Source organism: Myripristis murdjan, chromosome 14 (genome assembly GCF_902150065.1).
Source record: "Myripristis murdjan chromosome 14, fMyrMur1.1, whole genome shotgun sequence".
NCBI lineage: Eukaryota > Metazoa > Chordata > Actinopteri > Holocentriformes > Holocentridae > Myripristis > Myripristis murdjan.
Genome location: NC_043993.1, coordinates 690,020 through 753,108, shown reverse-complemented (window position 1 = coordinate 753,108; position 63,089 = coordinate 690,020). Strand labels below are relative to the sequence as shown.

General features: G+C 41.5%; 3 protein-coding genes across 5 annotated transcripts; 2 read left to right on the top strand and 1 right to left on the bottom strand.

The window, feature by feature from the left end:
- The first annotated feature begins 2,715 nt into the window (after window positions 1-2,715).
- slbp2 (stem-loop binding protein 2) lies at window positions 2,716-18,775 on the top strand. 2 transcript variants are annotated; one of them, XM_030068030.1, is made up of 9 exons: window positions 2,716-2,869; window positions 4,094-4,264; window positions 6,021-6,101; window positions 8,521-8,607; window positions 10,273-10,416; window positions 11,996-12,166; window positions 13,483-13,639; window positions 13,975-14,104; window positions 17,628-18,775. In XM_030068030.1, the coding sequence occupies exons 1-9, from the start codon at window positions 2,784-2,786 to the stop codon at window positions 17,690-17,692; spliced, it is 1,092 nt and encodes a 363-aa protein (XP_029923890.1). In that variant the 5' UTR covers window positions 2,716-2,783; the 3' UTR covers window positions 17,693-18,775. The 2 variants fall into 2 exon arrangements, with proteins under 2 accessions (XP_029923890.1, XP_029923889.1); XM_030068029.1 differs by having other exon boundaries at window positions 13,954-14,104.
- A 6,826-nt stretch (window positions 18,776-25,601) lies between these two features.
- On the top strand, window positions 25,602-51,102 carry fam53c (family with sequence similarity 53 member C). Of its 2 annotated transcripts, none has more exons than XM_030068691.1 (5): window positions 25,602-25,955; window positions 35,456-35,819; window positions 37,692-37,749; window positions 43,344-44,362; window positions 45,598-51,102. In XM_030068691.1, exons 3-5 carry the CDS (start codon window positions 37,743-37,745, stop codon window positions 45,889-45,891), a joined length of 1,320 nt encoding a protein of 439 aa, XP_029924551.1. In that variant the 5' UTR covers window positions 25,602-25,955; window positions 35,456-35,819; window positions 37,692-37,742; the 3' UTR covers window positions 45,892-51,102. The 2 variants fall into 2 exon arrangements, with proteins under 2 accessions (XP_029924551.1, XP_029924553.1); XM_030068693.1 differs by lacking the exon at window positions 25,602-25,955 and adding an exon at window positions 26,024-26,296.
- Window positions 51,103-59,060: 7,958 nt separating this feature from the next.
- On the bottom strand, window positions 59,061-59,926 carry LOC115371553 (heat shock protein beta-11-like). The gene has a single exon (XM_030068997.1). The coding sequence runs from the start codon at window positions 59,844-59,846 to the stop codon at window positions 59,193-59,195; it is 654 nt and encodes a 217-aa protein (XP_029924857.1). The 5' UTR covers window positions 59,847-59,926; the 3' UTR covers window positions 59,061-59,192.
- Between the last annotated feature and the right edge of the window lie 3,163 nt (window positions 59,927-63,089).

Sequence of the window (63,089 nt, the reverse complement as noted above, 5' to 3'; positions counted from 1 at the left end):
GTACAAGTAAAAAATAAATAACATGAATAATAGGCTACAATAATTGTTTCTGTGCTTTTTGTGTCTTTTTAGTGTCCTTTTTCTACTGCAGGCTGTTTGGCCTACATAGATCCAACCTAGAGTGAACACAGGCCTCATCTTGTGTGCCCAAAGGTCAGAAATTATTTAGGCTAGACTTGCGTGTTTTCAGTTATAGTCTACATAGATTAGCAGAAGCTTATTCCAGTCCAAGAGAATATTCCTAATTAAAAATTTCATGTTCCACTTTAAGGTTGTTAAAATGATCACAGCTTTCTTTCTTTCTTTCTTTCTTTCTTTCTCTCAAGCTCATGTGGTCCCAGTAACATAGTACAACATAATATATCGACAGTCTAAGAGACTTGAGTTTGCATCCCTCTTGATACGTTTTAATTGTTCAAAAGTAGAACAAAGCATCAGAAATAACAACACCCTTGGGTCTGCAAGTATTAAGTAAGAGCCACTTCCCTTACACCTAAAGGACAGATAGTGTAGAAGTATGATTAACGACTACCACGTGGTTCAAGTCTCTGGAACGTTGTGTATTTATTTACTGATTATTTCCGACGGCAGTTAGAAAAAAAAAAAAACATTTTTATTCCATTTTCTAAACAGTGGTTGGTAAGTCTACGTCTAAGTGATAGTTCAGCTCACAAGATGTGCATAAACACAGTTGAGTAGAGCAGATCCATCACCTGAAATGTTTGTCTTCTCATCCTAAAATGAGCGACAAAGGTCGGGTCAGTGTAGCTTGGAACTACAGTTTCCGTATAATCACTGATCCGGGCTGGAGGTCTCCTCCTGCATCTGATCGCTAAAGTATTATGTATTTTTCTATGATGTTTTCTTTTTATGCTATTTTCTATGATGTTTTCTTATGCTGTGTTTTCTGTGATGTTTTTATGCTGTGTTTTTTTTTCTGCCGTTGCTGTATTCTGTATTTATTTTTACTGTAAGGTGACCTTGAGTGCCATGAAAGGCGCCATAACAAATAAAATGTATTGTTATTTACTATTTCTTATTAAAGCAGTGGCAGTGATGTCCAAGGTCTTTTGCAGTGCCCCTGTTATTAGTGATCCATTTAAAGTCATCCTCAGTCAGTTCTCCACCACAATCGCGAGGAGAATGGCCCTCTCGGCTTCCATACTTCCAACGCTTGCGTAATGTAACAGGTTGTTCAGAGCTTTATCGTTAAATAACACCCCTGGTTATTTTAGCCCAGAATCACAGTGAGGTTTTTTTTTTCTTGTAAATTTGAGACTTTATAATCTCAGAATTTTCGATTTTTTTTTTTTCTCATAAATTTGTTTTTTCCTCGTAAAATTACCACTTTAATCTCGGAGAATATCCGAGTTTTTTCCTCACAATATTACCCGATCCCACCCCTTCTCCCTCCAGCCTTTTTCCCACTTCGTCCCACTTTCCATCTTCCAACTGCAGAACCACTGGAAACCTCTCACAGTTAGTGATGGGTCGTTCGCGAACGAGTCGATTCTTTTGAACGGCTCTTTGAAGTGAACGAGTGAACCAGCTCTTTGAAGTAAACGAGCCAGTTCCCAATTTCTTTGTTTTTTGCTTTAATTCACTCTGTAGAAGAAGTCATAAAGCATGGGACTGCAGTATTATTTCAGAGCTGCCTTTTTTTTTTATTTTTAATTTTTTTTTTTTACACTTTATTTTATTGTTTACAGAAAGTAAGCTAAATCAAGCAGCTCAGGTGTACAACATTAGTATTATTATTGTGAGTTTTCAGCCCAAAATGTTCTTCAAATTTGCACTGATATTGTTCTATTCTAATATTTGAAGTTGAAATCTTGTTTAGCTTTATAAAAGTATTGGATAGTGTTACATATTTTTACAATCTCCTTGTTTTCTCATTTGATACGCGTTATCATGAATTTCTAAAGAAAGACTAAAATTTGCACTACATATTGCAAGGTTTGTTCTTGTTCTATTTTGCACTAAAAGTAAAAGCTGTTTTACATGGGAATTCGTTGTACCCTGCTTAGCTTTTTTAGGTAAGGGTAAATCCAAAATAGTGATCTTATTGTCAAAGCAGAGGGATGTGGCGCCGTGCCACCCTGTGGAATGTTTACAAATGTCCACACAGACCATTGCCAAATGAAATTATCATTATTTCAGGATAATTCAAACTCAGATATTCCACCAATAGAACATGGGATGTCTAAGTTTGAATGATTCTGATCGAAATATTAACCCACATCTTCTTAGCATCCAGTACAGTCTGATACCACCCTGTTAGTCTCATGTGGAATGTTTAGGTCTTAACGGGTTAAAATCATAGGCGGAGTTTGCTGGGGGGGGGGGGGGGGGGGCATTGCCCCCCCCTAGTGTCTGAAATGTGTCACTACATTGAGTCAAAAATAGGTCCAATATTTTCTTTTCCTGTATACATATCTATAAACATTTAAGCAATGCAATAAAATAAGATTATTTTCAGAAATAAATCTGAATTACATTATGTTTGGTATTGCAATAAATAAAATAATAATAAAAAAAAAGTTTGCCCCCCCCCCAGCGCAAATTTCAAACTATGGTTAAAATAAATAAATATAAAAATAAGCCAGTCTTTTGAACGGCTCTTTGAAAGGAACGGATCCTCAAGATCCGGCTCCCTTCAAAGAGCCATAAATCCCATCTCTACTCACAGTTAATGTGTGCCTCTGGGCTGTGGAAGCAGCTGAAGCCTCTGGGTGGCTCCGCCCCCATCACCTGGGGCCAATTTAAAGCTCTGTCAGGCCACAATGTTGTCCGTGTGCGCGGCGCCAAACCCCGACAGCAAGACAAGCAGCATGGAAACTGCAGCTCCCGGCCCGCTGGGCAACCCCAGGTCTGTAGGCGCGCCTTTGCTTTTCCAAGCTTAGAGGGAGCAGCACCGTGGCGGCGTGCTCAACACCACATCACAGAGCATAAGCCAGCTCAGAATCGTAGTGTGCTGTGAGTGAGGCAGCCCACTCACCTGTAGATTTGACCGTGGGCATCAAGCCACTAAACTCTGAGGTAGTTAGGGGGAAACTTCTCACTACCGAAACTTAAAAACATGCTCATGTCCGCAAAATGTTTCTGAGCTGATGCGGATATAATGTTAATATTATAAGAATTTAGATGAAAAACAAACACCAAACCAAACTATCAGCTTACACATCATTTGTCCTGAATACTCCTTGATTAGAGGCAAGGCAAGTTTATTTGTACAGCACCATTGACACACAATGCAATTCAGCGAGGCTTAGAAATACATGAATAAAATTTAAAATCAAGACAAGAACAAGCAAAAATTTACTTTGTTTTTGGCTTTCCTTTGTTTCTTTTTAAATCAGCTTTTTTTATTATTATTATTATTATTATTCTGACCATGATCCCATCAAATTTCAGACTGAAGGGTGTGTCCCAGGTGACAAACACAGCTGCTGTTAATTTTCAACTCAAGTGATTTTATCAGGGTGATGAGTGTGGACCTTTTTAAACAGACATTTTGCTGTGATAAGAGTCGCTTTTTATTTTATTTTTTACCACTGGGTTTGATGTAGTCTGGCTCTCTGCTTTTATATTTCCTGTTGCAAATTGTGGAGAAAAGTATTTGTTAACAGAAGCCTATTTTTAGCTCTGCATCAGCCATTGGGGGAAGATGGCAACATTCTAGTGCATCCTCCATTTTTTTGAAGAGATGAAATTAAGCCTTTTTTTTTTTTTTTCAATGTAATGGATTTGTGGAATAAATTTTATTTGAACCCAAGAGAAATTCAGTGCAATGTGTAGAGCTTCTTCCTGCAAAATAAGTTTGGGGAAGATGACTTGACACCTTGAAAACACCACAAATTGAGTTTTTTCCCCCCTTCTTAGTGACTGGCTTTGATGAAAATGTTGGAGATGTGAAATGAATCTGGTTTTTGCTCTTCTGTGTCACATGATTTTTGTGCACTAGGGATTCTGGCTTTATAAGGACAAAATGATCCATTTGGTATTCATGCTTCACTGCACAGGTCACTGACGCCACAAAAATAAAACACAGGAGTGTTGAACCAAGCTGCATTAATACTGTAAATGTCCACAGCTTCTGTTTTAGCCCCCGTTCGTGTGTTTGTGCCAAGGGCTGGGCCACGGCAGTGTGGAATGGCCTCCCTGACCTCCCTCTGGCCATCTCGTCCAGGGACTCCAGCAGCTGCTACACCCCAGAGCCATGGCTCCTCCCTGGCTGCAGCTCCGTCTATGACAGCCTGGTCAGGTACAGCCGCTCCTCGGCAAACTGGAGCTGCAGCAAACAGTGTTTGATTTTTTTTTTTTTTTTGACACTTTTTGGCTCTTTATGCATACACCAAGGGAAGTTTACATGTGGTGTCTACACAAACAGGATTCTCAGTAGACTTACAAATGGCTTACAAAGTGTTACTAAACACAAGGTTTATCCACTTTTGTTTCCAGTATCTCATACAAATATCACTTTGAAGTCTTCACTTGAAAGTCAGGTTCTCCATAGGCTCCATTTCATACAATGGCATATTAGTGCCACTGGAGGGGGAAAAAAAATATGGAGCATGGGGAAGGGGTTATTTATGATTTATTATGATTTATGATCAATTCTGACAATAAAGTCACAAATTTACAAGAAAACTCTAGGTGACCTCAAAATTCTACTTTGCTTTTCTACTTTGAGATTTAGTAACAAGGAAAATCCTGGTGATTTTAGCCCAGAATCACAGTATTGTTTTCTAAGTCACAACAATGTCTCTTCAAAGTCTGGATGCAGACAGTATTGTTATTGTTATTATTATTATTGTTCTGGGCTAGAATCACCAGAATTTCCTTATTGCTAAACCCCATAGTAGAGGAAAGTATTTGAGTTTTTTTTTCCTCATAAATTTACTGCTTTTAACCTCAAAATCATTTTTTTTTTTTTTTTATCTCTGCCAACTCCGCATTTTTTTTTTTTTATCTCCCCACAGTGTCCCTAATATAGTGTCATAGTTTCATTCGTAATATCCAATCTTTTTTTTAGTTGGGGTTACAGCAATATACACAGCCACAATGAAATGAAAAGGACTTTTTTCAGTTTATTGGTCAGTTCTCCTTATCTTACTGTACATTTACTCAGAGTTTCTACATTTTGTCAGTTAAATTCCAGATGTTTTCTATAAGCAAATACCAAAATTCCCTGACTCTGTTTTATGTGATGCAATGAGTGAAGCAACCTGTACAACTCGGAACTCGGGAATCACAAGATGAAGAAGTTGCGTCTCATAGCATCCGCCACGTCGGTTGACTCTGATTGGCTGGTTTCTTAGAATAAGCTGATTTCCAGGAAATAAAAATATCTTAATTGTTATTCCTTCTTAGATTCTGTCAAGATTTACTATAAATATTTTTTTAAAAGTCTTTGACTTTTCTAAAACTTAATGGATAGCCTATATCCTTTTTTTTTTTTTAAATTCCAAAAATTCAAGGCTGGGAAACATTTTTCCAATTCCAGGACTTTTCCAGGTTTTCCATGACTGTGGACGTCCTGATTCATTAATGAAAGCAAAAAAGCATGTTTTTATGTTCTTGTATTTTACATCAAGATACCATGTATTCTACCTCTTGGAAACAGTCTAGTTTTAAAGTGAACCCTTAGGTGTGCATAAAATATACATGTGAACCTACAGATCCAATGATGCCAGTGATAAAACTTTCATCATCGTTGCCCAATGGTGGTACCCTGTTGTGTGTCCCACTCAGATATCCTGTTTGACATTAAATTACTGAAGTCCATCCAAATTGCATATCCAGGTGACATTGACTGTGTTTGACTTTTCAGCACACTGTAAATGTTAACTGTTAACAGCACACATAATACACATTGAGAGGATTCCCTTTGTGATGGGGAAAACCCAGTCTAACAGATTGTAAATACTGAAAGTGAAATCAACACATTTTGTGGAGAACTGCATCGTGTTTGATAAGTTTTGAGTTCACCATGGCCCTCTTTCCTGTCTTTCTTCCAGCAGTGCCTCTCCAACTCCATCTGCTCCCACTATCAGTGGCCTTCGTGGAGAGAGGGGAGCCTCCATAAGCAAGCCTCGCAGGTACTTTCACCAGCGAGTCGGCTGCCCACATCTGACCGACATGCTGTAGACTTCAGTCACAGCAAACAACTAGGCTGCACATTTTTTCAGTTCAAAGGGAGAAGGAAGAGCTGCACGACTCTAGTGGCTCAAACTGCAGGTGCTCCTTAGTGGGGCAGGTGAAAGTCCAAGAGAAAAAAATCCTGGAAGTCTTGTGTGATTTTAAGTCTGGAGATGATGCAGACAACCATGGAAAAACAAAAATGAAGGCACTCCATCTTTGAATGAAGGAAAATGACTTATTCTTAGAGTTGATAGCAGTGGGCTGTTCAGCAGCCTCTGCTCCAAGTTTCCATCAGGATGTGACAAACACTTAATCTACCTGAATCATTCCCAGCTGTGGGTGGTAGGCTTTGTCCACAACCACAAGAGGACACGAAATCAACACATGCATTTTGAAAAATACGGCAGTCAGAGAGATTTGAATCTACAATAAAATGTTATGTTAAGTGATTCACATGAAATGGAAATGCACTAAATCCATGGTTGTGTGCATTACCTAAAGACTGATATCAAGCAGGACGTCTCTTACATTTCTCGTTTGTATGATCAGTTGGTGATTTCAGTATACATACTATTTCCAAAATGTGATTGCAGCACTTTACGATAGAGTAACTTTTTTAATGAAGGGAATGGAGTTGCATTTATTTATTAGGGCCCGAGCACTGTCCCAGTGCGAAGCCCTATTGTTTTTGCTTCGTTTCTTTTTTGTTCTCCTCCATTATTATTACGTCTCTTTGAGGCTTAATTTGACCCCCTAAACATGCACACCAGGTCTGGCGAAAAATTCGATAAAATCAAAACCCCCCGGTGCAAAAATGGGCTCGGTAGCGCCACCTAGGGACGCAAAGGCAGCCGCTGCGGCCCACAGGAATGTCATAGAAAGACCAAACCAGCGCCGAAACGTAGATCTCATCAAGCCCGACATTTTTCGTGCTCGTGCCCCCCACCTAAAACCAACAGGAAGTCCGCAATTTGCATTTGAAAGTCACGTTTTCGCCCAAATTTTCGCTTTGCATGAAATCTATCTCCTCCCAGGGCGTTACTTTCATCGGCTTGCAAATTTAATAGATGACAGAGAACATAGTGCTTAACAAAAGTTCAAAAGGAATTTACATTCCTTCGAACCGTTTGGATTTCAGAAGGCCTCAAAGTCAGAGTGTCCACAACCAACGCCTCCACTTTTTCCCATGGACTCTGGTGGGAATAACGCAGCATGCTAGGGGATAATTAGGCCCCTGGTGACTAAAGTAAAAGTCTGACAGCTTCCAAACCTATGCCGATGGAAAGAGGACCAAAATTCCTACAAAACTATATATCATGGTGTGGATTGGAAAAAGTGTGTGGCCACGGTGAAGAGTTGTTTAACAGATGGGACTCTGGTCTGCTCTGCACTCTGCCTTCTCTACTGACACACACTAGCTGCCGGCACATCCCCCAATGCACATACCCCTTAAAAGGAGTGACAGGTCATGTGAAGCACACACTAGGACATGCTAAGGGCGCCACCTGCTGGAGGAGCACCGCTAGCAACAGGGCCAGAACTTTGTGTGTGTGTGTGTGTGTTTGTGTGTGTGTGTGTGTATGTGTGCCTGAGCGTGCATGTGTGTGTGTCTGTGTGTGTATGTGCCTGCATGTGCGTATGTTTGTGTGTGTGTGTGTGTGTGTACCTGTGTGTGTGTGTGTGTGTGTGTGTGTGTGTGTGCTTAATGCCACAGCCACCGGGCACAAGTGGGCACGCGGCAGCACAGGTGCAAGGGCCCGTCCAACGCTGCTTGCAGCTTTAATTCCTTTTTATTTTTATTATTTATTTGGTAAGTTACATTTCGTTGCAGATTGGATTATTCTGGTATATGTTGACTGATGGTGTCTAAAAATCCGATTTTGGGGCTATGATAAGTGAAAACAAAAGATACATTTTGTATTGGCCAATTTAGATCTCTTATGCATTTTGCTCAGGTATTTGCTCTTGTCTGTTTGCTTTTTTGTATGCTTTGATGTTTGACCTTATTGACTTGATCTTGTGACCATCAAAAAAAAAAAAAAAAAAAAAAAAAAAAAATATATATATATATATATATATATATATATATATATAAATTATAGACTTGTTGAAAATGTTAGGGTGATTAGTATAGTCTCAAGTCTGCAGTGGCATCATGTGGTGACTTCATGCACTATTAGTCTGAAGGCTCAGAAGTTAGTGATAGAAATTAAAGATATTGCATGTTTTCTTATCCAGGAAGCCTTTTCTCATTTCAGATGGGAACTATTTAAGAACTATTTGCCCACTGAAACTGTGCAGGCAAGCTGGAGGCAGGATTTGAATGCCCTGCTGTTGAAGGTTTTGTAGCTTTGTTCTCAGTGTTTGATTTGACAGGTCGTCCATCCTGGAACGCTGTATTCTCAAAGTGTCCACCAGCAGTGTGGCAGTGGGAACAGATGATATGGACAGCAGCATCAGAAGGTCTGTAGCTGGGAAACAACAGGGTCTTTACATGTCTTCACACAATGACTCAGTCAGCTAAAGCAAAAGTTCTTGTTATGTTGTCTAGTGGTGATTTTGGCCAGAATCACAATATTGTTCTTCTGAATAGACCCAAGTCACAGCAATGTCTCAAAGTCTGGATGCTGAAAATCACCAGGGTTTCCTTCTTATCCCATTATAAAAGGAAAAACTATTTCTCCTAGTTTTTTCTCATAAATTTGTGACTTTATAATATCAGAATTTGAGGGGTTTTTTTCTCTCATAACATTACCACTTTAATCTCAGATCTGCAGGGGGGTAATATTCTGAGAAAAAACCTGATATTCTCTGAGTCCACATGGTGGTGAAATCTCCCCATTAGTTGCTCTGTGCTCCCCTGGGCTGCTAATCTACAATATTGGATTTGTATCTTCCTATTCACTTGCACAGAAAAAAAGACTCTTTTGTTATTTTCCTATTTGATTTTGGAGAGTGGGTCCTGCAGGTTGCACTTGCAGAAAACATAGTAATCTTGTGCACGGAATTAATGACCTGATGGCAATTTCACAAATAACCGGGATTACAGAGAAATGGGTATTGGGACTTATTTATATTGTCATAATCCTCTTTGATGGTGGTAGTTTCTGTATTAAGTGATGTTTTGGCAGCTAATGAGGATATTTCACCGTCAAGGACAATTTTTTTTAAGTAACGTGTGATCAAAATGACTGTGTGGATATCAGATTTATGTTTTGCCCATTGCTTTTCATGAGGTACACTGTATTGTCTGCACTGGCCTTTGCAAGTCGGTTTTCCTTTATAGTCCAGTCATTTTATGAAAAAACCTAGGACAAATTGCAAGAGAAGCAAACTCATCTGATATCCTCAGTTTGTCCTGAGTGAGGAAAAAAAAGTCCCAAGAAATCCCATTGGTGGAAAGTTTTGAAAATCACCCATTTATGACCACAAATTACCAAAAACCACTGTTTTTAACACACAGGGGAAAGGGGTTCAAAATTTTACTTTCAGATTTCACTATAAAAATTCACAAGTTGATTACACACACAAAGAGATATAACAGTGAATTAAAAGGTTACTAGTAACCTTTTAATTCACTGTTTAAATATCTGTTCTGGCATTTATTCCTTATATTCCTTATTAGCGCATATCAAATCAGATAATGTGTGATATGCATGTGAAAACAGAATAATTCAAAGAACTTGTAACTGACTTTTTTCTTGTCTTTGTGTGTGTAATCATCTTGTGAATTTTTATAGTGATATCTGAAAGTAAAATTTTGAACCCCTTTCCCCTGTGTGTTAAAAACAGTGTTTTTTGGTAATATGTGGTCATAAATAGGTGATTTTCAAAACTTTCCACCAATGGGATTCCTTGGGACTTTTTTTTCCCCTCACTCAGGACAAACTGAGGATACAAAATCAGTTGAGTTTGCTTCTCTTGCAATTTGTCCTAGGTTGACCCCAATTTTGGCCTAAAATTACTGGACTATTAAGACTTAAACTTTTTGCTGTGAGGAAAAAGTGGAGCTAGGCTGCCCTCTGTGGCAATTGCATTGTTCGAAATCTGATGCAGTGGTAGACTGTTTGATGGTTCAGCTTTTACTTTTATGGCTGAGTCAGTCAGTCTTGCTTCCATCCCTCCCAGGCCTCAACTGGGTCGCTGCTCCCCTCGCCTCCTGGACCCGGCCAACACCGAGACCAACGCAGCGGTTCTCAAGAGACGGCAGAAGCAGATCCAGTATGGCAAGAACACTAGTGGCTACCAGCACTACGTACAGCAAATCCCCAAGTAAGATTCCAACTCGCACAGGTTGACCCACCGATTACCATTGCTATGAGTGTTGGACTGGTAGCTGTTAAACACTGAAGTTCTTCAAGACAAGTACACAAGTTTTTCCATTTCAGCAGTTTTTCTACCCCTTCATTTTGAAACAAATCACTTTTGTTCTTGTTGTTCCTTTTCTTTCTTGCCTGCTTTCTTCTCTCTCGGATAGGGGAGGATCTGAAATGTTACTGTCGTTTCCCATTTCTTTCTTCATTTCTGTATTTTTCTTAATGGTGTAGCAAGACTTAACGCATAACAAGTGATTTAACACAGACATTACATGACATCACATGCATGTATACATACAATAGTACAGTGGGACATTACACTAAACAGGGACTGAGGCATAAAGTGTAAAGGATGAGTTGGTGAATGACTGTATAGGAAAGAAAAAATGAATCCAAAGTAAAACAACTAGTTTTTCTTTTTCCCTTCTCATCTTACCCCTCTTTTTATCCCCCAACCTCGACCTACCCTCCCCCCATCGCTTAGTTCTAATTTTAGTTTTCTTTTTTTTTGTGTTAATATGCCTGTGTGCATGGTTGTGATAATTTGGGACGTGGTTATCGTGGCTGGGATTTGTGGTCATGTATGTGGGTTTATTGGCAATATTTGTATGTTGTGGAAGCAAACAAAAGAATGGTCTGTAGGGAAAAGAAGGGAAAAGGAAGAAGTGGAGAAAGTTTCCCTCAGTCATCACACAACAGTAACAGTAAGAATTATGAAGGTTAGATTTTTTTTTCCCTTCGCCTCTTCCTGTCCCCTCCCCTTCCTTTTTAATTTCAGTGTTGTATGTGTATATCTGTGTTTGTCATCAGCTCAAGTTCCTTTCATTTAATTGTTCAGTTTTTTTTTCTTTTTTAAATGGCAGAAGTTTTTTGTTACCTGATGTATTAAAAGATTTAACCACTGAGTTGGTGAGATTTTTTTTTTAATTTAATTTTTTTTTTTTTTTTTTTTTTCCAGTTTAGCATAATGTTTTTTTTTTTTTGTTTGTTTTGTTTTGGGTTTTTTCTTTGGCGATAGTTAGGGCTACCAGTACAGGTGTTGTGATTTCCTGCTAGTATGTGGTAAATAGTAGTTTTCTCCTAGTATGCACAGTGATTGGATCAGGGATGCAGAACCTAAAAAACAGTGATAGTAGTTATTTCTTTCCAGAAGTGTTGCACTAGTGGGCAGAACCAATTTTGACTTTATTCATTGTTTGATGTGATCTTGAATTGCTTAACAAGAGGTCAGTGGGAACTGACCTGGGATCAGAATTAAAGCTGTACTAGGTAAGGTTTGCAGCTATATTACTAGTCTAAATCACAAAGGAAGGCCTGTCACCCCAACAGTGTCCTTGTCCTCACTAACTAAGATGTCAGTTTAGTTATGTTAGCTGCATATTTAATTCTGGTGTTGGATTTTGACTCCGTCTCTACACAGGAAGTGGACTGAACAAGCACTTGTCCAAGAAAAGTTGCACATCACTGCTCTGTGTGTGTGTGTGTGTGTGTGTGTGTGTGTGTGTAACTAACTGACTGTTCCTTGTCGTCCTCAGGCACCTCAGGGATCCCAAGGCCCACCCTTCCACTCCTAACAAGTATAAGAAGTACAGCCGACGCTCCTGGGACATGCAGGTCCGACTGTGGAGACGAGCACTGCACCTTTGGGACCCGCCGGCTGATGAGCAGCTGGGGGGTGCAGATTCCCAGGACCCAGTGGACCAGCTGTAGGTGCCATGAAATATTATCATGTACACTGTTAAACTACTTCGACCAATGTTATTCTAGTTTTGCATATTTCATTACCTTTTTATTTTCATTGCGGTTTTGACTTTTGTTCTCAATTTCAGTTTAGTTTTAGTCTTTAAAGCCGGTTTGCTGGTTTAGTTCAGGGGTGGATCTAGAGATGTATTCATGGCGGGCTAAAGGGTGGAATGGAATTTTTTTTTACAGGTTGGCTGAAAGATGGGCAAACTCCACAAACCCTTTTTTTGAATCCAGAGCCACTAGCTTTTTGCAGTTATGATTACTCCTAATTTCTTCAGAGTGGAAAAGTAAAAATGACCCTACTCTCATTTTATCAGTGGTTATCTTTCTATCAGCCACATTCACTCGCACTTGGACAGTGGACTTTTAGTCTTGTAAATTGCCAACCAGTGACTTTTTTTTTTCCTGTAAGCAGGCAACTGGGGTGGCAAGGCTTATTTTGCCACCATGGTAGAGTCACCCCAGTTTAGGCTAGAGGTTTATTATTTTTATTATTTTTTTTTAATTTATTTATTTTTAATTTTATTTTTTTGAAAATGCTTGGTTTTAGTTTAGTTTTTAGTCTTTCCCCTGACTTTGGTTGCCATTGTGCCAGGTGTGGACAGCTTGGCAACACAGGCGTGTGACTGAGCTCATAAAAGCATATTAGCTATATGCTGCATCAATCTGCCATAGCTTAAAAATTGGAAAATACATTTCATATCCACCCAAAATGCTAGACTTGATGGGAGGGCAGGTGGTAGGGAACATTTTTAAAATAAAAATGATTTTTAAAAATGTATATTTTTATCAAATCATTATCAACTGTGTAATAACAAAGGATTATATAATAAATTGATGAATTAATTATGAATTATCATAAATTAATTGGACCCAGCACTGTAAACTATCCATCAGCCAGAAGTAACGTTAAAACCATTGACTGATTTGTAAAACAACTAATCAGAAAGTAGTCTAAAATATCCATGTGTTGCCTTAGGTCATATTGACTTTGGCAAAGAATAATCCGGGCCAAGTGAGGTCTCATTTAAATGAATGTGGCCCACGACCTGAGTCTGACACCCTGACCTCAAGTGACGGTACAATGAGCAATACAGGATCAAAGAACATAGAAAATGCAGGAGACTTGCAGACATATGTGGCTCTAAAACACATTAGGCTATTTAAATAGCTGGCGGTGAATTCCCTGTTTTTGATTAAAGCATCATCTTCAGAGCCAGGCACTCCTTTCTGGAGTGTTTCTCGCATTGTAATCGATCCAACCTTGTTTTGACAGGCAGAGTCAGCTGGCGAAGATGACCTCGGAGCTGTGTGAGGAAGGAGAGAGAGGCAAGCAGAGAGAGGAGACTCCAGCAGCCTCTAAGGCCTCCTCTGTGTCTCCTGTGGGGTCGCTGGACCTCCCTGGACCCTGGGAACTGCCCCACCTCTCCCCGGTAAGACGCTTAGAACAGCAGATTGGATTACAAAAACACATCTCGTCTCTGTGAAGGAAATCTCTTAATGAAACAAGTTAAAGGGCATTAAGTAATCTGTCACCAAATTAACAATCAGTTGGAAACAGATTTCCTCCTGCACAATTCAAAGACTCTAGAGCTGGTGTATCAGCAGAGATTCCCCTTCTGAAGGCCTGTATTAGTGAAATGGAGTCCAAAGCAATCTTATTCTGCTGCTTGCACCATATGTGATCCTCTTTCATGTACTATGTGTGCAAAATTCCTGTGTCTTTGTTTTCTTGTTCATTTTAAAGGGATTGCTGCTCTCCTCCCAGGACTCTGACAGAAGTCTGCGGCCTCCTCGCTCCCCTCCAGGCCTCAGTTACTCCTTCAGGAGTCGGCTGACCACCAATGAGAACATGATGGGCTGGCTTCACTTCCTGCTCGAGGCTAACCACAGCCAAGGTGAGCTAAATGATGGGAGGAGCAACACGTGCTCATGCTCAGACACGCACTTTTTTTTTTTTTTTGTATCTAAACCCATCCTGAGCCCGAGGTTTTGCTTGTCCTCCATCGTTAGGTTACATTTACCACCTGAAATAGCCTATGTGTGGCCTTCAGCGTCATCACATCGTTAAACTCCCGCATTATATAGCAGCTTGCCCAGAACAGACTGTAGGCCCGTCATTTTCATTTATTTTACACTAGCGTTCACTAATATAACGGCCATGTAACTGAATCCAAACGTAATTTCAAAATTTTTGTCCGAACCCAGCCCAACCCATGAGGACCTGGGTCGGGGATCCACACTTTAAAGGTGTGTTCAGAGCAAATGCAAAATTGATGCATAGACGTGAATTTGTGGCAGGCGACACAAATGGTTCAAATTTCAATTGACATTTTTCAACTTGAGTGAAAAATTCACAGCCATATTCTCGCAAATCGCCGTTGCAGCAGTTTGGTCTGAATGAATGAATGGTACTTTATTAATCCTTTGCAGGAAATTACATTGTCACGGCAGCTTGCTCACTTCAACACACATGATGTTGCACACTCATACTGTACTAATTGGCCACTTTAAGTCTAATGGTAATAAATAGAAAAATAGGGTTGATGAGTGGGTGAATAAATAAATGAATAAATATGTACATCATACAGGAAGCAAAGATTAAAATCTAGGGTTTTGTGCATTAAAAGTCTTATGGCAGCTGGAATAAAAGACTTCCTGAAGCGCTCCGACTTGCATGCTGGTGCAATCAGTCTTTGACTGAAGATGTTGCTGTTAATTACCCCCAGGGCATGGAGAGGGTGTGCAGAGTTGCTCAGTATAGCCTTGTACTTGGACAGTATTCTGAAAACTCCTCAACTGTCATATTCGGAATACTAGTGGAAAATTAGTGTGCATGTAAACATGCTGACCGAGCCAGTCAACCAGACGCCCTACCAGCGTGCTGTGGGGCGTCCTGCCAGCCAGCTACTTCCTTCAGGTTCAGCCCTCCTCCGCTAACTTGAATGGGATAAAATAATTTAATCATGCAGCTCTTCTAGACTTTCCAGCATGGACGGTTACGGACTAAGGCATGGAACTTGTGAATGATTCATGCAGTTGGAGTTCAGCTCAGAGCAAGGGGCAGCTCCATGCTGGGAGAGCCAGTACTGAGTTGAAACGAGCGCTGGGTGACCATATTTTCAAACTGCAAAACCGGGACCCTTAAGTGTTCCCGCAGTGTTTATGCATGTGCACGTTTGCTCTTATGCATACATACCTTTTCATCAGAATGGGGGATGATGATTTCAGCACTTAGCTCATATACAAATCGCATCTTTCAACACCATGGAGTGTTTCTCATCAGCAGATGAAAAATGATTTTTGTCCTCCAAAATCCACCTGAACATAGCTTATTTTTAAAACTGTATAATAACACTAGTAAACACATAGATTGCACTGGTATGCTATGTATTGATCATTAGAACAAAAAACAAGGTATTTGTCAGTGCACACAAGTGCAGGCTGACTGTGACACAGTCTCTGCCAGCTAGTTTTGCAGCTTTGGACCCTGGCATCATTAGATTCAGCAGAACACACTGACCATTTTTGATGTATAACATGTCTGTTAAACTGTGGGAACGAAGAGCTTGTAGAGCAAGATGTTTCTGTGGGGATCTGCCAGTAAAATCTGAACATTATGTTGCCAGCTTCTGAGGGTCTAGTGTCTAAAGTAGAGGTCATGTTGCTTCAACCCTGGTACTGTTGGATTCAGCAGAAAATTCTTAGCATTTTTACATGGTATATGATATGTGAATGTTCAGTTTGAATTGTGGGCGTGAATATCAAATGGGACAATTTGGTAATGACTGTTGAAAACCGGAACATTTAATGTGTTACAGATATTTGTTGGAACAAAGCCAGACATGTGGTCAATATAATATATATTTAGTGTTCTCACTTTGCTAGGTTAATACATTAATTAACTTGAAAGCTCATACATTTCCATTACAGTTCAGTATAAACGTCTTTGTAGTTGACTTTAGCTAGCATGTGACAGGTAGGAGGGTCGAGTCAGTGAATGACTGGAGAGTTAATGGAGAGGATTCCACACCCCCCAGTCACAAAAGAGTCTTGAATTTTGGACAATTTGTTTGTGACTCACATCAGGGAAACACCATCTCCATCTTGCTGCTTTTTTCATTTCCACTCCCAGTGCCTGGCAATGGATTTATGACTCTTCTAAGTGTCAGTTTTGAATGATAAAATGCAGCGCTTTTTTTTTTTTTGGTCGTTTTTACAGTTTTATCACAAGTGATGCTGAGCTATATAGGCTACTCTTCTTTGTCCATATCTGCATTGTGTATTTGATTTGGGATTCAGCCATGTTGGCTAGTATCTCTGCTATGAAGCCTGGCAACCGGATATACAAAGACAAAGGTAAAAATTGGCAGGGCACATAAGGTCAGCAGTTACATGATTTATTTAGAGGGTTAATTTCTGTGCTATTACTCATACTGTTGAAAACTGTGAATTTCCTTCAGGATGAATAAAGTATCTATCTATCTCTATATATTTAGACTCTAAAGTACTGACCATTTTTGGTGAGGATTCCAGTTTATTAACCAGCAAATTGTGGAGCTGGAGGACGGAAGGTAATACTCCAAGAATAAACCTCAATATTTCAGACATTAAAGTAATAGCAAGAAAAACTCACAAATTCATGAGAAACTTAAACTTTCTGCTTTTTGGTCACGGAAGCACATAGCTAGACTTTGCTATGTGCTTGCCATGTATCAGGCCTCCAGATGATGACCTCATCAAATTCTACTTTGCAATGGAGATTTAGTAAGAAGGAAATCCTGGTGATTTTAGCCCAGAATCACAAGATTGTTTTCTTCTGGCTCAAGTCACGATAATGTATCATCAAAGTTCGGATGCTGATGATATTGTTATTCTGGGCTAAAATCACCAGGATTTCCTTCTTACTAAATCCCAGAGTAGAAGGAAAAACTATTTTTCAGAGTTTTTAGGCATAAATTTAACATCATAATCTCAGAATTTGAGTTTTTTCCCCTCATAAAATTGAGTGTTTTGTTGTAAACTTACCACTTTAATCTCAGAAAATACTTGGTTGTTTTTTTTTTTTTTTTTCCCTCAAAGTGACAATTTTAATCTCAAATTCTGGCACTAATATGCTGTCATAGATCTCACCTCATAAACAAACGAACAAACAAAAAACATAAGCAAATATAAACATCAAATCAACCAAATGGCCGATTAAACTCCCAGTTAGGAATTCATTCCTGAACCCAGCGTTCCCACTCTGTTCTATTTTGGACCCTTTGATGGTTCCAAGCAAAGTTACTTCACAACCATAAAGTTTGAAGATGCTTAAATCCAAACAAATTGATGTCTTTACTGCTAGCATTGACTTTGACTTTGACATTTCTGACATTTGTCTGTGAGCCATTCTGAGTCAGTCTTGTTTTCTGCTCCTAGATCACACCCCTGGTGACCAACAGGTGCCCCTGGTTTCTGACCACATGCTATGGAATCCATACTGATCATTATGGGATGTGCAAGGTCTACAGTTAACATCAAGACATTCACCCCTGGTTGATAGACTCTGGGTGCTGGTCTCATCATCTCAAACTCCAGCTGTCATCCAGTGAACTTGATGTGATGTTGTCTATATCCTATAACTCGTCTTTGAATGTGTGTTGGAAGAACCTTAAGGTATGCGTTGGACACTGAGTGTCTAAGGGTTGTGGCATTCAGTGTGTTTTGTCTTTTAAGGTAACTGAAGATTTGACAGCAGGGACGTGATTGGTCCTTGAGCCGCATTACTGTGCCAACAAGGTTGATGTCTTGCAATCTGGTTCAGGACAATCTGGGTAGTGGGGAGGTTTGACCAAAAGACAGCGGCCTCGTTGGGGAAGTCGGAGCCGGGTGGCAGCAAATTACAGTGTTCCACCACTCCACCTCTGATGTCTCTGCTCTCTCCTCATTTACGTCTTTAGCCTGGAGGTTGAGATTTCCCAGTTGGCCTTGAATCCATCTGCAAGCTGAACAGTTGAAGGGCTTGGAGCTAATGGAGTGAATGGCTCCTGAGCACGGACGGGTGCACTGCTTCGACATGATCATCATACTAGTTTGCACTACGTCAAAGGCTGTGCTGCATCAAGCACCTTATTTGAACACTATTTTCACATGAGAGCAGGTTTTGTTTTTGTAACCATGGGATTTCTGCACTGTCTGGAACAGCTACTAATTTTGGTGTCCTTAATGTCACTTACTTATTTCCTTTTTTTGCTGAACATCAGGTGTCACTTAGATCTTTCTGATTGCCTTTGACTGTAATCTCAAGAGGCTGTGTTGTAGTTTGTCCACCTTGCACATTCATACTTTTGCATTTATTTTCTCTTTTGTCTGGATCAGGCTCAAAGTTCCCTCCTGTTTGTAGCTCAGTGTTTTTTCTAAAAAACAGAATGTTGATGGGGAAAGGCTGTCTCTTTGTGTTGTGAGTTTTCTTTTATTTTAGTGGTTCTCAACTGTCATTTTGTGCAACTTGAATATTGAGAGCAAAACGTAAATATGTGAGCGAAATTAATAAAGATGTAAATAAAGTAATCTAAATTCATGACTGACCCCAATGCTATTTCTTGTACTTGCAAACTGGAATAGATGCAGCACAGCAGCAATTTTGTTTGACCTTGGATTTCTTGACTTGATTTCCTCAAGACCATGACCACATGGTATGGAGCACAAATAGGACATACAATAGTACGAAAATGATGGCACACCGCATGGTACAACAAATGTTACTTAAACAGAAAATGAACATACTTCATAAAAGGCACAGAGTTTACAAATAACTTGACTCATTGTTGTAATTGAAACATAGATGGGCAGTTTAAATAATACTCTGGCAAATACCTTTGTTTATAATTCATTATGCTTACATTCAAACAAAATATAATACTCATTTCCCAAATGACTGTCATAAAGGTTGCAGAGGCTCTGGTTTCTGTCCAGTTCTATATTGTCCACTGACCTTGGGAAATCTGTTGTTCATTTTTTTGTTTTTGTACAACAGATACTTTCCCAGTTTAAGTTCTTATTATTGCCACTTTTGCATAAACTAATCTTTAAAGTTAGTGTCAACCATTTGATGTTGTTCCACTTTTGTGTGAGCCAGAGGTAGGACAGACCAGTCATCCAGTATCTGCTTAACTTGCAAAACTCATTAAACCAGAAATCTTTCTCGTTATGTCAGCTCAAGATTTTGTCTGTGTGATGAACTGCAACAACTGTCTGCTATCCCCCCTCTATCCTCTCCTCCTCTCCTCTTCTCTCCTCCTGTCCTCATCACCTATCCTCATCTTCATCTTCATAAATAAGCCAGTCATATTTTAAGAGCGTGGCAAACCAACTGCATGGCATAGGTTCTGATATTCCACAGACAATTTGATTCAGATGATAGAAAATGCAATCTGATTTGTTTGGCCAGACAAAGGCATTTTTCTTCCCAAGTTGTTGCATGCTGCTCCTCCCCAGCACACATCCCCATCATCTGTCCCACATACAGTTTGCCATCACATGTAACATCAGCAAACTGTCTCCCCGATGTAGGTACCCTGCCTTTTCCAGCCAGTAGCGCATATTTTAATGTGTGTATGTTCTGCTTATTGAAGTCAGTTGGCATTTTAGCTTTTCTTAGTTATTGTAAAATAAAGATTCTTGATTTATGGTTGTCCCTGTTTTCTTCCTCAGGTCTAAACGTATTTTTATAATACCTTTTTAATTGTGAACTGAATGTGCATCTCCTGCTCTTTTGAACCTTGAATTTGTTTGTTTCCACATGTGGGTAGTCGAGGCCTGTTATGGCCGTTGGACTTATGTAGAACTATTGTATCTGTATCCCCCCTCCACAGACACATTTGGACACTGTGTGGGTCACTTATGTATGTGTGTATGTACATACATAGACACATCTAATGCACAGACTAAACTTAAAACATCCTTATATGCTGTTAAGTATTTAACACAAGCTGAGCTGGTCTGTAAACAGCTACTGAAGTCTGCATTCATGAGTCACAGAAAACAAATCAGGACACTCTGCAGCCATTTTTAAGAAAAGCCTGTGTCTTACATTGTGATAAAATGGACAGTAGAACAAAAAGTCCCTTTCATTTTCAACTTCTCCCAGGTCACACAGGTGACATTTCTATCCTCTGGTATTGAATAGAGGTTTCTTCTGACCATTTCTATTAATAATTTTCAAATAGTATTGTTTTAATTAAACTGACACCACAAGATCATTTTTAATTAAAGCTGCAAGCAGCGTTGGACGGGCCCTCGCCCCCCCGTGCACGTCGGGGATGGCGCGCGTGTCGAAGCGCAGACAATTCGTCCGTTTGTTCCAGTTTTAAGGGTATTTTTCGGTGCTTTTATTGTGAAAGAGTTTTGGGCTTTTATTTTGAAAGGCCGCAGAAGTCCTAGTGTGTGACCGACAGGAGTACTGGCAGCTGCTGCATGATCACACCAAAATGCAGGCACACACACTCACTCACACAAACACACACACACACACACACACACACACACACATACGCACGTGCACACACACACACACACACACACACACACACACACACACACACACACACACACACACACACACACACACACACACGACGCCAACAAAAACCCACTGGTAGTACATTTGCTGCTGGTGCCCCTCTGGCCACTAGCAGCGCCCCTCCAGCAGATGGCGCCCTTAGCATGTCCTAGTGTGTGACTGACTTGAGTAGTGGCAGCTGTGGCATGATCACACCAAAATGCAGGCAGACAGAGAAATCCTCATTCAATCTAATGGAGAAATCCAGAAAACCCACCCCTGTTTGAGGTGTCACAGCTCGGTCACCGTTTGAGTTACAGACTTGATTCAAAGCTTAAACGAGTCACGAGACTCGCATCTATAAATCTCCCATTTACATGATTTTGCTATCTTTTACCGTTTTGGAGTTATGGCAGTTTTAGTTTGAGAGTGTTTTCTGCTCCCTCTGGGCTCTTACAATGGGTGTGTATTGCGCATTCCTGAGGCAGCTAGAGTGAGTCACATGTCCAGGCAGAGTGCAGAGCAGAGCACACCAGAGTCCAAAATGTTTTAAAACTCTTCAAAGCTCCCACAAACTTGGTCCAATCCACATCAAAACTACATATTTTTGTAGGAATTTTCGTCCTCTTTCCATCTGCATAGTTTTCAAAGCCATCAGACTTTTACTTTAGACTCCAGGGGCCTAATTAGTGCCAAGTGTCAGCCTGTGTACACCAAACTCCATGGGAAAAAATGAGGTTTTGGTTCTGGCCACTCCGACTTGGAGGTGTTATCACGTCCAAACTAAACGAGTAATGACGAAATCCTTCAGAACTTTTGTTCAGCACTGTGTCCTCTGTCATCTGTGAAATTTTCAAGCCGCTGACATTTACGCCCTGGGAGGAGATAGATTTTGTTCAAAGCGGAATTTTGGGCGAGAACGTGATGTTCAAACGCAAATTGCGGACTTCCTGTTGGTTTTAGAGGGGGAGTGTCAGCGCGTGAATTGTAGGGCTCGATGAGACCTACATTTCGGCAGTGGTTTGGTCTTTCTATCACATTCCTGTGGGCCACAGCGGCTGCCTTTGTGTGCCTAGGTGGCGCTACCGAGCCCATTTTTGCACTTAGGGGGTCTGTTTGTCCATTTTATCCAATTTTTCACCAGACCTGGCCTGCGTGCCGAATTTGGTGAGTTTTGGAGCATGTTTAGGGGGTCAAATTAAGGCCTAATGACACGTAATAATAATAAGAAAGAATCACTACAAATACAATAGGGCTTCGCGCTGTTCCAGCGCTCGGGCCCTAAATATACATAAATATATATCCAAATATTTTTGTAAGCTCCCTTGCCCATGAATAATTAAATCCCAATAAAAAATGGTTTGGTAAGTCAGTTGTCGATGAATCTATTCCACAGTCGCAATACAGTGGTGGAAAAAAGTTTTCGGACACCCTTAAAATTTTACACAATCTCAAATATTATCATGAAATATTTGTGGAAAAATCTTTTTTGTGTTTCAAAAGGTGTGGCTGCATTAGACAGATACAAACAAATACAAATTATATTTTTTTGGTTTATTGTTTACAGGAAAAACTTCTTCTGACCACAGAATCTTCTTCCAGCTCCTGGCTGTCCAGTTCTTGTGTGCCTGAGCCCAACAAAGCCGGGCTAACCTCTGTCTCTCACTGATCAGGGGCTTCTTGATAGCCTTGTAGGACCTTAAGCCATGATCTAAAAGTCGGCCACGTACAGTGTGGGTGGAACACTGGACACCAGTTTGGTTTGACCACTGCTGCTGAAGCTCCTGTGATGTCATTCGGTGGTTTTGCCTGCACATGCGGATCAGGATGCGGTCATTTCTTGCTGAAGAAACCCTTGGACGCCCAGATCTTGGTTTGTCTTCCAAGCTGTTGGTTCGTCTGTATTTCTGCAGAGTGGATCCAACTGCTGAAGGACTGGATCTGCACTTCCTGGCTATCTGGCGGCAGCTGTACCCTTCCTGGCTAAGAATCTTTATCTTCAGGCGTGTTTCCTGCGTTAGGTTCCTTGTTTTAGCCATTTTTGTGTCTGAAAAACTTTCAAATGTGCTGGCTTTATATAGACATGAAGCTTGGCAACAAAAATTGTGTCTTTTAATAAAAAGAACAACCTTCATCACTGGTACCAAAATGACCCAATACTCAAAATTTCTTATGTATTTTTATGGAACCAATCAATGTTAAGTTTTTAATGGCTTTTTTAGGATTTGTTTAGTATTTTGGCTGTGACTGTACTAAAATAAATTGCACTTGAAGACCTAAGAGTGATTCTTAATGCAATATTTCACAAATGCATGGGGTGTCCGAAAACTTTTTTCCACCACTGTATGTCACCTTTATGCCACACTTCATATAGCTACCATTCCATGTCACCACATACTGCAAGTGTACCATATTGTTGCAAGTTGTCATTTTGTCACTGTTGTGAGATCTGACATTTCAGGTTTCAGTGGTCGGCTGTAACTTGATCAGAGAATGGTGTAGATGCTTGCTGACCAGGTATCAGTTCCAACTACAGCATCTGCCGCAAGTAGAACATGAATCTTGATAATCTGACACTCCCCTTAATTAAAATTTATCTGATGACCAAACTATGGGACCCAGCTCAAGGTTTCTTTCTTTAACTTCATCTTTTTGTATTGTTAATCTGATAGCTAAATATGGTGCCAGAATGGAGTGTTTTGCTGAGTCACCCTCAGCAACCTATGACTATTAATGGAATCAATGTCATCCTATCACACAAAAGATGACTCTCTACAGCATCTTGAACATTTATAACTAGAAGTGGTGCCTACAAATTGATGAAGCTGATAGGGTATCCTTCTTTTAAAAGCATGCACAAACTATCATGTTCCAGATATAGGCTGTTCGTAGACATGAATTTATAGCACGGCAAAGACATGTTTTCTTGACTTAAAAAAATGTTAGTGGCTGTTTGTCTAAGCCAGTCCATATGAAGGCCATTATTCTCTTATTCGAATATTTAATCTGTCTTTGTGGCAGTTCCTGGTGGTTTCCAAATCTGATGAATGTTAAAACTTGAAATTAAGGCCTACCTGCTGTTATGCATAGTTTAAAAATCAAATTAGGTTGTTTTTAGTGTGAAATACATATTATACATTTGATCTAAATGACTGAAATGTGACATTCCAATCTATAATGAAAAAAGCATGCAGCAGCCTCTGTTGTTTAGGGTTAAACCAGTGTAATCTCTAGAAGTTCATACAGCGCATTCAGAAAGCATTCAGACCCTCCACTTTTTTCACTTTTGTTATGTTGCAGCCTGATGCTGTAACCTCTTAAATTCATTTTTCTCTCATTAATCTACACTCAGTACCCCATAATGGCAAAGTAAAAACAGTATTTTAGATTTTTTTTTTTTGCAAATTTATTAACAAGGAAAAACTGAAATATCACACTGACATAAGTATTCAGACCCTTTGCAACAACACTTGAAATTTAGCTCAGGTGCCTCCCATTTCTCTTGATGGTTGCTGAGATGTTTCTACACCTTGATTAAAGTCCACCTGTGGTAAATTAAATTGATTGGACATGATTTGGAAAGGCACACTCCTCTCTATAGAAGGCCTCGCAGCTAACAGTGCATATCAGAGCAAAAACTAAGCCATGAGGTCAGAGGACCTGCCTGCAGAGCTCAGAGACAGGATTGTTGCAGGGCACAGATCTGGGGAAGGCTACAAAAAAAACTGAAGGGTCCCAAAAGCACAGTGGCCTCCATAATACTCAAATGGAAGAAGTTTGGCCCTGTTAAAAGGGTTTTTTTCCTCGCCACTGTTGCCCTGTGCTTGCTCTTGGGGAAGATTTTGCACCATCAATTTTTGGCCAATATCTCTTGGGTTTCTGTAAAGCGCCTTGAGATAACTTCTGATCTGACACTATACAAATAAAACTGACTTGAAAATTGAATTGAATTTTTGGCACCTCTTGATGGTTTTCAAACCCCCAAATTCCAAATTGTTAAAACTTGAAATTAAATGATTTTATACAATCTTACTCCTACGTGGTCAGGTCTACCCGCCATTATTCAGAACTGAAAAATAAAATAAGGTTGGTTTTAGTGTGAAATACATACTGTATATTTGATATAAATGACTGAAACCTGACATTTCAATCAATGATCAAAATCAAAGCCATGCATAAATGTAATGTAATTTAAAAACTCTCTGTTATTTAGGACCAGTGTAATCTTCAAGTTTGTATGAGGATCCCCATGACACCACCACCAGCACACACACGCACGCACGCACGCAGGCACACACACAACCACCCCGCCCCACCCAGCATTACAGCTTGGCATTATTGAACTCAATTACTGACCATAAAAATACTTCGAACATCCACAAGGTGTCTACTGCACCCTTAGACAAACTCAGCTGTGATGTGCAGCATCATCATTTAGGAGCGACTCACCCCATACCTGTGTATTTTTTTTCCTTAATTTAATTTTATCATAGTCCTTAACTAAAACGTTCAAACAGCGTGATATCATATGTAGCGATGTTATAAAAGCACAGATTGAAGGACAAAGCAAGTAGCGGACCTGGTGTAAACAAGGAACCGCTGATCACGCAGTAAACTACAAGTCCCAGAATCCTTCAAGGCATGCGTCGCAAGGCTAATTTGGAAACCTCCTTAATCAAATCTGTTATATTATTAGCAAACAGGTATCAGCTGCATATCGAGATAAATTTAATGAATGACATTTTTATTAATTAAAATATAAAAATTAACAATAATATAATAATAAAAAAAAAATACCCAACTGATTTTCTTCATCGTGGCCCGCCGCCCCTCCTCCCTGCCTGGCACTGTAAATGTTATTTATGAATTCCTATCGCTCACGGGTGTGTGGACGCTGATTCTTTCATTTTAAATAGGCGATATTGAGATGTGATTTTGTATACGCGATGCTTTTGTGTCTCGCACACGGTGACGTGCGCTCTGCCCAGTTAAATTTGGGATTTAATTCACTGTCGGCGTTTCTTCGTTTGTCAGTCTGACAATATTGTGACAGGCAGTCGGCACGGTGTTATGCTTTTTTTAATACTAGGTCAATACATCTGAGACGCACACTCTGTACCGACGCCGTCTGCCAGCCGCTCAACTCCAAATTGGTTTATCCATTATAGCCGGTTAACCCTCATTAGCTGGAGGTTTTGGTCGTTAAGGTAAGGATGTCATTTTGCTGAGAATTAACAAAATGAATGCTAATCGTTCTTCTGTCTGTAGCGGAAAACATCCCAGCCCCTCCGAATGCTTTCAGCATCCCACTCTGCATGGCCCGCCGTGTTTTTAACACGCCGCTCCACTCGGTGTCCAAACAGGCCGACCGAGGCGACCACTATTATTATTAGTATTAACGTTGTAACCACAGGCTCAATGAATGTAACCCTGACACCCAGCCTGCTCCCAAATAGTCGTTTAATACTAGCGGGTTGTAGGCGTGAAGCGGTCAGGAGACGACAGTAGCCAGTCGCTTTTTTCGGGATGTTTGTGAAACCACCGCAGGGTAAGTTGTAATGTTGATGTAGGGCTGCTATGCTAGCTAACACTGGGCAGGTCAGTTAGCTAGCATTAGCCGATGCTAGCCTGCTGGATGTTGCCCGGCTGCCCAGCTTGGCTCACTTAACTGTAAAACCCCTGTGGCGTTTCCTCGGCTGTCAGGGTGTCAGCATATTGTTCCAGCATTTTTATAAGAAAATAAAACGGGGAAATACTGGGCCGACCTTGAAAGTAATAACGAGATGATAGGTATTATTTATAGTATGCTAGGTGGTGATGTGCTGTTAAGTGATGGTTGAGCTACAAGTGAACGCTAAGTTGGCTAGGCTAGCGTGGTTGGTTTGCTTTATCATTCTAAATTTGGGCTGTCATTTCTTATTCACATAGGTCTTGGTGCATGTACACCACGGTTTTCCAGTATTTTTGCTAAATTGGGCAACCGCAATATAGCTTTGTTAGCATACCTCATTGAAATCAGTGGATACCGCTAGCCACAAGCTAGCACCGATTTGCTTTGGAGCGGCCTCAGTCCGGCATCACATGGTGCAGTGGCACCTTGCGAGGTGCACGGGGCGGCTGTGCTCATCCAGCAGCTGCACAATGGACACCGCTGGGAAAAAGGTCTGACGAGTCAACCACAACTCCCCAAGCATTCGTTAGACAGGGGAATAGTCAAAATTAGTCGAAAAAAGAGAAAAAAAAAGAAAAAAAAATCCATACCAGTCGCGCTCAAGTGAAGAAGGGGGCGGATTATGATCAAAAACAAAATTTGTTGCCAAACTGCCAAAATGATAAAGGAAACACACGGGGAATAACACATTATGTGTTCCTAATTAGGGCGTCATGATATGGACAATACCTCGATATTTATGCCCAATATCTCGACAGTGATACGATGAACGTTCACACTTTCTGGGATTGTTAAGTCAAAAAATGTGACGTGAAAAAGCAACTGTGAAAAAAAATTGATGTAGAAAATGCAGTAGCTTTACAGAATATTTCTTAAATCAGAACAGAACTTTCACTGTCTTATGCGGCATTAAAATAAATAAATAATTTTTAAAAAAGTAATCAAACATTCCCTGCAACCTCTACTTCGACACAGTGCTTCAACAATATTTTGTGTAGCAACTGTGAAAATTAAGCATTCTTTAAAAACAGCATAATAAGACCAACTGGATGTAGAAAGTGAAGTTACTTAGATAAATCACCGTCTTAGGCTAACCCTGACCCTAAATTTGATATCATTCATATTGTTACCTTTTGAGATATTAATATTAGGCATGTAAATATATACATAACAGGCCTATAAGTTCTGTGCACTAAGTATTTTAGCATACATGGCTGTGGTGTCGGGCTGCACGATACAGACAAAATTTCAGCCCTCAATATTTATGCCAAATATCTGGATAGCAATACGATAGGCAATATGACTATGGATGCACACTTATTTTAAAGTGTAGCAACAGTGAAAATCAATCATTAAGCAAAATTAAGCAATTAAGCAAAACATAGAGAATGCAGTTGCTTCACAATGTATACCTTTGAACAGAACAGACCAATCACTGTCTTAGGTTAACCCTAAATTTGTTATCATCCATATCATTTCCTTTTGGGATATGACTGCCTTGAATGTTCATATCTAGATAACAATATGATAACAGTATATACTGTTCAGCCCTACTGTGGTGGAGGATTTGTCTAGAATTTTATTTATTTTATTTTATTTTATTTTGTTTATTCGCATTTTTACTCTAAATCTAAACACAGCAAGGGAGATGCCATGTACTGTTCAATATTGCCTCAGTTGCATTGCATTTATTTAACCACTAGGTGGATGGTTTTATGCAAAAGTCTTCATTATCCAAGGCATGGGTTTTTTGCTGTGGTTGGTCGAGTTGGGTTGGAATAACTAAGCCTGGCAGCACTGGTACAGATTCCCAGTACAAAGCAAGCACTGGACTAGTGTTCAGACCATTGCTTTATCATAATAAATGCTCTGTGATGGCAAAAAAAAAAAAAAAAAAACCTGTGGTCCCTCAGTCCATTGTTGGTACAAGTGAATAGAGTGAGTTTTGAGTCAGTTTCACAATCACCAGGTTAAATTAGGTTTACAGTCGTAAGCCTTTGTCTTCAGGAAGTTACATCAGGACCTTTGACCCTACCACTGCTGCTGATGGTGAACTGTGTGTCCCCTGTGAACCTTATTGTTCACAAGCAATCATCAGGGGTTATTTTCTTGATTGCCTAAATTATTTGTGCTTGTTGTGGTCCTAATTTTAGCCTAAAGTTTGGTTCTGGTTCTAAAATTGTTGTTATTTTTAACTCTGTCCACATTGGATTCTAAACATCTATTTAAAATGTAGTATTAGCATTTTTACATTTTTATAGTGTTTTTTTGTAGTGTTATTTTCTTGGTATGATTCACCTTGAGGGAGCAGTGTGATTGGAGGACACCCTTACTCTGCGGAGTAATACTGTGGGTCATTTGAGGCCACAGCAAGTCTGTTTCTGGAGGGTTCCCATGTGACAACAAGAGGATTACAGGCCCTCTTAGTGGTTATGCTGGAAAAATTATAAAACTGATGTCACACCCATGCATGGAAATAAATAATTTTCTGGTTAAATATAGAAAAAAAAATCAGTAGTATACTATGGGTTTACATTACATTAGTGTTTACAATTTACATTAGTGACTGCAAAATGCACTGCAAGAACACACAGCTACCATAACAGGGCAAAAATGTTGTTGCTGTGAGTTCTTACTCTTTTTGAGAGAGAGAGAGAGAGAGAGAAAGAGAGAGGTGTCACAGTGGCTGGTGTTTCCCAGAATTCTCAAGCTGTTGTCATTATTTGTAAAAGCCCAAAAAAGAGTAACAGAATATTAAAATTGATAAGGACTGGTGAAGCCAAAATAAAATTCCTATGTAAGTAGGAATTTTATTTTGGCTTCAAAATCAAAATATTATCATCAGCATTCATACTTTGAAAGACATTGCCATGACTTGGGCCGAGTCAGAAGAAAGCAAAAATGTGATTCTAGGCTAAAATCAGCAGGATTACTAAATCCCATTGCAAAGTAGAATTTGATGAGGTCATCAACTGCAGGCCTGATTCACAACAGACAGCAGCAAATTGAAGCAAAAAGTTGTTCAGTGTTTACACTTTGTGCTGTTTCTGCCGAGTCAGTTTGTTGGTGAAAGGGCTCAGAACAAATACAAGAAGAGCACTGTGTTGCCAAACACCCGATAAAAAAACGGGGACAAATGATTCAGTGAAGTCAGGCTGATTTTAACAAACAGACTTTTAGCCAGTGTCTGCTAACATGGCATGATCGCTCTGGCTCTGGTATAGTTTCCCAAGTTTTTTTAAAAAACAAAAAAACAAAAACCAAAACAAACCAAAAAATGTTGCCTCCATGCATTCTTCCTTCCTCTATGCACTTTATGCATTCTATGTATTCCCTCCTTGCGCTAACTTGTAGTACCGCCTTGTAACGCCTCTGTCCTTTGGACCAGAACCAGAGCTTTATTTATTATTATTATTTATTTTTGATGTTGTTGTTCTCCCTTGAATACAGTTGAAACCAGAAGATTACATACACTGTATAAAAAGACACATAACCTTTTTTTTCTCACTGTCTGACCTTCAATCAGACTAAATTTTTCCTGTATTAGGTCAGCCATGTATACCAAAATGATTTCTATTTGCTAAATGCCAGAATAATGATAATAATGAGTAATTTTATTACTTTCTTCAAAGTCAGAAGTTTATATACACTAAGATTACTTTGCCTTTAAACAATTTGGGAAAGCCCAGATGATGATGTCATGGCTTTGGAAGCTTTTGATAGGTTAATTGACAACATTTGAGTTAATTGGAGGCACACCTATGGATGTATTTTAAGGCACACCTCAAACACACTGCTTCCTTGTGTGATCTGCCAAGATATCAGGAAGAGAATGGTGGACCTCCACAAGTCTGGTTCATCCTTGGGTACAATTTCATGATGCCTGAAGGTGCCACGTTCATCTGTTCAAACAATTATACGCAAGTATAAACACCCTGGGAATGTCCAGCCATCATACTGCAATGTGCATATCAACCCCAGAACAAAAGCAAAAGACCTTATGAAGATGCTGGCTGAAGCCGGTAAGAGAGTGTCATTAGCCACCCAAAGCATACTGCCAAATTGGTTACAAAGTGGCTTAAGGACAACAAAGTCAATGTTGTGGAGAGACCATCACAAAGCCCTAATCTCAGTCCCATAGAAAATTTGTGGGCAGAGCTGAAAAGGCGTATGCGAGCTAGGTCGCCTACAAACTTGACTCAGTTACACTGTCAGGAGGAGTGGGCCAAAATTCCAGCAAACTATTGTGAGAAGCTTGTGGAAGGATACCCAAAACATTTGACCTAAGTCATACAGTTTAAAGGAAATGCTACCAAATATTAAGGAGATGTATGTAAACTTGTGACTTTAAAGAAAGAAAGAAAAGAATCCTCTCTCTCGTTATTCTGGCATTTAGCAAATAGAAATAATTTTGGTAATCCTAACTGACCTAAAACACAAAAAGTTTAGTCTGATTTAAGGTTGGACAGTGAGAAAAAAAAGGTTATGTGTCTTTTTATACAGTGTATGTAAACTTCTGGTTTCAACTGTATATCTTTGCTTGTGGTGTATAAAAATCTCACATGAACATCACTTTTGATAAAAGCACCTGTCATATGTGAATTGTAATTGTTAGTTGAATTGGGCAAACCCCAGACCCACTGAATTGCTCAAAAGTTTTTAAAGTGAATTTGCAATTCACGGCACTTTGCTAGTACATAGCAGAATAAACCCTCACACTTCCTCATACTCAAAACTCACACAGTTAAAACCTTGCAAGGAAAACACCTTGTGCTGGGATTTAGCCTGAGATGCTGCCAGGAATGCCCACTGCTGAACCATTTTGTGGTTGCAGGTAACCCACGGTTCAATTTGTATTGTGGTTTTGGGATCATGGTTTCAGTTTGGGTTTGGTTTGTTTTGCACATCAGGGAGAAAAAAAAACATTTCTAATGTCTCTATTTTGTTTTATTTAGAAAAAATAACTTTTTCACTCAGAGATTTGGCACAATATGAAATCAACAAATATTTGTTCAAACGCAAAGTGGTGCTTAGATTATTTAAAAGCACCATGGCATGAAAAACACAATTTTCATTGTTTTTTTTTTTCATGAGAGGGAAGGTCTCAGGGCCACATAAATACTGTCCCATGCATTAAACCAGTGATAAACGGAGAATTGCACACAGCCTGTTCTTTGAAACTCTCCCTTTAAGATGAGCGAACAGCACTTCCTCCTTTCTGTGATGTCACACATAAGGCTACTCCGCCCACTTAAATTAGCCAGCTTGCCTCTGCTCCCCAGGTAACAAGGTACCAAGTTAGCAACATGTCGAAGAAACATTGTTGTGCCATAGACGGATGCAAGGAGACTGAGTACCGTTGGGCAGCGTAGGTTTCACTTACTTGCCTGTGATTGGCCCGACTATATGTCACTCAGAAAACAGCCAATCAGTGGAGAGGTGCTGATTCTCTCATCTGATTGGCTAAATGAACCGTGCTGCCAGAGCTCTGGGAGAAAGGCAAGAGAGAGGAGCTGTGAAACTAAGACTGTGTCCCAATTCAGGGTCTGCATCCGTCGAAGTCCGCATTTGAAGGCCAGTTACGTCACAACACTGCGCGAAGGCCTGTCCCAATTCATCCAAATCCAAGGGTCCTTCAAATTCGCATTTCAAATGCGTCCTCCTTTTCAGCTGTTGGTAGCCGATTCAGAGGATGCACCGCGACTATCTTTCTTGGGCTCCCGTATCCCAAGATGCTTTGTGTGCTGTTGCTCAGTTGAAAAAGTTAACTGAAATGGCCACGGCGGCATCTAGTATATGTAAATATTCAGATTTCACTATTATAAAATATTTGGTTTTTACTCATTTGAACATCCAACGCCATATATGTTAAACCAAAACCCCTTTCTTTACTGTTCTGTCTTGTCTGACGGAAAGAAATGTTATCTTTCTGTCTCCGGAGTTTGTTGTCATGGTAACGACGGTTACGCGACCAGGAAATAGTCCGAAGGCTAGACCGTCCCATTTGGTTGACGGGGAGGACACGTCCTCTGAAGGCCGCCAGCTTCGGAGGACCCGGACTTCAAAGGATGCAGACCCTGAATTGGGACACAGCTTATATTTAGCAGACCACAGGTACTCAAAACCACAAATACATCTTGCAGGGAGATCAACAGTTAAAATAAAACCCTGGAAAAGTGTACAACATGGGGCCTTTTAAAATAAACCAAAATACTTTCAGTATGCTCATTAATTCATCAGCTCAGTGTGTGTTTGTATGGCTCTTATACCATGGATGTGTTTGTAACACTGCAATTTTCATCTCCCAGTTGAAAATGTAATGAATACTCACAGTCAGGTAACTCTTAGTTGCTGTGGAAGTCCAAACATCCATGGAGAGAACTTTGCAGGGGTGTTGTGTCGTTTTTTTTTTTTTTTTTTTTTTTTTTTTTTTTTTTTTTTTTAAGGTTCAGTGCTCCACCCATAGTTGCAGGCTACCACTTGGAAGAATACTCAGCTGACTCAAGAAATACATGTTAACTAATTTAGTCAGAAATTATTGCGATAAGTGATAATATTGCATAATGTTGTGCTTTTAAGACTATTTTTATTATTGTTGTAATTTTGACATTTTCAGACCATTCTTTAAACTTATGTTATGATAATAAAGGCATAATGACGCATAAAACAAGAAAATTTAAATATCCAAAATAAATAACATGTAAAAATACCAAAATAAATAAATAGAGACCTTATGAATACAAAAAAATTGACCAACAGTCCCTGATAATAAAGAGTGCACTGTAATGAAAAAAAAAAAAAACAACCAAAAACGATGAAATGGACTCTCAGTCTCTTATCCAAAATTGCACTTGAATAAAAACAACCAAAAACAATATAAAAAAATAGACTTTTTCTCTATTAAGAAAAAAAAAACACTCAAAAAACTACACACAACCAAAACAACCAAACACTTGGAGTGCAGGGTCCAGTCAGCACTTATATAGTGTGTGGTCAAGCTCATGTAATGGCTCATGTTTGAGCTTGACCACATATCTGTTGTAACAGAGTAATAAGTGTGCACCATTTTGCACTTTATATTTGGTCTGTCGCTGAAACACCTCCACTATTGTCGCCTGTTTTGGGGGGTCTTGGCTTGTGTTTTTTTTTTTGTCGTAACTGGGAAAACTGTGCGGGGTGGCTGTGCTTTAGTTGCTCGTATTCCCTCTTTTAGTTTGGATAGTTTTAAAACAAACGTGGCACTTCGGCTCGTCCAGGTGACTGGGCTCCCCTCTCTCATTTGCTTTGAATCCAAAAAATTCCCACACGGGGGCTGTTGGTTTGGTTTTGGAAGAAGTTCCATGTTGCTCTCGCTTGCTCTTTTCTCCGCCGCGTCTCTACCTCACAAGGATTGCACTCTGTGTGTGTGTGTGTGTGTGTGTGTGTGGCCCATGGCCCCGCCCCCTCACAGAGACAAAGACACTGACAAGAGCGTTCCCTCCGTTCATTCCGCTAATGAAGCAGCTCACCTCGCTGACAGACGATGCTCTACAGTGAACGCTCTTGTCGTCTGGTCTCTTTGGTGGAGAGAGACGAGGAAAACAAACACGCATGAATGTGGCAATTCATCACGGTCAGAAAAGTTACCGACTTCATTTAAATTTACCGTGCAATTAACTGACTTATCACATATCGCGACAGGTCTACTGTCACGGATTCATTTGCATTTTCTCACAAGGTTTGAATGTGATCACACAAGATTTAGATATGTGGAAGTATGAAGGTTTATTGTAATAAGGTTTACTTCCAAAGTGGACCTTTTCCATTCCTGAGTGAAAGTGTAACTTAGGGTGTTTTCACACATTTTTGGGTCGACCCAGTGACATATTTGGGTCGACCCAATGTACAATGTATCAATTTTCAACTGGAGCGGCTCGGTTTCACATATGCTTTTTATCGCCGTACCAAGTCTAGTTCTACAGAATGGAGCGTCATGTATCCATGGCAACCAGACGGAAATGGCGTGTGTATCACCATTCCATCCAGAAAAGAAGGTTGAAATGAAGCCTCAAGATGTAGCCTAAACAGAACACATGTGAACGATGGAGACTCAACAGCAACGCCGTCTGATATGCCTAACGTCAGGGACGGTTTTTGCTGTGGGCAGTGTGGGCAACCGCCCAGGGCGCAGTCTACTTGGAGGCGCACGAGAGGAAAAAAAAAAATAACCAGTTTTCTAGACGACCCTGATTTTAAGACGACCCCTCTTTTTCAAGACCCTTTTTTGGAAAAATACTTTTTATATGGACAAAATCTTGTTTGAATAAAACAAGATTGTTTTATTCACCGGCACTGGCCAACACCGGTCGACATCAGGTGGACCGGCTGCGGCACCAGCCGGAACCACGCCCACCCCGTCAGGTCTGCCGGATCTGACAGGTGAGCGGCCTGATGCCGGCCAGTGCCGCGGCCGGCTCGCCTGATGCCGATGGTGGTGCCGCGGCCGACTGATGCGTGGGTTGGAGTAGTAAAATGAAAGGGCGCAAGCCGGTAATTTCGCTTAGGGCAGCAACATAGGCAGAACCGCCACTGCCGAACGTTACTGCTTTTGGCAATCGTTCAGTGTCGGGAAGTTGTAACATTCGACTTTGAAAACGAGGCGACCTCGGGACGTTTAGGTCGACCTAGGGTGCGGCTAGTTGTGTTCACACTACCCGCACTGCACCAATTAGGCCGGCCTAGACAGTTAGGTCGATCTAAACACTGTATGTGTGAAAACACCCCTGAACACTGTATGTGTGAAAACACCCCTAAACACTGTATGTGTGAAAACACCCTTAATGAGACCTGGATAATGCTGCACAAACTCTATGGAGGACTTTTGTGGATATTTTAACTTATAGATCCACGTCTGGTTGTATGAAAACAGAAAGCTCTCCTGAGTCTCTACTGTCAAGGAGGTGATAAACAGATGATGATGGAGTTTCAGTTTAGGGGTGAACTGTCCCTTTAAATGTATCTGAATCAGTACTTAGCTATGTGTCCCTCCTTCCTCAGGTGAGTTGCCGGCGGCAACAACTGATTGACAATGTCCTTGTGAGAGTTGGCGGGGCTATCTGGCCCTGAGGTGGAAAGGAGGAGGAGCCACCACCCCCTAGCCCCGCCCCCTTCCTCTCAAACAGACCAAACGGACCAAACGGACCAACACATAGAAGGACGTATTTCACCCCTCCCACCTCCTCTTCCTTTCCCCCCTCCTCCCCTCTCCTTCCCGTTTTTTCCTCCTCTCTCAGCCTCCTCCCTCCCACCCTCCCCTGTCTCCCCCACCCCCTGCCACCATGCTGTGGTCACACTGCTGGTGGAGGGCCTGAGGAAGCAGACTCTGGAAGGCAACCCTGCTTACCCAGGGGACTTCTATCTGGTAAGGCGGCGTAATACCAGAAGGCCATATCCACATGGATACACTTTTTTTTTTTTTTTTAAACACATTTTTAATTATCTGTTTAAAAAAAATTGCAAATCTCTGTCCACACAAAAACACACACAAAACAGTTTAGCTACAAATGCAAGAGCAAATCTGCCTCAAAACATCATAACAACGTCCAAAACTGAGGAGAAAAGGGAGTGGACTGATCAAAACAAGACTGAGTGGTTTATATGGACAGAGGAGGAGGCTGAGCTGCTCCTAAAAGTCACAAATGAATACAAGTTGTTGAAAAGAAGGGCAGGATCAAAGGGGTGCCTGTGTGAGGTCAGTGTCCTGCTAGGAGCAAAGTGGCATTGCTAACATCGCAGGTATCAAACCAAAAACAAAACAAAAAAAGCCACAAAAAAGACCAACAGAATATTAACGTTGATAAGGATCGGAAATGCCAAAATTAGAATTCCTTTGTAAGTATCTCTGACTTGTTAGGAATAATAAATGGAAGAACTTGCTAGTTTTGCATGAGCAGTTACAGCCACCATTACTGAACTGATGAAGAAAAAAAAGTACCACCTACAGATACTCAGACTCCAAGGGAAAAGACATCTCCAGTTTCCTTTTCACCAGATACTAGGACTGCTTGATTATGGCAAAAATTCACGAAGGTCAAGCTTTTTTCAGTAAATACTGAGATCATGATTATTTAACATGATCCTTGACTTTGGAAACATCATGTTTTTCATTTTTTTAACTTGTCATTGTTTTAATAGTAGCAAAGCCACCGTAAAGCTATTGAAACCACTAAAACTCCTTGACACTGCAGATGTGGCCTAATGTTTTGTTGTTGTTCCTCATTGGGCTCTGTTTGTGTCATCTTGGTTTGAGCTGAACTAAACGTGTCACAACCTGGCTAACGGTGTGTCTGGGCTTTTAGGGAAGGGGGAAAGTGCACTGCTTCAGAGGAAAGGGGTGTACTGAATTTACAACATGAGACAAAATAAGAACATTGTTGTGAAACGGAATGCAGCACAATTACTTTTTTATCTTGATTATTTTGTTTTTCCAATCAATGATCGCCAGAAGACAAACTCTTAATTGAAAATAAAATTTGATCAATTGCCCAGCCCTAGTGTCCATTGAATTTATAAGGTCTTAATTTCCACAACCTGTTATTCAAATTTCATTTATCCTTCTTTTAATATATTGTCAAAAAATTAGTTGAGATCAAATGCTTTTCTGAAGTTACAAAACTCTCACCTTTACACTGTCTTTATACTGATTGGGTTAGGGTTAGTGTTACTGTTGCTACCAAATTACTGTTACTGTTGGGAAAGTGCCTGCTGTTGATGAAGCTCAACCCACTTTTCACTCACCCACATGTACATTTATATGTACACAAGGTACTAGACCATTTGCCTAAGCATCTGTACAGAGAAATCCACAAAAAATCGGACATACCTGTCTCAAGTTCTTCTGTGCAAAAAAGAAAAAAGTCCTGGTTAGATTAACTCTAGAAGCTGCTTGCTATCTAATCTACAATATTCTGTTAGAATGATGTAGTTAGTATCAAACTGTATTTCTACCTGAAACTGACCTCAGCATGAGACTGTATGGTGCTTACCTTTACACTTACCTGCAGTGCTTGAATTTCTCAAAAGTCAGTCTTAAATTTAAATAAAATGTATCTTGAATAAGTCTTACAAAGCATTAAATTGACCTGGCCACTGGTTTACAGCAGGTTCCCATGTCATCATGTTATGAGTATCCAAATATGAGCCATTCCTACACTGTATCAGCTTCAGTGACTGACTGGACTAGTGTGTAAGTTACTCAGTTTTCATGTGCATGTGTTTGTGTGTCTTTCCTCAGTCCCTGCTGGACCCTAAAAACCTAACAGAGTGCTGGCCCCCAGATGGCTTGATGCCTGGTGAGTACTTCAGTGTTTCTACCATTTCTTACACGTGAATAACAAGTAGAGTTCTCATCGGGCCTGAAAATTAAGACCCTACCCTAACCGGCCCGACTAGGCCAGCCCGAGGCCCTACCCTACCCGACCCTACTAATTAGCCGAACTTTAGGCGCGACAGCCCGACAAAGCCCGAAAAAAAAAGAAAGGAGAGGGGAAAAAAAGATCGCCAAATTAACCATTATTTAGCAGCGCCGGTGGCTCAAATTCTAGTAGCAGTGAGAGAACAGACATAATAGACTAGTTGCTGTTGGTGCCAGGTTTATTATTGATAGTCACTTTATGAATGGGGAGCGTCACCGACTCACCTCAGTAGTGAAATCAGCTGGTTGGAGAGGGTTTTTTTTTTTTTTTTTTGAATGAGCTGGGGAGAGGGGGTGACCGGGGGAGGCTCACATTTTGCCGACCGCATTGCCAATGATTTTAAATGTTGTTTGGTTCACAGTTTTTAACAATAAAGGTTTGAAATGCAGCATCGGGTCATCGCTTTATTGACAGCCAGCCAGCGAGTCAAGCAGGTCAAATTCCCTCGTCTTAGCCTCTCAGCGATATCAAAATGTTTGTTGATAGTTGCCTAATAGTTGGCGAAAGGCAGCTTCACATGTTTAGTTGTTCATAAAGCATGCTAAGTTAATAAAGTTACTGTAATTCTGCACAAAATGGTTTAATTTAGCACTAAACTGTTATCCCCATTCTTCTCCCTCTCTCTCTCCGTCTGCTTCATGCCAGTAAAACACAGAACCAGAACCCGAAGCCCTACCCTACCCAACCAATTCATATGCATTTTAGGCCCGACCCTACCCGAAAATGTCGGGTAGGGTCGGGTTCGGGCAGAATATGAGAACTCTAATAACAAGTGACCAAAGAAACTGTGATGGTTTTAAAAACATACTAGGTAATGTAACTTAACCTAACCATTTGGATAAGAAAGGAGGGAAAAAAGTGAAAGACACCAGCTGTTTTCATTTTTGCAGTGAACCCCAAACAGAGGGAGCATATAAGAGATAGGGCTGCTCGATTATGGAAAAAATCATAATCACGACTATTTTGGTCAATATTGAAATCACGATTATTTACACGATCATGTCTTTGAATTTGGAACAGCATTTATTGAACATGTTTGGAATCCAAAATGTTCCCACACTAATGAAGTACAGTAGCGGTTTTAGGCATGGGCGAAGCGGGCAGCTGCCCGGGGCGTCATTGTTTCATGTCACGTGGGGGGCGGCACGAGCGCGATTACCGGCGAATGGCCGCATTGCACAGTCAATAATCAACCATGTTGTCTGTGTCGCTGTCCATGGTGCTGCTGCAGCCGCGTATAAACAAAAGTTGATTTATGATGAAAGGTATATATGACAGTCTGTGTGCGCCGCTCACCTGTCAGATCCGGCAGACCTGACCGGGTGGGCGCGGTGCCGGTTGGCATCAGTCTGGTGCTGCGCCTGGCCCGCCTGATGCCAACCGGTGGCTTTTTTATTCAAACAAGATTTTGTCCATATATGTCCATATCTACCTTTTTTATCAACCAAGCGACGCTGCTCAGCCTCACCCTCTCCACTCTCCTCACCCTCTCCACTCTCCACACACGTGGGGGCGGGGAAGTAGCGGTTGAGTTGCACATGTGCATCTCAGAACGGAAACTGACAAAATCATTTTTCCTCGATTATATGAATTTTGAGGTCGTCTGGAGCCAAAATCGTAATCACGATTAAAATTCGATTAATTGAGCAGCTCTAATAAGAGATGTTTTTGCTTTACTCTTTCCTCCCTGAAGAGTGTATCTGGATGTTTATGTAAAAAAAAAAAAAAAAAAAAAAAACACGCAAATAATAACCTGTACAATCGGTGACACAGCTGATCTGGATAACAGACTAAATGACAGCAAAAATGTAAGTAATTGAAACAATAAAGTCATTATAGTCTTTAAAATTGGAGGTTAAATTTACTGATAGTAACATATTGCTAATTTTATGAATAATATTATGATTAAATTAATCAGTTCATCATCATAACAGTACAAACACAGTCTGCAGGGGCCCGGTCTGACTGAAACATTCCACCATGTCTGAAGGCTGAATTATGCTTCCGCGCAGGAAGAGCGGACGGAGGTTGTGCGAGCCACGCATTTCCTACGCAACGCGTGTGTGTCCAACATACCTCTGCGAAACACACAGAGCAATTCTCCGCCCACCCTGTGACGTATGGTCGCTGCGCTTCCTGTTGTTGTGCCAGCAGCGCCATTTTTAAAAGAGAGCAGCAGTTGTGAACCGCAGTCTCAAACCGAAGACATGGCCACAGAGAGAGAAAGATTGCTGCTGGAGCTGGAGCTGATTTACATCGAGCAACAGATGCTGATGCTGGAAATGAGACGGCGAAGAAGGAGAGAGAGGCAACGGCGCCGATGGTCAGTCCGCCCGCTGAATCGCTCGAGGCAGACTTCGGGTGAATATGTTGCTCTGGTTCGGCCGCTGCGCGAAATAGATGCGGAGATGCACTTCAAATATTTCCGCATGTCGGCGAGCAGATTCGACGACCTCCTTCGACGTGTGCAGCCGTTGCTTCAACACCAGAGCACACACAACATGCCTGTCGACGCTGCACAAAGGCTGGCCGTGACCCTCCGGATTCTAGCCTCGGGTGGAAGCCAGCAGGCTGTAGCGGCAAGCTACAAGCTCGCTGCCAGCACGGTGTCGGGCATTGTTTCAGAGGTGTGCAAGGCGCTGTGGACGGCGCTACAACCGGAATTCCTGCCGTGTCCGACAACGAGCCAGTGGGAAGCCATAGCGGCGGATTTTTGGCGGTTGTGGAATTTTCCGAACTGTGTGGGAAGCCTGGACGGGAAACATGTTAACATCCGCGCACCACCACACGCCGGCAGCGACTACTTCTGTTGAAGGAGCCAAGCCTATTGCTTGGCTACTGAGGTGATTGACCAGGAAAACCTGTGGTTGACGCGCATTTGCTGCTGCTTGCTGTGTTATCAGTAAGAATGTCCGCACGCTGTTCTTCGGATGCAACGTAACAGACAATTTATTTCTAGTGCACGATAACAGTGTCACAGTCCATCTCTATTACAAAACAAAAAACGCACTCAAGCATGTTCGCGCTCTCGCGGTCAAAAACCATTTGCCCTTCCGGGCCAAACACCTGCCGACAACAGTGACATCACTACCTATATACACCTGTGCACAATGACAGCACAGCGACACCCACAGTATATACAAGGAATAACAACTAAATTTGACACAACATATTTGGCTCCTATAACTTCAATTACAAAGGCTCGCACTCCATCGTTCTCATGGCGACATGTGATGCTTGATATCGATTCACCATGATCGACATTGGCGGGTATGGAAGGGAGAGCGACGGCGGCATTTTCCAACACAGCACGTTCGGAGACATGCTCCTGGGGCACAAGCTGAATCTGCCCCCGCCAGCACACCTGCCCGGCACCAACATCCTGGCTCCCCACCTGATTGTTGCTGATGCTGCGTTCCCACTGCACGTGAACATCATGCGTCCCTTTCCTGGTATGTGTAATTAATATCTTGCAAGTTGTCCTGCACCGTTTATATATGTGTTATATATATATATATATATATATATATATATATATATATATATATATGCCGCTTGAAATGCTAACCTTGTGTTGTTATCTGACAGGCTCAAATCTGGATACCGGCAAGCTGATTTTTAACTACCGCCTTTCCAGAGCCAGGCGCATCATTGAGAACACTTTTGGTATCATGGCTGCTCGCTGGACGATTTTGGGGAGGTCGCTGGAGGTGCTCCCCGACAAGGCGGTAAATGTGGTGAAGGCATGTGTTGTCTTGCACAATTACCTCACCTACACCGATGAGGTGGACACGCCGGAGAGCCGCTATGTGCCACCAAATTTCACTGACACCGACTGTGCTGGGACAGTACAGCCGGGCGAGTGGCGCAAAGAGGTAGCTGGCAGTACAAACCTGGACCCCATCCCGCCGGCAGAGATGTCCAGGGCCAGGTTGACAAGAGCAGCACTGGCTCTGCGCAGCGACCTGGTGCAGTTCTTCCAGACGGCACAAGGCGCTGTGCCATGGCAGGATGACATTGTGTCCCGAGGGAGACTTGGACAATTTTAAATCTATCCTGCCACCATTTCACATAAATGCTGTTGTCATATATATACATTTTTTGTATTACCTTGCGAAATAAAGAGTCATTGTTTGCACAAAACCGTGTTTTTATTTTTAGAAAATGGCAAGTAGTGCTACAGCAAGGACCACACACACACAATAAATTATAAATAAAATAAAAGTTAGCAACACAAAACTATTTACAGCTTGCGCATAAACAAGTTTAGTCCAGTCAGTGTTCACTTCTTTGGGTATCTCTGTGTATGCTCGTACATCAAGTTGTACACCTCAAACATGGTTGCACCCGTTCTGTCGTCGTCAATCCTCCTCAGCATGTCTGCAATAGTCTGCCCAAAGCGCGAGTACTCATCCGTGCTCTCCAGTGCTTTCTGGACCTCCATCTTTCGTCCCTCTAGCTGCTTCATCTGGCTGACGAACCAGTCGTCCTGGTCCTGGCTTCTGCTTTTCCGCTTTTTTCCCCGCCGGGACAGAGGGGACTGCTGGCGCTCTGTGGCTGGGGAGGCAGATGGGCTGGAGAACTGGAGCCACACACGACGGCGACGGCGATGGCTGGAGGGACTGTGGGTCTGCAGTCGAGGGCTGTAGAAAATAGAAAACAGATAATTGGTTCGTGTCCATGCTTGCTATCAAAACACAAACAGTACAAATAAAGACGGAACATTTGCCGTCTCAACATTAAACGGTAGAACGCATTTTTTTTTTAGGCAAGCAGACACACCACAAAATGCACTTATTTACCTGGGCTTCGTAGTTCGAAGACGTTTCCCTGTGTTTGATGTGCGGCGCTAGCCAGGACAGAAAAACAAGTGCTGGGACCGTCTTTCCGCCCGCTGAACCGCTTGCAGACACCATCTTTCGCCGAAGACGGACGTACTTGTCCCGGAGGTTCTTCCACTTTTTAGCGCTCTCCTCCGCACTCTGCAGCCCAGTGTTTTCAGCTATCTCCCGCCATGAATTATTCGCCATCTGTATGTCTTTGTAATGGCGAGAAGACGAGTCATTAGGTGCGGGTACTTGCGCACCTCCTCGGCCAGGCGTTCTTCGGCAAGATCCAGCATTTTGCAACGTTTATCCAAGTCCAAGTTTGCAAACACAACCAACGACACAACAGTTGTTGTAAAATGGCGCTGCCGGCTGGCACAACAGAATGTGATGCCGGTTGCAACGAAATACCGGAAATGATGTAATTCTGCGGGCCAATCACAGCTCTTGTGGGGCTGCGTGGGGTCCGCGTAGTTACAATTTTTGGGAGGCGCGCGGCAAGGCCCTGCGGCGGTCGCACAACCTCCGTAAGCTCCGCACAACCTCCGTCCGCTCTTCCTACGCGGAAGCATAATTCAGCCTTGACGCTGACTGGTTTTGTGTATATGCTCCTAATTCTAAAACTTTTTTCTGATTCCATCTCAGAGAGCAGCTACTGGCAGCTGTGCCCTCCCTCCAAGTCTGGCCTGCAGGGGGGGTTGCTGAGCTCTAGCTTCCCCCCCGGGCCTGTGCCCTTGGTGCCCGCAGATGCTCGCCTCCAGGAAGGGGGGGACCCTCTGGAGCTTCCTCCACCTCACCCCCAGCAGCACCGGCCCCTGGCACCTAGCACCTCAGCGTCCGAGCTGTCCCTCCCTGGAGCAGCGGCTCCCCCTGGCCCTGGACCTCCTCCACCCCCTCCCCCACCGCCCAAGCGCCACTGCCGATCGCTGTCGGTGCCAGAGGACCTGTCGCGCTGCCGCTACACATGGCGGCCGAGCGCCTCACGGGTCTGGACTCCCGTCAGTCGCCAGCAGTGCCATGGAGGGGTGGGGGGAGCAGGGGGAGCAGGGGCCGCAAGTGGTGGTAATATGGCAGGTGGAGGTGGCATGGGAGGAGGTGCCACAGGGGGTGGTCCCTGTCCTCTCCGAGCCCCCAGCTCCTCCCTGAACTCCTCACTCCACTCCTCGTCCAGCCCAACCTTCTTCAGTCTGGCGCTGTCTCCTGACTCCCCGCTGCCCTGGAGCTTCCCCTGGGATCCCAGCGAGGCGGCAGGGGGTGGAGGAGCCTGCTGCTGCTTCTTCCCCTCCCCATCCTCCTGCTCCTCCTCCCCCTCCCCCCTGCACCCACCACCCCCTCCCCAGAGGCGTTTCTCCCTCTCCCCAGTGCTCATCAGAGACTCGGCAGCCTCTACCTTCCTGCCTCCACCACCTGTGCCGAGCCAAACGGTGGTGCCTCCACCGGGCTGTTCTGCCACAGTGGGAGCAGCCATGGGCGCCCCAGTGCCCGCCTCACCCTCCTCGGCCTGCAGCACGCCATCGTCCCTGCGCCGCGCCCTGCCACCCCAGCTGCCACGCTGCCACTCCCAGCCCTGCGACCTGCTTCTGCTCAAACCGGGCCTGAAGAGGCGTCGCGACCCTGACAGGCCCTGTGCCCGGCCCGTCCTCGACTTCACCAAGATGACACAGGTAAGTCCCAAACACTATTTTTCTGTTTGTTTTGTAATAGCATCTGCTAATACACAGACTGCAGCAATCCCAAGGAAAGTGAATTAGAAGGGGGGAAAAATAGGCTTCCAATGTCAAACAAGGTCAAGTTGTCAGTGGCTGGCTTTAGCTGGAATGTAAGGCACCTGTCACCTGTTTGAACAGCCAATGAGCTTGTAGGGAAATCGGCTGTCAAGTCTGTTACAATGACAGAACTGCTCTGGGAATAGATGGGAGTAATTGGCAAATATTAAGGGGAGATCTCCTGTCTCCAGTTCATGGCATAAAATTTGCAAATTTGCATAAACCATAGTATAGTATTTTGTTGAAGCACCCATGGAAGCTCCAAATTCTTGACAACCCCATTTTGTAATGTTTTTGCCTTTTCATTAATCCTAGAAACGCAGCTGTTGCAAGTAACACACTATCACTGTTCTCATTCATATTTAAAGATGCTACAAATTATATCCAACTACAAAACAAGCCTGAAAAGCTGGTGGCTAAAACAGAAGTACAGAGAGTCATCGCCATGGAAACAATACACCATCTTGCCTAGTCTCATCAGTGTACATTCTTTTGCAAGTGGTTGCAAGTTTCAACTTGTCTTGCAGCAGGAATAACAGAGGCAGTTCACTGCAGTTTCCAGCCTCAGCTCACTGCAGTTTTCTCCACCTCACTGCAGTTTTCTCCACCTCACTGCAGTTTTCTCCACCTCACTGCAGTTTCCAGTGGTGGAGCCTAGTGTAGTGAGTCGAAGAGATTCACTACACTACCACATTTTGCCGGCATAAAGGCAAAGTCACGGAGTTTTTAACCAAAAGCAACGGTGCTCGCTGCAAGTTTTGACATCTTCACTGAAACTACTGGTTATTTTTTCTTGCCTACCCTCCTTTTGCTTGCTCACATCACTTTCTGTTAGGAATAGGTGTAAGACTTGCATTATGACTGGTAAGCTGTGGATAAAGTATGTAAAAATTGCAATGCTGAGCTCTCAAACAAGCTGAAAACTTGTCTGGGAGTTGATTTGGAGGCATCAACAGAACAGTGACATCGTCATGGATGCTGTGGCCAAAACAGTGACAAACACTCAACTGAAGGCAAAATGGTCCCCATTCAGCAAAATATTAGGGGGGAAATGTTAAACTTCCAGTATTTGCGTTCTCGTTTCTTAATCCTCTGTGTCTACCCACCCTTCTCTTGTGTTTGTTGTCCTCTAGACCCGCAGCATTGACCCCCAGTGTTTGGAGCGAGGCGGAGGCAGGCTGGCCTGCGGTGGGGACGTTTGCATGGGCCTGGAGCCCTTCCTGGGGGATTTCAGAGGCTCCTGCTCCCCAGCTGAGGGCCTGGGCAGGACCAGTATCGGCCCGCTGAGCGAGAGCGATGAAGAGGGCGGGGAGGACGATGATGATGAAGGAGAGGAGGAGGACCCTGATGAGCGCGAGGCGGCACAGCAGGCGGTGTTTGAGAGGGATTGTACAGAACTAGACTTGAACTTGATAGAAGAAAACTGACATATTTGTAAATGGAAGGCTGTTTTTGTTTTTGTTTTTTTTGTTTGTTTTTTTTTAAATCCTAACCCCTCCTTCTCCCTCTACTACCATTGCTCTAATGCTCTAACCCCTGGGCCCCGGGACTCCTCGCCACCAATCAGCAGGGCTCTCAGGAACAACACCTTCTCTCATTGGATGAGCTGGAATAAACTGAGGCTGATTGACGACAACAGTGATGATCTGACTACCACCGATAATGTTCGACTCAGCGCTGTGACATCACACTTGGAATCCTCCTGGCTGCTTTTTTGTAAGACTACTTGCTGTTTGAAAGATGATTTTTTTTTTTTTAAGTAAGGATCTTTTAGAAAATATTGTTGGTTGCCCTTGCACCCCACATTTAGAGGAAACCTTGACATTTTGAATTCCAGTTTGACTTTTTTTTCCCCCAAAGTATTTGTCATATTAGAGGGAAATCATTTCTGCATCTGTCCTTCAGTTACCCCTAAACAGCATTATCTTTAGCTTTGTCAGCATTCCTGATTAAAACCATTACGTGTTACTAGCTGCAAAGTAACAAGCCATTTTTAAGGTAGCTGAGGCTCTGTTGCAGTATTTTCCCATAATGTGACTGGAAAGTTAAAAAAAAAAAAAAAAAAGGACTGTCAAGGTATCTCTTCAACATCACTGGTTATTGGCATCCAGGTGTCCAAGGGAGCTTCCAACACATTGCTGCTGAGTCGATCTGCATCACATTACAGTCTAATAGGGCCGTCACCATACTGCAATGTTACCCTTAACGCTACACTACAATCACCATGCCACAAAAACCATGCCAAGTATCACAGATCAGTATAGTCTGTGACCTGGCTCATGAAATACTACTATAGTGAAAATGTTATAAAATTTAGCCGCTACTGGCTGCCCAGATATTCAGTCGTTACCAGACATTTATTTTTTGTCACCATTGTCCTTTTAAGGCTGCTCCATAGTGTCCACCACTTCCAATAAGTATTCAACACAAGATTTAATCAAATACAGCCATAAAACACTATTTGTGCACAGTGAAAAAAGATGTTTACTTCCAATTAGGAACGCCTCAAATTATTGGCATGAACTTAAATGTCCTGTGGCCAGCCTCTAATGCCCCTAATGCTCAGAGGAATATTACATTTCAGCACAAATCAAATATGTGGCTCCTACAGTTACTTTAAAGTGACAGGTAACCCTAAAACAACATTTAACCTGAAAAAACTTCTTGACCCTAAGAATGAAGGTCACACAGGTAGTTTTGAACCAACTGCATCCATGTGAAAAAACATGTAATCCATGCATTTAGAATTTCTGAATTCCAGGGAGACTTTTGGGGAGACAGGTTTGACCTAGCGCTAGGCATTATGTTTTTTCTTCACTTTTTAAGATTTTATTTTATTGTTATGTCTCAAAAATTAAATGAATTGTGAGATTACAAAGCCATAGGGTTACCATGCACTTTAACAAGTCAAATATCACCATCACACAGACTCCAGGACACGAAACCAAATATCATAGCACTAAGTTTGAATGTTCAGTATTGCACCACACAGAACATAAGGGTAGCTGGTCATCCTGCACCCATATACAAAATGGAATGTTACAGTAATGACCAGTTCTTTCCAGTGTTTGGTATGGACATTTGTTGGGGCTATCAATTTTTTTGCCATGGCAGCGAAATTGCCAGTCAATTGAGTTCAGTTTTGTGCTGAAAACTAACGCCCCACCGCTTGTTAATGCTCTAGAGGTCACAATTTTTTATTATAGGTTTATTAAATTAATTTATATATTTATTTATTCATTGCATATTGTTTCTCTTCTCCTTTCACAAAAAGTACAATGGCAGCACCCACCATGACCACTGTTGCTGTAGTGCTTTTAGGCCATTGCTGTGCTGCCACAGCTGTGTTGTCCAATGCCGTTGAATATAAACCACACACACAACAAGACAAACAGCAAACAACAAACACAGCTCGGCATGGTAATGAGGATGCAATAAGACTTATACTTTGGGTTAGTGTTGAAGTATGTTGCGGCCCTGGAAGACAACACTGAGGGCAGGTAGCCACTGATGCTGTTGTTCCATCTGAGTGTTCACACATTCCACTACCAGTAGCTGAAAAAAACATGCTCCTGAATGAAATCAGAATGCTGGAAGTGCCAGCTCATTTCGTGTGTGTGTGTGTGTGTGTGTGTGTGTGTGTGTGTGTGCGTGCGCGCGCGCGTGCGAGTGCACCAACCAGGTCCTGGTTTCCTAGAAGTGTCCTAGCCCTGAGATCTTAGACCAGGCCAACATGCAACTAGGTACAAATTGTCAAAAGGTGATATGATAAGGGGACATTTTTAATTTTAATTGGTATTTTCAGCGATGCAACCATATGGGATTTCAGGGCAGATAACCAACAACAATAATAATAATTATACTTTTATTTATCGAGCGCAAACAAAGTTACAAAGTGCTTTACATAAAATAGAATAAAAGGAACAGATTGATCTGTTTGTTGTAGCTGACATGATTGGATAACATTCCTCTGCATTTGTAAAAATATGAAGAGGACGATATAGGCATAACATTTTACATCGACCAGTTTAATTTCCCACTGTCAATACAGTTTTTGTAAACAAACTGTAGTTCATAAAAAGGCCAGTTTTTACTGACATTCCTCATCAAATATATACCAACAGGCAGAGATGCAGTTCTTATCAGATTAAACACATGAAACATGTTGCACTATACAGGTCAACATGAAGTGCATATTCAAAATAACGGTGTCTACTGGCAAGTGTGGTTAAGTTGGTCTCCTTTTTAATTAAACGTTGTGAAGGATGTGACCGGCAAACTAAAAGAAGATCCAAGGTGCACTGTTCTGTTGAAAAAGCACTCCTATATTCCTCTTTTTTTTTTTTAACAGTGTCAAAATGACAGTCAAACATTGTCAGTCAAAACAGATATTTGATACATTAACAGGAGAAGAAAAAAAGTTTGTCTTGAATGTTTTTGGCTAAAATGTGACTGTACTGAGCCACAGAAGAGCCACAGGTGTTGTAAGGAAATGCCCCATATGATCAATTGAAATTCCATTATCGGAACAAAAGCAATAATTTTCTAATTTATCACAGGATAATATTTTGGCCACTGATAGACTGTGCATCTCTAGTTCTTTTTCATCATGTGGCGCTTCCAGCTGCCCTGACATGCTTTGCATCATTGCTTATTATTATCAGAGTTCCCCTGCTAGCCACACAATGACAATTTAGCAGTGCATGAGTTATGATGAGTAATACTAATTATGCTAACATGTCATTTTTTGGTTAAATGAAGAACCTGAGATGTGCTGCCCATGTTGTGCTAAGTGCGTGAAGACAGTAACAAACTAAATATCAGTTCTCCTGCACAGAATTGATCTGGGTGCTAAGATATTTATTTTAGCGAACCGGGGCTAGGACAAAAGGAGGCTGGGGTGTCAAGCAAGTCAAGTGAAAATCTGGGGGAGTCGAGTTTTGAACTTGTGGACTGACATGGAGCTGGTCGATCCACAGGATCTGAGACAGACCAGTCTTAATCAGCCCCTCCAGAATCCCTCCATGATCACACACACTAGATTTGGTGATGCTTTTATTTTTTATTTATTTATTTTAGTTTTTGTGTGTGTGTGTGTGTGTGTGTGTGTGTGTGTGTGTGTGTGTGTGTGTGTGTGTGTGTGTGTGTGTGTGTGTGTTTTAAATGGAAGGCCAAAGTGACCTCCGTTTATTTTTCATGAACACCAAGGATTTATGAAAATTGCTGCTCAAAGTTGGAGCTTAAAAATGATTTGCTTGAGGGCAGGACAGGGATTTAAACTTTTCTTGTTAAACTTGCCAAAAAGATGGCATTTTTAAAAAAGATGAAATTGGTTTTATGTGGCTCAATATTGTCACAGATCTGTGTGCAGCTGTTGAAGGTGGAGGGTCGGAGGTTCTGCTTAAAGCTCGTCTCTCATCTCATCTGATTTGACGGGACACTCCAACATTTTGAATTTAAATGTTACTGTTCTTTTTTGTAAAGACAGGCCTGCCCAGCGAGTTCAGCTTGTTGCAAGCAGGTTGTTAGCCTTTAACTTTCAATTAGAAAACGCTGGCGGGAGGCGCTCACAGTTCCGTGAAGTGCCAACAAAATGCACAAAATGTGACTCGTATGGAAAAATAACCTAAATTTAAAATGTTGTGGTAGCCCTGATAATGAAATTTGACTGTCTGTGCTTAGCTCAGTTTGTTCACATTTACAAGTGGAAGAAATGGGGTTTTGGAGGCAGGGGGGCGTGGGGGGCCACTTGATGTCTTTACTCATGCTTAAAAAACAAAAACAACTAAAAAATATTGACAGGAGCAGGCTATGGCGCTCCTGACAGATTTAATTTGAAACAAGATGAGCATGAATCAACTTCACTAGGGAAAATGTCAACATTAAGACTGACAACCATGATGTTTTGAAATGAATATATTTCATGAGCCTATGTTGTGAGGTGACCCATGAAGGATTCAGGATTCAAATTAGAAATTTAATGTTATAAAATGTTATGCAACACCAATTCATCTTCTTCTTGGTTAAAACAAACAAAAACAATGCAAAAATTACAGTTTGAATTTGAATTTGTGTGCATCAACCAACAGAAAGTAGGACTGATGCTGTCAAGTGGTGTGCCACTCACCCCCACCTCCCGCGACTCCTCCCCACCCCTCCCCATATCATACCTGTTTGTATTCTGTTGATTAGTCCATAAAATTCAGCATAAGCCTTAAAATAACACATTCTATTCTGTAAAGCAAACAAAAAAGGAAATTACAACTATGGAGACGAAATGGAATTGTGTACTGTAGCTGTTAAATCTTAGTCATTCTGTTCATTCTTTTCTGCTGTTTTTTCTTGATATTTCTAATCTATATGACTCAGAGATCTGAGAAAAGAGCGAGACGTGTTGATAATGGTAATGAATGCACTGTATTTGATGGCATTAAAAAAGGGAAAAAAAGAAGAAGATGAAAAAATACAAAATTCCAAAATGGAAGAGACCACTGTATTTGGATGGCACACTGTAATATAGTCAAACCACACAGCGGCCATCTTCCTTTCATTGAAAACCAGTTGTGTAAAGATGCTAGTTGAGACACTCAGAGCAGGCCATCTCTTGTCTTTTAGAATTGTTTTTTATTGTATGTGTTTAAAAAATGATGGCAATTTCAAAATCAGTTTGTGAATAAATTAAGTTTATTGAAAATTATTTTACAAAGAAATGAAAAAACTGGCATCTTGTCATTATTATTGTCATCAATTGTGAAATGTCTTTATATAACAGCTCACTGACCATTTTTGCACACTCCATCTGTGACCTGTTAAGGGGTTAAAGCCCAGAGCGGCGCATTAAAGGGTCAAAGGTACACTATGACTGGCTCAAAATTAGTGCGCTAAATGACTGTTGCGTTTCCATTCTATTATCCAGTCTGAAATTGCCGCCATGTTAGCTGATTTCTGTGAGCAGTGGGATTTGAATCCTAGCCTATCACTAGTGAGTACTGCAAATTACTACTCGAGTACTGTTCCTCTGCTGGTATTTGACTACAATAGAAGTAAAAGTACTGTTCCTCTGCTGGTATCTGACTGCAGTAGAAGTAGAACACTGCAAAAACGCAAAATCTTACCAAGATTATTTGTCTTATTTCAAGTCAAAAATGTCTTATTTGTAGTCAAAATATCTCATTACACTTAAAATAAGACATGATCACCTCAAGTAAATTGTTTTTAGACAATTTTCACTTGTTTCAAGTGAAAATTCACTTGAAACAGGTGAAAATTTGCTTGTTTCATTGGCAAAATTTGCCAGTGGAAAAAGTGAATATTCACTTGAAATAAGTGAAAATTAGCTAGAAACAAGAAACAAATTTTGCCAATGAAACAAGCAAATTTTCACTTGTTTCAAGCAAATTTTCACTTGAAACAAGAGACAATTGTCTAAAAACAAGTTACTTCTGAGGTGATCATGTCTTATTTTAAGTGTAATGAGATATTTTGACCAGGAATAAGACATTTTTGACTTGAAATAAGACAAATAATCTTGGTAAGATTTTGAGTTTTTGCAGTGAAGTACTGTTCCTCTGCTGGTATCTGACTGCAGTAGAAGTAGAAGTACTGTTCCTCTGCTGGTATGTGACTGCAGTAGAAGTAGAAGTACTGTTCCTCTGCTGGTATCTGACTGCAGTAGAAGTAGAAGTACTGTCCCTCTGCTGGTATGTGACTGCAGTAGAAGTAGAAGTAGTGTAGTAAAAATGTCCTGCAGTAAAGTCCAAAGTGTCTCATGTCAAATGTCCTGGCGGTAAAAGTGACTGAGCTCCTTTTTCCAAACAGTAACTGTGTTAGCTGGGATCTTTTCCATGCAGTTAAAAAAGGAGGAGAGAACACACTGCACACTACATGCTTTTAAAAGGGCATTACACCAAACTGAAGTGAGGACCCTGTTGACTCAACTGACAAATGTGGAATAAGTGCATAATTTATGCATGCTGAGTCTACATGGTTCTCATCATCAGTGATATTTTCCCCTTTTTTCCACACTTACTCCACATTTTTGCCAGTTGAGTCGAAATGATCCTCACTGCAGTTTTCCATCATGCAGCTTTTATTGTGAAATTTGGAAATGACAAAAAGTACAGCCAACAACAGAAGCAGCTTCTTCTGTTCATGATTTAAAATGTGGTTTGATGGTGGAACTGTAACCGCTGAACGCATTTATCCTTCCATCTATTGCAGTGATCCGTGCTCTGCTGAAGGTAGAGGAAGATCAACCACAAGTAAACTTCTCCTGAAACCACTTTCCCTCATTATTATTTTTTCAATTCCAAGACTTGTATTTCAAATCCACATGATAGAGCTAGGGTAATGACCCCCATAGACTTCAAGTCTTTATGCTAAGCTAACATTAAATGCTATCCATAGGATCTGAACCACTGGATGTAGAGAGGTGAAAATGGTATCTAACACCTTCTCACCCTCTCAGTCAAGGGAAGTAGGAAAAAAACGGATTTTGCTCTAAACAGAGGAATATTCCTTTAAAACAACCAGGAAACAAAGATAAAGAAAAAGATAAAATCAAGATAAAAAAAAGAGTCAAGAGTCAAGTACAGGGTTTAATCTTGTGTACACATTTGGGTTGCCACAACAGGAGCTGATCCGCTAACCTGCTGCTGTGTGTTCTTGTAGAACTCTACACATCTGCCTGACAATAAATGATCTTTAAATCACACGGTACATGACAAGTAGAAGGAAGGTGCAGGCAGAAAAACTGGCAGATGGAATATGCCAAGTGTGGTTTACTCAGTACTTTTTTCACTCAGTACTTAGCTGAAGTACCTTTGGCAGCAATTACAGCCTCCAGTCTTTTGGGATATGATACAACAAGCTTTGTACACCTGGATTGGGGGAGTTTCTGCCATTCTTCTTTGCAAATCCTCAAGCTCGGTCAGGTTGGATGGGGACTGTCGGTGGACAGCCATTTTCAGGTCTCTGCAGAGATGTTGGATTGGGTTCAAGTCAGGGCTCTGGCTGGGCCACTCTAGGACATTCACAGAGTTGTCACTAAGCCACTCCTGTGTTGTCTTGGCTGTGTGTTTAGGGTCATTGTCATGTTGGAAGGTGAACTTTCAGCCCAGTCTGAGGTCCTGAGTGCTGTGGAACAGGCTTTCATTGAGGATATCTCTGGACTTTGATCCATTCAGCTTTCCCTCAACCCTGACCAGTCTCCCTGCTGCTGAAAAACAGCCCACAGCCTGATGCTGCCACCACCATACTTCACTGCTGGGATGGTATTGAGCAGGTGATGAGCGATGCCTGGTTTCCTCCACACATAACATTTGGAATTGAGGCCACACAGTTCAATCTTGGTTTCATCAGACCAGATAATCTTGTTTCTCCCAGCCTGGGAGTCCCTCCGGTGCTTTTTTGCAAACTCCAAGCAGCTTTCATGTGTTTTGCACTGAGGAGAGGCTTCCATCTAGCCACTCTGCCATAGATTGATGGAGGGCCACAGTGATGGTTGTCCTTCTGGAGCTTTGTCCCATCTCCACACAGGATCTCTGGAGCTCAGTCAGAGTGACCATCGGGTTCTTGGTAACCTTTCTTACCAAGGCCCTTCTCTCACAATTTCTCAGTTTGGCTGGGCGACCAGCTCTTGGAAGAGTCCTGGTTGTGCCAAACTTCTTCGATTTGAGAATTATGGAGATCACTGTGCTCTTGGGAACCTTCAGTGCAGCAAAAAAAAAAAAAAATTGCAGCCTTCCCCAGATCTGTGCCCTGCAACAATCCTGTCTCTGAGCTCTGCAGGCAGTTCCTTTGACCTCATGGTTTGGTTTTTATTCTGGATTGTCAGCTGTGAGGCCTTCTATAGAGAGGAGTGTGCCTTTCCAAATCATGTCCAATCAATTTAATTTACCACAGGTGGACTCTAATCAAGATGTAGAAACATCTCAGCAACCATCAAGAGAAATGGGAGGCACCTGAGCTAAATTTCAAGTGTTGTTGCAAAGGGTCTGAATACTTACACTATATTGCCAAAAGTATTCGCTCACCTGCCTTTACTCATACTATGAACTGAAGTGCCATCCCATTCCTAACCCATAGAGTTCAATATGATGTCGGTCCACCTTTTGCAGCTATTACAGCTTCAACTCTTCTGGGAAGACTGTCCACAAGGTTGAGGAGAGTGTTTATAGGAATTTTTGACCATTCTTCCAAAAGCGCATTGGTGAGGTCACACACTGATGTTGGTCGAGAAGGCCTGGCTCTCAGTCTCCGCTCTAATTCATCCCAAAGGTGTTCTATCGGGTTCAGGTCAGGACTCTGTGCAGGCCAGTCAAGTTCATCCACACCAGACTCTGTCATCCATGTCTTTATGGACCTTGCTTTGTGCACTGGTGCACAGTCATGTTGGAAGAGGAAGGGGCCCGCTCCAAACTGTTCCCACAAGGTTGGGAGCATGGAATTGTCCAAAATGTTTTGGTATCCTGAAGCATTCAAAGTTCCTTTCACTGGAACTAAGGGGCCAAGCCCAGCTCCTGAAAAACAACCCCACACCATAATTCCTCCTCCACCAAATTTCACAGTCGGCACAATGCAGTCTGAAATGTACCGTTCTCCTGGCAACCTCCAAACCCAGACTCGTCCATCAGATTGCCAGATGGAAAAGCGTGATTCATCACTCCAGAGAACGCGTCTCCACTGCTCTAGAGGCCAGTGGCGGCGTGCTTTACACCATTGCATCCGACGCTTTGCATTGCACTTGGTGATGTGTGGCTTGGCTGCAGCTGCTCGGCCATGGAAACCCATTCCATGAAGCTCTCTGCGTACTGTACTTGGGCTAATCTGAAGGTCACATGAAGTTTGTAGCTCTGTAGCAATTGACTGTGCAGAAAGTCGGCGACCTCTTTGCACTATGCGCTTCAGCATCCGCTGACCCCTCTCCATCACTTTACGTGGCCTACCACTTCGTGGCTGAGTTGCTGTTGTTCCCAAACGCTTCCATTTTGTTATAATAGAGCTGACAGTTGACTGTGGAATATTTAGGAGCGAGGAAATTTCACGACTGGATTTGTTGCACAGGTGGCATCCTATGACAGTTCCACGCTGGAATTCACTGAGCTCCTGAGAGCGGCCCATTCTTTCACAAATGTCTTGTTTCACAGTCTGCATGCCTGAGTGCTTGATTTTATACACCTGTGGCCAGGCCAAGTGATTAGGACACCTGATTCTGATCATTTGAATGGGTGAGCGAATACTTTTGGTAATATAGTGTATGTCAATGTGATATTTCAGTTTTTCCTTGTTAATAAATTTGCAAAAAAAAAATTTAAAAAAAAAAAAATTAAAAATACTGTTTTCACTTTGTCATTATGGGGTACTGAATGTAGATTAATGAGAGAACAAATGAATTTAAGAGATTACAGCATCAGGCTGCAACATAACAAAAGTGGAAAAAGTAAAGGGGTCTGAATGCTTTCTGGTTGCACTGTTTGTCACCATAATTTGATTTTTTTTTTTTTTTTTTTGGCAGGATGGATTGTTTTTTTGTTTTTTTTGTTTTGTTTTGTGTTTTTGTTTCTTTTGTTGATTTTTGTTGCTTTGTATTTTTTCTTGTCACAATGTTCTGGTAATGTTTTTTTTCATTTTCTTATACAGCTTTTCCCTGTGTATTTGAAAGAAATCATGTGCATTTGCTTCAAATTCAAAATGGAAATTATTATAATACAAGAAAATGTATGAGTGATTATTTTAACCCTATAACTGTAATCTTACAACTTTGAATGTATTTTGTCAGTGTTAATGTACAACATTTTAATCATTTAGTACTTAACACAAACCTAAATCTCTTTTCATATCAGGGTCCAGAGAGTAAAATCACTTCAAATGGGGGTCTAAGGTTTACTGAAATTCAACTTATGGGTCCAAAATGAGTAATGTGATCACTTTACTTGGTGTGTAATGAGTACAGTTATCTCATTACAATTTAGAAAGGGGATTGAATATTTGGTAATTGATTCCTTTGTCTGAGTAATCTCCCCATCACTAACCATCACCATTCCAAAACGCTCCTTGTTACTTTCAGTACTGTTTTTGGCCAGCAGATGTCACAGTTCGATGGTAATGAAGATACTTGAGTGATAAATGTTTGTTTGATATAACTTTCAAATTTCCCAGTGGGAAAAAATAGGTGGTCTGTCTTGATTGAAAAAAAAAAAAAAAAAAAAAAAGGGGAGAAGGAAAGGGGAGATAACGGTCAACAGTAGAAGCCAAATAGAAGTGGTTAATGTCATGTGAAAGCTGGGACCCTAAAGATTGAGTTGAGGTGCAGCTTAGCAGTGTGTGTCAAGGTATTCTAGTCATAAATCTGTAATAAATATTGTGTTTTGGTTAGGCACCAATACATTTATTTATTTATTTATTCATTTATTTATTTATTTATTTAGAGTGTACAAGGGTTAGAATATTATGATGAGAGTATATAGGAGTCATACCCACGATCATTTATGTGACATAAGTTGTTGCAGCAATGTTGGTGGTGTTACTATTTGTAAAACAGATTTGGTTCCAAAATGTAACCATTTTTGACCACTGAAGAGTTAGTAAAAATTGTCAAAAATCCCTCCAAAATGCCACATTAGAACACCAAGACCTTGAGGAAGACCACAGAAAAATTCAAGCTTTGATTTGGTGCCAAAAACTTTTGACATATGGAGATTTCTGTAAGAACTGCATTTTTCAGTGATTGGATAGTGAGCTTTCTGTTGTGGAAATGTGTCAGAAAATCACCCAGATTGGAAAACCAGACATCCTTTGAACGGCCTTGCTCTCTAGTTTGTAGGCTGTAAAGTTTCATGAGGCTGTGATTATCCTAGAGGTCACTATAGGTCATTTTATACAACGATGTCAAGTTTGAAAAAATGGTCTGACCCCAATGAAATGAAAGGGGAGACCTGTGGGTGCCCAAAGAATCCATTTTCATTCAGATATCTGGAGGTCAGAGGTCAAGGGGCCCCGCTGAAAATGGCCATGCTAGATTTTCCTGTGGTTTTCCAGTGGTTATGAATAGTGAACAACATAAAATGAGCTCTTGCTACAGGGTCATCTCTGCTTACTGAAAGAAAAATGTTACTCAAGGTCTGTATGCATTCAGTCCTGTCCGTCTGACAGTCATGAACTGAGTCAAGGTCAGCTCCTAAAGAGGGACACATTCAGTTACAATTCAGTTACAGTTTTGCCCTCAGCTGGATTCAAACTTTGTCTGCAAGAGCATCCATACCTGACAGACATACTCAAAAAAGTTTGAGGATCACAGCTTGGTGACCAGATGAGGGTGGGTGAAATTCAAAGCAGGGGAATTGGGAGTGTGTGTGATCACGTGGCCGTGGTGGGCGTAGCCTCCAGTACATCACATTCAGTGTCAATGGATGATAAGAGTACAACACAAGAACATCAAAACTCAACACAAAAATGTATTGTTTGTTCATGAAGTCAACTGTCTGTCATTAGGAAATGTGGTGACTGTGCTGTCTGTTACAGTGTGTAAATCATTATCAATTATATTAAAATGCTTTTATTTTATACATTTATTTTTATACATTTTTTCAGTGTAGTGCCTGTCACATCTGTGTCCACGACGTGACGTGCAAGTCCACCATAATTCATGTAGAGTACGGACATAACATTGCCTGTGTGTCGAAATGACACCAAAATAATTAACAATCAGTAGTTAATGTTTTATTAGGCTATAACTAATCAATCTCAGATCCATGCTAATTTTTGGGACAAATGGGACAGGATTAGAAATCCAAGGCAATTCGGGAATGTCCTGAATTTTTTGGGACCTCTGATCACCCTAATCGCAATAAATGTGGGTTCATCTAACTAGTGAAACAGACTCTGCCAAATGTAAATGAAGCTTGTGGGTTTACTGTTATAATTTTTGTCTCAAGGGAAAACCTTGAAATTCAGTTTACAGTCAAGCCATATTTGAGATGTGACCTCTGGTTAGTGATGAAAATAGACTTCCCCAGGATGTTGTAAGGACTTCAAATAGACATAAATTAATACATAAATTCTATGTATTCATGTCAGTGCAGATTAGGAAAAAAAAAAAAAAAGAGAGGCAGTTTTAAATTGATCTAATCAGACCATTAACATATAGTTTGAAATCCTCATAGAGTTGATTTGAGGGCAAATGGACTTGTTTGTAGATTCTTGAGGATGTTTCACTTCTTCAGTTCTTGGATAAGAAGTGAAACAAGAATCCACAAAAAAGTCCAATTGTTCTTCATTCAACTCTGTGTGGAGAACCATGACCTGGATAAGTGAGAACCTCCACAGACATGTAGTTTGAAGGCTTTCTCAAAATCTTGCATCAACATCCAAAATGGTCTCTTAGCAGCTGTAAGACATGGAGAGGAACCTCTAGGCTACCACATGACAAGAAGGATTCAGGAACGCTAAATTAACCAGGAGCTATAGAGCGGGAAAAAATCTGAGACAACTCAAAAGAAGTTTTCTACAAATCATTTATTGTTAAAAGTCAATGTCCAAGAAAAAGAATATTGGATTTTGTTCCAGGACCATGACACGTGTCACTGAGAGTTTCCCATGTCCATCAACATACAGTCAAAACAACATCATTAATGAACAGTTATGGTAAATGGTGAGTAGATGATCAGATCTGATGTCTAAGGTTCAGACTGGGAGATGAGCAGCAGTTGGTTGCAGGTCCAGTGGTGGGTCACTCTGATTTGGTTGGCGTCTCTGCTGAGGCGTTGCTAGCAGCGCGGCTTCCCTCCGACCCAGTGCTGTCTGTCTGAGGAGAGGTGATGGCTGGGGCCGGGGTGAAGCTGATGGGGATGACTCTTTCCTTCCCGTCTGACACGCTCTCCCTGGGTGCCTGGATCTGGAGCTGCCCCCCTGCCAGGGAGCAGGTGACAGCCTCAGGGTCCACCCCATCTGGCACGTCGAACTCCTGCCTGAACTCTTGACACCTGTAGGAGTAGGAACCTTTCCCGTCCTCCTGCTTCTTTTCCGTCTTCCCGCTGACCCTCAGTTTCCTGCCCACCTGTTTGACAGACAGCTCCTCGGGGGCAAACTCCTTCGTGTCCAGGGTCAGGGCAAATGTGCCGCTTTCCTGCCCGACCTGAAAGGTGATTGGTTTAAAGACAGCCGAAGAGGACATTGACTGATCGATTTCGTCAAAGATCTTCTGGTGTAGTCTCTCCATGTACTCCATGTTCTGTCTCATCTCCTGCATGTGTCTGATCATCTCCTGCTCCATGTGGTAGAACAGAGGTGTGGTCTCGGGCCACAGGCTGCGGACAGGCCAGTGCAGGTCCACGTAGGGCCTCATATTGATGGTGGAGGGCTGGAACGCACTGGGACACAGCATCTCTATCGTAGCTTGCCTCCTGGGTCAGGATCAGATGGAAGAGTCTAGTGTGTGTGGTCGTGTTGGTCCCGGCTGCTCTGGTGTCTTTTTTCTCTCAATCTGTTGTTCTGCCTTTCCAACTGTGCCTCCACATTTTATATACCCGCCCAGAAAGTTCCAGCAGCATACCACGAGTCACTCTGTGTGTGTGTCTGCGTATGCCATGACTATGACACTGCGCTCATATTCTAAATGTAGCTGGGGCGGTGTTACCGTCCCCTTCTGCCAAATGCCAGGAGATCACAGCTTTGTTCTATTTCAGGGATATGGACGCAGGGAGTGATGGGTCACTGTGGCTTGGTCACAGTCTTTATAAAGGAGATGAACACACAGATGGCATTCTGGACATACAGGAACTGAAAATATTGTTTTCTCATCGATACAGTCCCCTCACAGAGCAAAAAAGCGTCCATTACATAAGAAATAAAGAACACTAGCAGTTATTTTTCTTATTTTTCCATTTTTCCTCATTTGATTATTTATCAAAAATATTACTACTACTACAAAATACAACGTGTGTGTGTGTGTGGGTGTGGGTGTGTGGGGGGGGTGAGTGTGTGTGTGTGTGTGTGTGTGTGTGTGTGTGTGTGTGTGTGTGTGTGTGTGTGTGTGTGACTTTTGCAAAAAAACATAATTAAAAACAAAGATATGTTAGGTAGGGGGCTTTTTATGTTCAAATTAACCTATTTGGCTATTAAAATTATAAAAAAAAAAAAAGAGAGAGAAAGAAAATGGTAGCAATGTTCAATAACTCATTTACAGTAAATCCAGGAGTATTCAAGCCATAAAGTAGTATAGAGTTCCCAATATGTCTTCATACGTAGAGGCAGTTGGCCTAATACACAGTACAAGTGGATGATATTTCTGGGGTGCCAGCAGTGCCTGTTTATAAACACCAAATCTCAAGGCCCGACCAAAATACCTCCTGCCACATGATATCTATCTATTTATCTGTTACCTTGGAGTTTTTCTCACTTTGTAGTTCATCTCTTGATTTATCTCTGATTATACACACCATCTGTCTCAGTTTTTTTTTTCTCCATGTGGAGTTGTTGAATGCACTCCAGTGGGAACCGTGAAGTTTAAAGCGGACACTCCAGCTCTCGGGACGTCTCACATGAGAAGAGCCTCAGGTGCCAAGCCTGTGATGGACCGGTCCATGTAATATGTGCAACATCCCTAATCCAAACCCCAACCTTAACCACTGAACCTTAAGTTCTGACATGACAAGTACATGATGCAATTTCCGGCTCATATCATGTGCAGTTCTCACTGTGTTGAGAAGGTTACTTTTGAAAAGAAGCAGAAACACTCTATTGATCCCAAACGGGAAACTGAGTCAGTGGCAGTTGCTTAGGTGCTCAAGAGAAGAATTAAACTGTAAGAAAAAGAAATAAATCATCTAAAAATATATGCCATAGAAATTTAAGAAAAAAAAGTATTATGTGCATTAAGTCTAAATATGTGCAATTAACCTACGAAATATTAAAACAATAATTACAGAAATAAGAAATACAGATTACTTGTTACTCTGTTAACTCTGTTAACATGTCATATGTCATGTAACTGGTTTAACGACTTCATCAAAGTAATGCAACTTATTACATTTCATTTGGACTACTTTTCTGACAAATGTTTTAAACTAGAGAATAAAGCTTAATAGTCCTAAAACCATCAGTTACATTACTCTCTCTCCTCTGTCACACTAACATGTCCCCCTGTAAAACAAAGACAGGTCGGAACTAAACTCACTTAATTCTATGCAAGGGAGATATGAGAAGTAACTTAAATGTCAAACATAAACATATGAATAAAATAATAGTGCTGTAAAGAATACTGAAGACAATGTTATAGAATTAATACTACAGTTCATAGCAACATAAATTAATATGGTAAACTTCAACTCAAAAATCCAAATATTCAATGTGTATAGTAACTAAGGTTACACTTTAAATAAAGGTTTTTCTTGAGTTAAGGTCAGAATGTTTTGATTTTTAAAGAGTGACTCAACACCAACAGAAAATTTCTGTTGCACTGCCCTCTGGGGGTGGAAACTTTTAATCACGTTGCACTTCTGGACACATCCAATTAATGATGTGGCAGGAGGTATTTTTAGCAGCTGTCACTGACAAATTATCTGATCATCACTGATTGGATGTGGCCAGAAGTGCAACATGCCTGAAAGGGTCAACCCCTAAAGGACAGTCCTTTAAGCACAACCACCAAAATAAGTCACAAGGCTGTAGATCGCAAACGATAAACGGCCTTGACGTGGTCTGCAGCCCTGGGTTCCAATACCCATACTACCATACTATTTAGTAGGGGAAAAAAAGATTTAGTATGTCCCAATACATAGTATGTCAGATGCAGTATGCCAAGAGTACCAGGATGTTCTACTACATCTGGTCAGATTTTGCAGTATGGATTTCAGCATGCTGCTCTGGCCATTCTGATCCACAATCCTTTGCACAGCGGACGTTACGTCGCACTGACTGAGTTGCGTGTACAGGCCACGCCCACATACGGATGACAACAAAACACACATATCGCACAAAACTCGCTCAGTGACAGCAGAAGTGACAGGAAGACAGAAGATCAGAAATATGACAGAGGACAGCGCAGTATGAAACAGCACCAGCATTTTGACAACAACATTCAAATGTGGCGCTACGGACGGCGGCAGAAGTGAGCAAAAGGGTCGGACTTCAGGGATGATGTATGTAGTGTGTCCCAATAGTATGCATTCACATGCATATTTCATACTAAACTACATACTTTGTAAGGGCAGCTGCAGTACATACTAAAAGTAAAAAGTTTAAATATGTGATTTGGAATGCAGGGCTGGTCTCAGGCCCGGCAGACCGCCTGCTTAGAGCCACGCGCTTTGATTTGATTGGCAGATGAGAGAGAGTTGGTACAAATTCAAACCAGAGAACCAATCAAGAACAAGGCTCCAAATTTGAGCACATGCTGCCTGATGAATGGACCCTGCTTAGATTTAGAGACAGCTCCTTGTAAGCCATCGTGCCATGGATGTAGAAAGAGAAGTGGATACAGAGTCTGATGTAGGTTCATTCACACCAAAGCTACTCATACCTGAGGGTGACTGTAGACTCTTTCTGGGGTGCTCAAGCACACCTGAATTTCATCTCAACACCCCTAAACAAGAACAACAATAATGAAAGTAATAAAACAAAAATAATA

Excerpts from the sequence above, each read along its gene's own strand:
- fam53c (XM_030068691.1), top strand. Across the intron at positions 44,363-45,597 it reads ACTTCACCAAGATGACACAG|ACCCGCAGCATTGACCCCCA; the intron begins GTAAGTCCCAAA and ends GTTGTCCTCTAG.
- LOC115371553 (XM_030068997.1), bottom strand. The coding sequence starts at position 59,846 with ATGCTGTGTCCCAGTGCGTTCCAGCCCTCCACCATCAATATGAGGCCC.
- slbp2 (XM_030068029.1), top strand. The coding sequence starts at position 2,784 with ATGTTGTCCGTGTGCGCGGCGCCAAACCCCGACAGCAAGACAAGCAGC. Across the intron at positions 4,265-6,020 it reads GTCTATGACAGCCTGGTCAG|CAGTGCCTCTCCAACTCCAT; the intron begins GTACAGCCGCTC and ends TCTTTCTTCCAG. Across the intron at positions 8,608-10,272 it reads ATGGACAGCAGCATCAGAAG|GCCTCAACTGGGTCGCTGCT; the intron begins GTCTGTAGCTGG and ends CATCCCTCCCAG.